Genomic DNA, 72,089 nt, shown 5'->3' with positions numbered 1-72,089 from the left:
TGCAGAGAGGACAGTAACTGGCAACCCCCACAACAAATCCAGTCCTTCCAAGAGGGTGCCATGCCAACCCACACTTTTGGGCCTCTCCACATATCCCCCACATCTCTTCAGAAAATGTTTCTAACTCAAAACTACCCTATGAAGGGATATTCCCATCTCCATATACTGATGAAGGTTGAGCTGACTTTGCTGTGAGGGAGATATTATCTTCCTCCCTTTGCTGTGAGGGAGATAATATTCTCCCTTTGCTGTGAGGGATAATAATTTCTGATGAAATGATTTCTTGCCGAAGAAGTACGAAGCTGCTTTATACTGTGGCAAATCCTTGGCCTCTTGAGTCCAGTGCTTTCTAACTCTAACTGGCAATGGTTTTTCAGTGCTTCAGATGGAGGTCTATCCTAGCTCTGTTCCCTGAGATGATTTTAACTGGAAATGCCAGAGAGTGAATCTGGGACCCTGCATGTGCAAAGCTCTGTCATTAAGCTATGGCCCCACTCCATTTGTGTTTGAGTGCTGGTGAGGGAAAGCACACAGCCTGTGAAGGAGAAGAAGGAAGGAACCCTTTTTTAATGAAGAGATATTTCCGGAGAAGACACAACTGGGAGATGTCTCAACATGATGCCCAAAGATACTCATTACTTTAGCTAAGTGGTTTTCAAACTTTTTACCATCAGGGAATCTTTTCTGGGTTTTTGTCTCCTGCAGACTCCCTGCATATCTGCCACACAACATCTCTGTGTTGCAGAGGATTCTGGGGAATGTTCCTGCACTCCTTCAACCCACACAGGGTGCTGGCCAGGGCTGTTGCCCTCACCATTGGTCCACACAAACTGAGCGTACAGCTTAGAACACACCCAACAGTCCTGTAGCTCCATATTTCAGGGGGAAGTTTGGTAGTGGTAGACAAGCTTCAGGCAGTGATGTCATTGCAAATTCAGAAGTGGAGGCACTCTCCATGACAGCCCCCATGGCCATGCACACCCCAACAGTCAGAGAAGCCAAGTAAGAAGTACCTGCGCTCCGTCCCTGTGCGTCCCCCCCTTCACTATACCCCCGGCTTAAGGGAAGCTTGTCTGTCACTTCTGACCACCTCGCTGAGAAGCCCCTGTCAAGTTTCTGAGGAATGCCTGTTCCCTAAACTACCACTCTAGCATGACTTCCATTCCCACAGCAAAACTTGATAACATGTTGGGCAAGAAGTGTGGATTGGCTAGCAACTTGATAGCAGTGTGAGTATTGGTAAACCGTCCTCCTCGCAGGAAAAACTACAGCCTCTGAAGTTGCCCCTATCTACCTACTTGGAGGGCTGAGGAGGAGGAGGAGGAGGAGTGGGTTAGAGCAAGGCTGACTCCCTGTTTCCAGTTGTCTCTTTTCTTTTCTTGTTTGGCAACCAGCAAAAGGGAAAGGGTGTACATAGTACTTACAGAGTCTTCAATTGCTGGGAGGTCTGGAGCAGGTCCTCTAATATCTTTGGGGTCATTTCTGTAGAACTAAGGTTTCTGAAATAAGGACAGAGAGTTTTTGCAATGCCAATGCCAGATATCATGAGATCCAACAGAGAAAGCCAGTGTGGTGTAGCAGAAGTAATGTCTAGGGAGACCCAATTTCTTGAAGCTTGTTGGGTTTGCTGCTTTCAAACCACACAATTCCACATCAGGCAGAATGGAAAAGGGAGAAAGCATCATGGCTTAGCTCTGGAGTACTGTTTATTCAACAGTACTAAAGAAAAGAGTGCTTCAAAGCACATGCAGGGTGTATTTCCTTCACCACTGAGTAACCAGCTTCAGCCTGCCCTGAAATCATGCCTCCGACCAGCAAGCTGGACCTCCAGTAGCAAATGCATGAGGGCTGATCTAATTTATTTGGTGATGACACAAAAGCAGCCTGCACATGATCAAAGGAGCTTAATTCATTATCATTAATTCTTATATTCCAGGCACAAAATCTTGGCTGAAAACAAACTTGGCAATCTGCACATACTTCAAGAAACTCTCTTTATTTATTTATTTATATTATTATTATTATTATTATTATTATTATTATTATTATTATTATTATTATTATTTCATACATTTTAGAGTTGAAGTCCTGCATTAAAAACAGGATACAGGGATGTGCCGTATACCCTGCATATACTCAGAGGCACTTTCACATAGTCAGAAATGTACCCTCAGATTTTACCATGACAAAAAAAATATGGGAAAGGTCTGATGAGTTCTTCTGGACCACACAGTGGCCCTGAAGAGGAGTGTCTGTCCAAGATGCAGAAAAATCAGTGATCATGGTAATAACTAATTCATTTCTGGTACTTACAGAAGCTTCAGTGAGGGAAGCCTGTAAAAACTGGCATCATCAATGACTTTCAGCGGATGATGGTTGAGAACCCTGCAGTGGGGAGGAATTAGACCCATTGGTTACAAGCTTAGCAAAATGCGGGAAGGAGCTCCAGGAGGCAGGGGCGGATGAAGCCAAGTCAAGTCAAGTCATGTTTATTTACGGTCATAGACCAAAATTTACTTACATAATAATACACGTAATATAGTAATAATATATACATAATATAATCAGGATCATGGACTCATCCTAATCAGCAATTTCCCGTTAGCATAATCTGATTTACCATCTGTTGTCTAGCCTTCTTAGCTGCCTCACAGAACTTAGCAACTTTAAATGTTACTTCCTCCTTCTGATCTGAGAGCAGATAGTTGACGTAAAATGCATCTGTATGCCCTGGGAAATCAGTCAGTAAGGAGGAAATATAACAAGTTCATAAGTCCCTATAAAAAAGACAGCGGAGTAAGATATGAAAGATAGACTCCTGTTCTCCAGAGCCACAAGGACATAGTCTCTGTTCTTTTGGGATCCCTCTAAATTTACCTTCTAATTCAGCTGAAGGTAGCACATTAAATCTGGCCAATGTAAACATCCTGCGATATTTAGTGATAGTAATCTTACCCAGGTAATTCGCAGGTTTAGTATTATACATTTGTAAACCTAGGAAAACTTCTTTAGAATTAAAGATCGATCAGTCTGCATTTCCATATCATAGATCTGCTGCTTTAATATCAGTCACGCTTGACAAAAACCCATTTCTAATAGACCATCCATGCTAAAGCCATATAAACTTATTTGGCGAGATATTGACTGCTTCCAGCTAGAATTAAATTTATCAATAAAAATTAAGTGAGCAAGGCCTGTAGAAAAGAAAGACAATCTCAACCAGAAGCTGAGAATGGAAAACCACATCCGGGCTTCCATCTTAGGCATGCCAGTTTCCATCCTCAATATTACATTGGGAACACATCTAGGGATCTGTAGAATAGATCTCAGAAAGTTTGTCTGAACTATCTCTAGTGGAGTGCAGTTAGTATATGGGCCCAACTGCGACCCATAAAGCAACCGAGATCAGGCTTTAGCTGTAAATAACTTAAGGGCAGCTGGTACAAATTGAGCCCCATCTTGGTGGAAATATGATTGGATGGCCAATGCCGATTTACGTGCATTTTGGGTAACATATTGCAGATGTGCTTGGCGTTTCGTAGAGGCCTGGAAAACAACCCCTAGATATTTAAAGGTCTTAACCTGTTCTAGTTTATGTCCAGCCAAAGACCATTTCAAGGTCTTTGGGTGTTTAGCAAAGGCCATAATTTTGGTCTTGCTATAATTGATTTCCAGAGCGTATTCATGGCAAAAATTAGCCAGAGAGCAAAGCGCTCTACGGAGGCCGACAGGAGTCCGAGATAAAATTACTGCATCATCTGCATCAAGCAAAATATTAACCTGTCTACTGGCCAATTTAGGTGGATGGAAAGATGGATTAGTAATAATATCCACAATGGGGTTAATATAATAATTGAAAAGAGCTGGGGCAAGTATACAGCCTTGCCTCACTCCTCGAAAGGTAGGAATTACTTTAGTGAGGATTCCAGCTGAGCTACATCGAACCTTCAGACGTGAGTTCTTGTGAAGTTTATATATTAAAAGTAGCAGACGTCGATCAATAGAGGAGTTAAACAGTCTCTCCCATAATTTATCTCTGGATATGGAGTCGAATGCTGATTTAAAATCCACAAAGGCAGCAAAAAGAGTGGAACGGGGTAGATTAGAATATTTCTCCGCTAGATGTTGTAAGACTAAAGCATGCTCAATAGTAGAATGATTGGCCCTAAAGCCTGCCTGCTCATCAGCCAGCACCTGCTCTTTGTCCATCCAATCCTGGAATTTATTAAGTAGGTGAAATGCATACATTTTGCCAATAACATTAAGAAGGCTGATAGGGCGATAATTAGATGGCAAATGTCTTTGGCCTCTCTTATAGATAGGAATTACAATTGCCAATCCCCATTCACTAGGGGGCGAGGTCGTCTGATCAATTGCTGTAAACAGAGAGGCTAATACCGGCAGCCACCAATCCATATTATTCTTGATGGCCTCTACCGGCAAATTATCTGAGCCGGGGGCCTTACCAGTTTTAAACTGATTCACTATTGAAGCAATCTCTGTACATGTTACTGGGGTCCACTCAGGTAATAAGTTAGGGTCCAGTTCCTGTTCTATTTGTAAAAATGTTGTAGTTGCTCCCTCTCTGGCATATAGAGCACGGAAATATTCAGTCCATTCTCCAACAGGTATATAAAAAGATGGCGGGGAAGGTCTGAATTTAGAAGAGAATGATACCAAAGACCAAAACAAAGACACGTTTTTAGCCTGTGCGGCACAGATAAGACGCTGCCAATCTAGCCTATTGGCCTCCCTTTTTTTTTTTTGCAAGTAAAATTTTATAAAATCTTTTTTTAACAATCAGATCTTGAGAAGTGACCTGATTAGAGTTAGATCGATAAAGATTGTAAGAGTTAATAAGATCCGTTTTTGCTGCACGGCATTCGTAATCAAACCACGGCTGGGAAAATCCAGCACGGGGCTTAGTGTTTTTAGAATTGTTAGCAGTTAAAATTGGGTAAAAAGAGCATACTAGATTATTATAATTTTCCATTAAAATAGGACTATCTGTAGCATCTGTCATCTTAGCACGGTATTGCATGCAAGCCTCAGTCTTGAAGTGGCTAGTAACACGTTCATTTAACTGAGAGGTCCATTTAAGTCATCTGGGCTGGGGGCGGATGAAGCTATTTGCCGCCCATAGGGGACCATAGATTTTCCGTCCCAAGAAGGGTTCCCCTTTACAAGTAAAGGGCTTGGGGGGGAGGATTAAATCTACTTTTAAAATGTTTTCAGCCCATTTCAGGCCTTGTGTGCATGTGTGCAGAGAGGCCCCCAAACCCGACCTGTCATTTGAGAGGTAGGTGGGCCTGTGGGAGGAGCTCTCACCGCCATCTCCACCACCATCCTGCCACATGCATGTACGAAGATGGCCTGATGACCTGTCGTGATTTGGGAGGCAGGCGGGCCCACTAGGAGCTCTCGCTGCCTTCGGACAGCGGCGGTATAACAAGTTTTCAAAGTAGATTCAACTTTCCCCTGCCCCCCAAATGCAAGTGGCAGAGTAATGTCACTTGAGGAGTAATGCTACTCCTCAAAATTTGCCGCTGTAGGCAAGTGCCTTCTTTGCCTATGTGTTAATCCACCACTGCCAGCAGGTTACAAATGGCAGGCTAGTCCAAGATACAGTATGTTGTCGTGCCCCAATTAGATGCACTGTGCAGATCAACCGTCTCTCCTCGGTATCTTCAGAGACACTGGGAGGCAAATCCCATGTGTGTGTTTGTGTGTGTATAGCCCAATCCAGATTGGGACTGTAGTGGGGCTAAAGGGTTATAAACCCCCCCACCCCACCCCCAATGTAATGATCCATTTCTAGACCAGCCCCACTCCCACTCCCAGGTGCTCATTAGATAATAAAAAGCAAACACCCCAGGACCAAACAAACATGTCAACTGTGCTGTTGAGTCGGTGTTGACTCCTGGCGGCCACAGAGCCCTGTGCTCGTCTTTGGTAGAAGACAGGAGGGCTTGCTAGTCAAGTCATTTTCCTGCCGCGTCATGTGGTTTAGCCCAAGGTGTGTGTGGGTAGGTGGACCAGCAATGTGTTTGTGAGCTAGTGACTTTTGAGGACTGAAAGCCTGCCAGGCACACCACACAGGCCCACAGACAGGCAAGAGCCTTGTATGAGCTACATCCTCCCTAGATTTGATCAGTGTTGGCCAGATCACTCGAGCTGGAGGCTTGCTGGTGGCTCGGGGACAGGCTGCTGCCCTTGCACATGTGCCAGCCATGCCCCCTGTATCAGCGTCAGATGCACACCGACACAGGGAACATGCTAGCTCTGGGAAGGGGGGGCATGTGGCTAGGGGGGACATGCGGTGCCTTCTCTGCTCCCAGCCAGCACTTTGTTCGCCAAATGGATGCTTTCTTCCTCTCTCTCTCGCTTGGAACGAGAGTTTCATTCACTGGCTAGGTTTAAGAGGGGGTGGGGGACACCATGGTGGCCCCAGACACAGTGGCACAGGGACATTGGTCTCTCCTTGTCCAATGGTGGCACCATCCCTGGGCCAGATGCTTAGTCAATCTCCTTCTGAGCTGATGCCTACATACCCACATCGCAGGTTTTGACGCATCATTTTCGAGCCTAGGTTTCCAGCCCTGGCATCAGCGGTTAATAACTTCTCAAAAGAGAGAAGCACTGGAGGAAGCCTCCTTCAAAGCTGTAGCTTCTGACTGAAAAACCCTTTTCTTTAACCTCCCATATATCCAGGCAGACTGTGGTTACTGAGTGGCAAGAGAGCTGCTCTCCGCACAAGTTCAGAGGCCCTCTTTTCATTATACACCGCCTAGAGATTTACATATCTCTACCTATCTATCTCATCGCTGTACACCGGGAGAGATACATATCAGGCAGTATAAAAATATGATAGATAGATAGATAGATAGATAGAGCCATATGCTACATCTTCTAAGGTTGAACTCTGCCATTCAAGAGAGTTGGGGGGAGGGGTGAACCCTACCTGGGGTCCAACAAAGTACCTTATTTAACAGATTGGCTATTTTCACATTTGCATTCACTTACATCTTGAGCAAAAACTGCATTCCATGCCGGGCCTCGAATGCCCCAGGAGTGAGCTTCTCAATAAGATTGCCGCTGAGGTCTCTGGAAACAAGCATTGTGCACAGGATTTTGCAGTGTACAAAATAAGCATTACATTTTAATATTTTTTAAAAGGTAGATGGGATAGGAAAAACTATCTTTCCTTTGATATTCCTGTCTGATGGTAGAGGTCAAATTGCTACATGAAGCCCCTGCAGCAAAGTATGAGGGTGGTGTCCTTTCCAGTGGGGCAGCTGGCCTTCTCAACTCTTCTGTCCAAAGACCCTTTCCTAACTCCCTCAGCTAGTCGTGCTCATTCATCTCCTGTCTGAAGCTCCAGTGCCTATTTCTAAGATGAAGAAGAGGGCCATTGTTTAAGCTGGCCTGGAAGCCAGGCTCTCGGACTCTGGCAATCTTGGGCTCACGGGAAGCCCTGCCTTCTACAGATGCTCAGCAACACTTTGGTATGACTTCCCATTCCCCAGGGCTCAGCTCTGGCACTAAGAGTAGTTCGTTAGTTAAATGTATAACAACTTCCACAAAAAGATGTTTTCAAGGCAGCAGTTACAATGAATAAAACAATTTAAACACAACAGGGGGGGAAAAAACCACAAGATTAAAGCAGGGAAGTGGGAGAGCCAGTGTAGTGCAGTGGTTAAAGCCCTGGACTCGGACTGGAGGGACCTGGGTTCAAATCCCTGTTCAGCCATGAAACTCACTGGGTGATTCTGGGCCAGTCACTTTTCCCTCAGTCTAACCTACCTCACAGGGTTGTTGGGAGGATAAACATTACCATGTATACTGCTCTGGGCTTCTTAGGGAAAGAGCGAGATATAAATATACAAATAAAATAAAATTTCAGAACTAGGCAGGCTAAAAACAAGTCAGCTGTTATTTCAAAAGGCCTTGGAAAACATAAAGGTCTTTGCCTGGTGGCTAAAGGACAAGGAACATAGGAAGCTGCCATATACTGAGTCAGACCAGTGGTCTATCTAGCTTAGTATTGTCTACACAGACTTGCAGCGGCTTCTCCAAGGTTGCAGGCAGGAATCTCTCACAACCCTCTCTTGGAGATGCCGGGGTGGGAACTTGGAACCTTCTGCTCTTCCCAGAGCGGCTCCATCCCCTGAGTGGAATATCTTACAGTGCACACACTTCTAGTCTCCCATTCATACCCAACCCTGCTTAGCTAAAGGGGACAAGTCATGCTTGCTACCACAAGACCAGGTACCAAGTGAGCCTTCTTGCAGAGAGATTTCTGTAAACAAGGCATCACATATGAGAATAGATTCCAGGACTGAGATCTGACTCAGCCTTGCTTTTAGAACTCTGAGCGCAGTCCAGGAAAATGTAAAATCATGATAAAGAAGCACATGCACAGTACACAGCATCACTCAGCAGTGAGTAACCCAACCCCATACAGACCCGGAATTATGGGCCAAAGCGTCCACACTTAGAAACTGTGGCCCCTAGCAGCAGGCCTGACCCCCAGAACCCTCGTCGTTTTAGAAATGGTTGTGGGGGGGAAACTGCTTCTAGGGCAGAAGCTTGGGAGATGGAGGCCCAGAGCCTCAGGGTGGAAACCTAATCCATCCGTGCTCCCCCATCCCATCCCCATTTTTTGTCTTTATGCTTAATGACTTACATAAGCTGCACAAACGGGACAGCTTCACGTGAATTCATCTCAATGGTCTGGATTGCATTACTTGACAAGTCCCTGTTTAAAAGAGCACATAGCAATGATTAAACTAGGGAGGCTGCAAAGGTGTGTCCAACTCCACCTTTCTCCCTCAGCTCATCTGTTTTGTCTTTTCTCATCCACTGCCACTGGCCTGGACTGGTCAGCTTTAATAGAGGTCAAGAATCTACCAGTAGTGGCTCGTGAAGCGCCGCTTGGGGGGGCGGGGGGGGGGGGCGGGAGGCATCTTTAAGGGGAAAGAAAGTCGCTGCTTATCTCCACAGCGTGCCTCCCAGCAGCCCCTGCAGCGGGGAATCGTCACCACCACTCACCTGGCTAATGGCGGGGCTCGGCTCCCTTTATGCCAGGTGAGTGGCGGCGGTGATTCCCCGCCACAGGGGCTGCTGGGAGGCATGCTGCCGAGGAAAGCAGCAACTTTCTTTTCCCTTAAAGATGCCTCCCGCCGCCCCCCGCGGCCCGCTCACGAGCCGCTACTGTGTTGGAAATTCTCTGTGGTGAGAGAATCCCTTTCTCATTAGAGCAGAGTGCACAGAGGCACAACACAGCAGAAATTTAGTTAGGCATGCGTGTATGCTGAGAGTAAAGTAACTTGGAGCCAATTCATAGTTTCAAATCAATATAAAAGGCATTTATTAAGGAACTCCATTCTAGATAGGAAAGTGAGGAGTTAAGATCTCTAATCTATCTATCTAGCTGGATGCAGATGGATTCTGCATCTTCTCTGCACACATGGTACAGGGAGAGAGGCTTGCCATGTTGCAAGGTAGAAGGGCAGGTAGGGAAGAGAGAGAGAGAGAGAAAGGAAGTTAGTCCCTAAGAGTAGCAATCTACATTTCAAAGGGATAGTGTCAGAGCAGTGGAGAAGGGATGACCGATGTCTTGACGCTCTAGCCCTCTGACTTACTAGTCTGTCCTCCACTGTCTGAGACAAAGAGACAGCGCAAAGTCCTTTAACTTCCAACAATCTACACAACCCCAAACTGAACAGATCTTCCATGCTCCTGCTCAGAACTGCATGTATGGGTGTCCAGTTTGGCTTTGAGGCTCAGCAAACAAGGCATTGCTAGAAACTTGGGAGCCTGGCGTGAGAATGTAATTCTCCCCGAGTTTGTTTCAATTCTGCTCTGTAGCCTTCATCCAAATAAAACGATTTGCACACCTCAGTAGTGTTGAAATCCTCACTGCCAACTGACCAGAAAGAAAAAAAACTGCTTGGCCCCCTCTCATACTCGTAATAGCAGCTTGGTCTGCAGAAATTAGCAGGTGAAGCATTTAATGGCATGGAGACAAATATCATTACCTGCAAGGTCAGCAGAGCAAGCACTGTTAAAGGCATAAGAGCAAGGGCCACTAAGAAAGCTGGCCACTCTCTCGGATATCATGTGCAGTACAGTTAGACCCACTGATTTCAAATAGAGCGAGGCATGCCTGACTGTCAGGAGGGCTGATGTTAGCAATTACAAAGGAACTAAGGGGAAGTGGCTGCAATTCAGGTTGCGATGAGAAAAAGAGATAATAATCTCTCTCGGCCTCCCACAATTAGCCAGCTCCCCAACATATATAGGACATCCCCAATAGCTCACAATTCTTCAATTGGTTCTTGGCAACTGTAATCATCTATGTTTGGGTTGAGATCTTAACCATACCTTATTTGGAATTTCCACTGAAATCAATAGAACAAAATTCTAAATAAACTTTAAAAAGAAAGACTGGAACGTTAATAGTTTTTTGTTTTGTTTTTGTTTGTTTGAAGTTCTAGAGCCATACAATTTCATTCTAGAAATCCACACTAAGCGACAGTTTGGTTTACACCCACAAAGAAGTTTAGTGTTAATCATTCATAATTGGTATGGTATGTATAATCTCATTTACCCTCATGATGACCATGTCAGGGTGGCTCACTGGCAATCCCATTTGCTGAGTCCATTTTAACTAGCAGGAAAAGCAAAGGCAAGAGTAACTTGCCCAAGGTCAAACAGTTCGTTTGTGCCAGAGCTGCATTTTCTAGATGGAAATCCAGAGTTCTACAATGCAGGATTGCCCTGTCTAAGCTGGAAGGGGCCAACTTCTGTCTTCTCAAGGGCCAATCTATTCCCCAGGTGGTGGTCAGTATGGCCGGGAAAAATATGAAAGTTGGAGTATATTTTCCTGCACAACTTGATCCCATCATGAGTGGGCAGGCTCCAAAATAAAGCTGGTGTCATCTAGCAGAAAAGGCTCCCTAGATATGAAACCGATGCATTCAGACACAATGTTGCAACATAACGCTTGGCAATGTAACATTCATGCACACAAGAACTGCACAAAGGTAGTTGCACAAAGTGGAAAGAATGGTTGTCAATTGCACAACCCTGTTTGCACAATTCTTGCATTTAGTGAAGCAGTGCTCTTGTGAAACTGCTCAAACATTACACGGCAAAGCACATATCACCTTGTGCAGTATGTCAGCTACTAATGTGTTCTAGACATGCTACATCCAAGATCAGAGACAGATGTAATTGCATAGAAGAGTTCTGTTTCTTATGAGTTGAAAAGATTGTTATTTTCGTTATGCAGGAAACTGTCAGCAAACCTTTTATCATGATGAAAATATTGTAAGGCCACGTAAAAATTGCCCTGGGAACTGGCAACAGTTCCAGTTGGCCATCTTTGGTCTCCATATGTAGAGTCAACATATTAGCCACTTTACTGCAAGACTCGACCGAGTGCCAGACTAGGTTAGAGAAGAACCTTATCATGACATCTGAAATAGCTGTGTCCTGATCTGGATCAAGACCACAGTGAGGGAGGGGGCTTAGCCCATGCCCCCTATGCTGACAAAAATCTGCCCTGCCGCCATTTACTCTGGGAAGGAAATCACATATGGGTGCGCAGTTTTGACCCAGAGAGTCAGCAATCACAGTACTCCCAGAAATGAGTGCTTACCGATGCGTACGTGAAAGTGAGCCCTCCTGAAGTTTGCTCAAACTGTTGCCATTGAAAGACCTGGAGAGGTGAAGGAAAGTTTGAGAACATCACACAGACAGGATCACAGCCTCTCTTTCTGTCTTAAGGGATTGGGCATAAGCATGATACTTTCATCCTGCACTCAAATTCCAGTCCAGCTGCAGTCATGAGCACCAAGTCTGGACAGAGATGTGCATCCCCTTTCACAGACGACAAAAGGGATCTAGCCAGTTCAATATCCAGCCTGAAGGAGTGCCACAGTGTGAATGCACACCTCCTTCCATGTCAATGACGCGTGCAGAAGGCTGCTTACAGGTATCAATCTCCTTTGCTGAATTGTGATGACAAATCTTTACGACCCATCCATATATTTGGGGTCTTGGAAATTGCATGCTTACATAATAACACCCCACACAAAATCTGAGATTTAAGCTTCTCCATCTCATCTTGAAGTCCCTACCCCCTTCCCCATTCTGAATGGACAGGTGAAACTCGAAAAATTAGAATATCGTACAAAAGTTCATTAATTTCAGTAATGCAAATTAAAAGGTGAAACTGATATATGAGATAGACGCATTACCTGCAAAGCGAGATAAGTCAAGCCTTAATTTGTTATAATTGTGATGATCATGGCGTACAGCTCATGAAAACCCCAAATCCACAATCCCAGAAAATTAGAATATTGTGAAAAGGTTCAACAGTAGGTTCCAGGTGTCCCACTCCAATCAGCTAATCAATCCATAACACCTGCAAAGGGTTCCTGAGCCTTTAAATGGTCTCTCAGTCTGGTTCATTAGGAATCACAATCATGGGAAAGACTGCTGACTTGACAGTTGTGCAGAAAACCATCATTGACACCCTCCATAAGGAGGGAAAGCCTCAAAAGGTAATTGCAAAAGAAGTTGGATGTTCCCAAAGTGCTGTATCAAAGCACATTAATAGAAAGTTATGTGGAAGGGGAAAGTGTGGAAGAAAAAGGTGCACAAGCAGCAGGGATGACCGCAGCCTGGAGAGGATTGTCAGGAAAAGGCCATTCAAAAGTGTTGGGGACTTTCACAAGGAGTGGACTGAGGCTGGAGTTAGTGCATCAAGAGCCACCACACACAGACGGATCCTGGACATGGGCTTCAAATGTCGTATTCCTCTTGTCAAGCCGCTCCTGAACAACAAACAAGGTCAGAAGCGTCTTACCTGGGCTCAAGAAAAAAAGAACTGGTCTGTTGCTCAGTGGTCCAAAGTCCTCTTTTCTGATGAGAGCAACTTTTGCATCTCATTTGGAAACCAAGGACCCAGAGCCTGGAGGAAGAATGGAGAGGCACACAATGCAAGATGCTTGAAGTCCAGTGTGAAGTTTCCACAGTCTGCGTTGATTTGGGGAGCCATGTCATCTGCTGGTGTTGGTCCACTGTGCTTCATTAAGTCCAGGGTCAACGCAGCCGTCTATCAGGAGATTCTGGAGCACTTCATGCTTCCTTCCACAGACGAGCTGTATGGGGATGCTGACTTCATTTTCCAGCAGGACTTGGCACCTGCCCACACTGCCCAAAGTACCAAAACCTGGTTAAATGACCATGGGATTACTGTGCTTGATTGGCCAGCAAACTCGCCTCACCTGAACCCCATAAAGAATCTATGGGGCATTGCCAAGAGAAGGATGAGAGACATGAGACCAAACAATGCAGAAGAGCTGAAGGCCGCTATTGCAGCATCCTGGTCTTCCATAACACCTCAGCAGTGCCACAGGCTGATAGCATCCATGCCACGCCGCATTGAGGCAGTAATTGCTGCAAAAGGGGCCCAAACCAAGTACTGAATACATATGCATGCTTATACTTTTCAGAGGTCTGATATTGTTCTATTGACAATCCTTGTTTTATTGGTATCATGTAATATTCTAATTTTCTGGGATTGTGGATTTGGGGTTCTCATGAGCTGTACGCCATGATCATCACAATTATAACAAATTAAGGCTTGACTTATCTCGCTTTGCATGTAATGCGTCTATCTCATATATCAGTTTCACCTTTTAATTTGCATTACTGAAATTAATGAACTTTTGCACGATATTCTAATTTTTCGAGTTTCACCTGTATATCTAATCAAAACGACAAAAGAGATTTCAGTATATTCTGCATTCATTCTTATTGTATTACCAAATGTCTCCCCCACCCCAAGCTCATACTCTCTGTGTTGCCCATGCTTTGAAAACTGTATCAATCTCCTGGGCAAATGTCGATCTAGTCATCTCCTCAGCATTCTGGCAAGAAAATATTAGTTCTGAGCTATCTACCAACTTAGGTTTAGCAAAATTTATCATGGTTAACGTTCAAAATTGTTGAGAACATAAAAGGAGCTCTCCCAACAGTCCAGCTTTGTTTTCCAATGGAATTCCCTGTTGAATCCCTGGAGTGGGGGGGATGGACGGGGACAAGGGAATGAAGTTGAAATAGATATTCCTAAGTGGGATGCCTTCAAGTGGTGATTCCCAAGTGTCAGACCAAGTTTGTCTTTGTGCTTCTGTGCGTCTTATGTGTTTCCACCAGCCTCTAACAGCCCCTGGATTCCTCTTGAGGAAGGTCATCTGTGCCAAGAGTTTCCACCCTTAGGTCTCTAGATGTTGTTTGACTACAACTCCATTGTGTTGGCCATAATGGCCTTCACCATGGTGGCCTGGGGACGATGGGAGACAACATCTGGGGTCCCAAGGGTGGGAACTCCTCGATTTAGGCATTGGGTCAGTTTTCCCCTTGTAAACAGAGCACTGGGCTCCCTGTTTCCCCCAGCCCTTTGGCTCCCCTTCCCCATCTATGGCTGTTTTTGTGGTTCATACCATTTATCCTGCGATTCCCATTTCTTTCCTTTTTGAAATTGTTATTATTTAGGTGTAAACTGCTCTGCTTCCTTTGGCAGAAAAGAGGGGTATTAATTTTTTTAAAAAAGGCATCAGCCAAGCTACCTCGAAATAAGAAATATCTTATCCCACCTACATCACTCCTAATGAAAGGCTCTTCCTAAAAGGGTTCTATCCTCAGAGTTCTGGAAGTGGGGTTTAAGTACTCACAAAAAGGACATCGCTTTGGGAACGGGCACACGGTGGAGTCCAGAAGGACTGGTGACTCTCCAAAGTTTGAGGACTTCTATTGGGATACGGCATGGGTTTGAACAATTCCCTATGGCTGCTGCACCCAACTTATGGCTGTGGTGCCCAACTCGCATAAATAACTGCAAAAAGATCATTAAAACAAAATGAACAGTTGGGACACTGGCAGCAGGGCCCATACTATAGAGCATATCCATTTCTGCCATTTGTGGCACTTGTGACACTTGTACAAGTTGTGCCATTTCGTGCCTTTTTTGATAGCTGACGTCGGTTGGACATAAACCGGTGTCTGCACAGTCTGAGTGTTCCTCAGTGGCGACATCATTTTATCAGAACTCCGAGCATCACAGAACTGCCATGGCAACAATGGAGGCCCAAATGCACAGAGAATCAGCTGATGGGCTTGAGCTATTTGGAGCTGTTTGCTCTGCGGAGAACTGAATGTGAAACTAACACTTGTTGACTGACATACAGGGATCTGGATTGCATAAAGTGATTAGTGTGGTTGCCTTACAATTGGAGATTAGATTGGATTGCCTGGATGTTTGACCTCTCCCAGCTCTATCATATTCATTTTTATTTATCATCATCATCATCATTATTAATTTGATTTCTATACTAACTCAATCTCTACAGGCATGTTAACCACTGAAACAATATTACTGGAACTTGGTTAAGATTAGAAACCTTAACACACAACAAAACCAAAAACATGAAATGTCCACTCAGCATCATTTAGTTTAGCTTATAACCAGGCCAATATCGAAAGAAAACTCACATTTAAATGGAAGAAACACAACTGATTTTCTTTTTAGTAAGACATTTATTAGAAAAACAGAATAATTGGGGAGTGGGAGGGAAAACCCAAGCTTCATTTACATAAATACGTTAAGCCATCTGCTAGGGAAGTATCATTTCATAAAATTTTCACCCCAATCCACTTAACACAATAGAACCAGCTTCCAGATAATATAAAGTGCTTAGGAAGGGGCAGGTGCCCTTTCAAAGCACAGAGAGGAAAACTGAGCACAGGTGTAAAATATGCCCCCCCCCCAATACATGGACTCCTCAGACAAGACCTCTTCTTCTCCTTCAGGGTTTGGCTGTGAGAGTGACAAGTCAGTCACCTGGGGAGAAAAGAAAGGGCTTATAACTCTGTGGAGTCTGAACTACATCTGGGTTACTCAGATTTCACAGACTGAGAACAAAATGTCATCAATTCAAATCTCAGAAGTACAATCCTGTTTAGGGGGCTCTTTGCCTATGTGGCTTCCCTGCCTCAAAGTGGGTCAAGTGAGACCCCTGGTCTCTTAAAAAGACTTCTGGACCAGGCTTGTTCTGAGGAGGAAGGAAATTGGGGGCTTCATTCTCATAATCCTGGTGAACTGAGATTGCTGAGCCCTGTGAAGCTGGTTTTGAGAATGTTGATTTCCTAGGCAATTCTGGTCCAACCACTGTGGTTAACTCACATTTCACCAGGATCTGACAGCAGGAGACCAGGGAGTCCTCTCTCTGTGGCTCCAAGCATCTAACATTCAGCCCAACTAGCTCCGGCTATCTTCAGTCTACCTGCCCCTGAGGAACCTGTCCGTCCTTGGTCTAAGCACCTGACATAAACATACAGGTAGCTCATTTAATTGAAAGGTCCATGCATTCAAAGGAGAGAGAATGCTCATTCCCTAGTCACTCCTTCCAACTCATCAAGCGAAGATGTTCAAGAGCTGAGCTTGCTAGATCATAGCAACATGAGGCTCATCTGCGAATACATGAGATTAGGCTTCAATTTACCTGGATGAGACCTTTCAGTTCCTCTTCTGTTAAACAGTCAATGGGGTCTTCCTGGGGAGAGCTATACTCCACTGCCACTTTCTCATTCTCTGAAACAGACAAGTTAAGAAGGCCAAGTTTTAACAAATGAATATTTAAAAGTAAAATCCTTTTGCTTATTATTTTGTAACATTCCTCACCTTTATTCAAGATTTGGAATTCAATGATGATTTTTATCTTAGTCTTTCTAAAGAGTCCATAACAGCTATTTGGTGTCCTACATGCAGCAAAAAGAAGACACATGCCCTGATCTCAGGCTTACAATCCAGAGTCCAACTAGATAGGACACAAGAGATCTGGCAGCAGGAACTCCTATATCACATCTGGCTTGGCCCTCAGGAGGACTAGGCACACAAGGGAAGGGGAGTGGAGGAGGGGAAAGGCAGATGTGCAACATCAATTACAAAATGCCGATGTAGACATGAGTTTGTATTAGGAAGAAGGGCAATCAGGAGGTAAGGAGATTGCATAATAGGGTAGAACACAAGATGATGGGCAGTGTCATAGGAACATAGGGAGCTGCCTCTACCAGACCAGTATCCATCTAGCTCAGTATTTTCTACACTGACTTGCAGCAGCTTTCCAAGGTTCCAGGCAGGAGTCTTTCCCACCCCTACCTGGAGATGCCAGGGATAAACTTGGGAACTTGTACATTTAAATTCTTCCTTTAAACGGGAAAACATTTCTACATGCCGGCAGATGCTCTGTAGAGATGTAGACAGATGATCTACCACAGGACTACAGCCCCAACCCCAAAGGGGAGTATTATAGCCTTACTAGACAGTGCTCATAGGAACATAGGAAGCTGCCATATACTGAGTCAGACCATTGGTCTATCTAGCTCAGTATTGTCTTCACAGAGTGGCAGCGGCTACTCCAAGTTTGCAGGCAGGAATCTCTCTCAGCCCTATCTTGGAGAAGCCAGGGAGGGAACTTGGTGTTGGGAATTCTCTCTGGTAAGAGAAACCCTTTTTCATTATAGCAGAATGCACAGAGGCACAACACAGTGGAATTCGGTTAGACATGCGTGTAAGCTGAGAGTAAAATAACTTGGAGCCAGTTCATAGTTTCAAATCAATATAAGGAGTATTTATTAGTGAACTCCATTCTAGAAAGTAAATTGGAGAGATAGTATCTCTTATCTATCTATCTATCTATCTGGATGTAGATGGATTCATTTCTGCACACATGGTGCAGGGAGAGAAGGGTTTGCCTTGCATGTTGCAAGGGAGAAGAAAGGGAAGAAAAAAGGGGAAGAGGAAGTGGCAGGAAGGAAGGAAGTCCCTGAGAGTAGCAATCTACATATCAAAGGGATAGTGTCAGAGTAGTAGAGAAGGGATGACCAATGTCTTGACCCTCTAGCCCTCTGACTCACTCTCTCTTCCCAGAGTGGCTCCATCCCCTGAGGGGAATATCTTATGGTGCTCACACTTCTAGTCTCCTATTCATATGCAACCAGGGTGGACCCTGCTTAGCTACGGGGACAAATCACGCTTGCTACCACAAGGAGGGCATGGAGGGAGAACAAGCAACTGAAGGCATCTGAAAGTCAAGTCAATGGAAGAAGTTTAAATAGGATATAAGAAGAAAGAGGGAGCTAATGCAGAAATCAAAAGAGAGCAGCAACATGATCATAGTAAGGACTAGATAAGATTTGCTGATCTGAAGACTTTAAGGCAGAGGAAAGAGGTTTGAGATAAGGAAGCAAGGATCAGCAAAAGAGATGCAAAAGTCCAGCACCAGAGGGAATGAGGGAGGAAAGAACAATTTCAGTTGCTTCAAGAGAAGGAAAAAGGGAAATGTTATAGATATTATGGAGATGACAAACGAGATAAGACTACCAATTGAGTGGATATGTGGGGAGAAAAAGAAGAAGCAAAGGATAACACCAAGTCCACAAGTTTGTGGAGTCTTAGAAACATAATTGCAAAACAGTAGGCTTTTCCAAGTTTGTGGGGAAAGAAAAAGTAGAATTGCCTAAGAGAAAAGAATGAGCCCTGGGGGCGGTGGGGTGGGGGTGGGGGAGCTGTGATTGTATTTGAATTCAGCATTGAAATAAAAAGTCATCCAGGAAGGAGAACAAAAGAAATCTATTTAGCCTATTAAAGCAGCAGAAGTCCTAGTTAAGGAAGGAGATCAAGCAAAAGGAGGATCAGACTGGAGATCATTAGCAGATGAAGTACTTTTGTTTGTTGGTCCTAGATTTCCTGGCAATCAATTTCATGGGATGACTCCTGGTTCTAATGTTATGTGAGAGGGAGGGGAATTCCTCTCTCTCCACTTTCTAAACACCATGCATGATTTTATAGACCTCTATCATGTCTCCCCACAGTCATCTTTTTTCTAAACTAAATAGCCCCAGGTGTTGTAGCCTTGCCTCATAAGGAAGGTGCTCTAGGCCCCTGATCATCTTGGTTGCCCTCTTCTGCACCTTTTCCAGTTCTACGATGTCCTTGTTTAGATGTGGTGGCCAGAATTGTACGCAGTACTCCAGGTGTGGCCGCACCATCGTTTTGTATAAGGGCATTATAATCTTAGCAGTTTTATTTTCAGTCCCCTTCCTAATGATCCCTAGCGTGGAACTGGCCTTTTTCACAGCTGAAAAAGCACATTGAGTCAACACTTTCAACCAGCTGTCCACCATGACCCCAAGACCCCTCTCCTGGTCAGTCGCCGACAGCTCAGGTCCCATCAACATATACTTGAAGTTAGGGGGTTTCGTCCCAATGTGCATCATCACTTCACACTTGCCAATACTGAAGCGCATTTGCCACTTGGTCGCCCACTCACTCAGTTTGGGGAGATCCTTTTGGAGATCCCCACAATCTGTTTTGGATTTTGCTACCCAAAAGAGTTTGGTATAATCAGCAAATTTGGCCACCTCTCTGCTTAGCCCTGCTTCTAGATCATTTATGAATAAGGTTTAAAGCCCCGGTCCCAGTACAGATCCTTGGGGGACCCCACTCCTTACTTCCCTGCAGTGTGAAAACTCTCCATTTATACCTACCCTGTTCTCTGTCTTTCAGCCAGTTAGCAATCCACACATGTACTTGTCCCCTTACCCCATGACTGCAAAGTTTTTTCAAGAGTCTTTGACAGGGAGCTTTGTCAAAAGCTTTTTGGAAGTCCAGGTATATTATGTCAACTGGATCACCTTGATCCACACACTTGTTGACACTCTCAAAGAACTCCAAAAGGTTTGTGAGACAAGATTTACCTTTGCAGAAGCCATGCTGGTTCTCTCCCAGCAGGGCCTGTTCTTCTATGTGCTTTACAATTTGATCCTTGAGGATGTTTCCATTGATTTGTCTGGAATTGATGTTAAGCTAACCAGCCTGTAATTTCCTGGAGCACCCCTTGATCCCTTTTTGAAAATCGGTGTTTATATTTGCTACTTTCCAGTCCTCCAGTACAGAGCCCGAATGCAGGGTTAAGTTATATGTGTTAGCAAGGAGGTCGGCAATTTCACATTTGAGTTCTTTGAGGACTCTTGGATGAATGCCATCCGGCCCTGGTGATTTGTTAGTTTTTCATTTTTCCAGACAGTTTACAACATCATCTCTTGTCACTTCTATCTAACTCAGTTCTTTAGCCTCCATCCCCGAAAAGCCTGGTTCAAGAACAGGTATATGCTCAGTATCCTCTGCATGAAGACGGATGCAAAGAACTCATTTAGCGTCTCTGCAACCTCCATATCCTCCTTAATAATCCCTTTCACTCCCTCATTGTCTAATGGTCCAACCACCTCTCTGGCAGGTTTCCTGCTTCTGATGTATTTAAAGAAGTTTTTGCTGTTCCTCTTGATACTTTTAGCTAAATGTTCCTTAAACTCTCTTTTTGCCTCCCTTATTGTCACCTTGCAGTTCTTTTGCCAGAGTTTGTGTTCCTTTCTGTCCTCTTCGTTTAGACAGGCCGTCCAATTTCGGAAGGAAGCCTTGTTCCCTTTTATGGCTTCCATGGCGGTAGCTGGGTGGAGCCAGCGCCAGAACCAGTGTGGTGTAGTGGTTAGAGCGCTGGACTAGGACTGAGACCCGGGTTCATATCCCCATTCAGCCATGAAACTAGCTGGGTGACTCTGGGCCAGTCACTTCTCTCTCAGCCTAACCTACTTCACAGGGTTGTTGTGAAAGAGAAACTCATGTACGTAGTACACCGCTCTGGGCTCCTTGGAGGAAGAGCGGGATATAAATGTAATTAATAATAATAATAATAATAATAATAATAATAATACCTGTTAGCCATGCTGGCATCCTCCTGGACTTAGTGGTACCTTTCCTCCTTTTGGGTATACAGTCTAACTGGGCTTCTAGTATTTGTGGTTTTGAGCAAACTCCATGGATTCTGGAGGGAAGTGACTCTCCTGATTTTCCCTTTCAGTTTTCTTTTCACCATACTCATCATTTCCCTGTCCTTTCTATAGAGTTTATATCCAGGGATAATAATGTCCCACTGATTCTCACGGTTCTGTTATGCCCATTATATATATTTCTGCATTAGCAACCAAGCACTTCAGCTCACCCATCTTGGCTCGGAGGCTTCTGGCATTGGCATATAAGCACCTATACTCTGAAACTCTCACCTGGTGTATGCTATCTTTCTTTTGACTCTTTGATCAGCTGGCACAGGCTTCTGTCTGCTCTTTATGTGGTTCTGCTCTGTCCCTTTCGATTTTATCTGAATCCTTTGTCCCCACGCACTTTAAAGGATGGCATTTGCTGAACCGCATACTGCCCAGCTCCTGTCGGCTATCCCCCAGGCGTCATTTTAAAGGCTGCTCTGCAACCTTTTTAATTTTAAGCGCCAGCAGTCTAGTTTCTTCTTGGTTCAATTGCAGCCCGTCCTTTTTGTACAGGACTTGCTTGCCCCAAAATGGATCCCAGTGCCTAACAAATCTAAACCCCTCCACCCGGCACCAATGTCTCATCCACACATTGAAACCCCTCAGCTCTGCCTGTCTCACTGTACCTCCATGTGGAACAGGTAGTGTTTCTGAAAATGCTACCTTGGGGGTCCTGGACTTCAATACACTACCTACCAGCCTAAATTTGGCATCCAGGACTGCCCGACTACATTTCCCCACATCGTTGGTGCCGGCATGCACCACGAAAGCTGTCTCCTCCCCAGCACTGCCTAACAGCTTATCTAGGCGCTGTGTGATGTCCGCAACCTTTGCACCGGGCAGGCAAGTCACCGGGCAGTCAACACACAGTCACAACCCCATCTCCCTATACCTCTAAAGATTAAATCACCCACTACAAGGAGGCCCCCGCCCCCGGAGGAGTATCCCCTGTGCGAGAGGATATGAGCTCATCTTCCAATGAAGGGTTCCCTCCTAAAGGAGCATTTCCCTCTTCCTCAGACCAATGTCTTCCTTGCCAGAGACCTTCATTCTCCCTGACAGCAGAGGAGCTATCAGCCCTGGAGTGGGATGCCTCTACCACATCCCTGAAAGTCTCGTCCGCATGCCTCTCCGTCTCTCTGACCTTCTCCAGATTCACCACCTTGGTCTCAAGGGAACAAATTTGTTCCCTGAGAGCCAGGAACTCATTGCACCGAGCACACACCCATGACTTCTGCCCATGGGGCAAATAGTCATACATGTGGCACTCTGTGCAATACACTGGGAAGTGCCCCCTCCCCTGCTGACTTTCTATCTTCATACTGGTTTTGTTGTCTGTTTACAGTATTTAGAGATAGTTTATTTATTTATTTATTTATTTGTTTATTTATTTATTTATTTACATTTATATCCCGCTCTTCCTCCAAGGAGCCCAGAGTGGTGTACTACATACTTGAGTTTCTTCTCACAACAACCCTGTGAAGTAGGTTAGGTTGAGAGAGAAGTGACTGGCCCAGAGTCACCCAGCTAGTATCATGGCTGTATGGGGATTTGAGCTCGGGTCTCCCCGGTCCTAGTCCAGCACTCTAACCACTACACCACGCTGGCTCTCAGGTCTCAGCTGTAATGGTCGGCTATGTAACTGTCCAAACAGCCTTTCTCAAGAATATGATGAAGAGATTTATACTTACATTCTCTTCTCCACCGGGCTCCTTGTGATCACAGGGGCTTGTTTCAGGCTCCCCCGCACACTTTCCGCTAACCTCCTGCAAAACTCCAGTGTCCTGTTTGCTATCCCTGTTCACTATGCTCTGTTCGCTATGCTCTTGGGCTTCACCTCTTATGTAGAGAGTAGACTTCCAACTGAGACACAGAAGGTGGGTCAAAGGAATGTCAAAGGAAAGTGGGGCCACCCACAGTCCTAGCTGACTCCGCCCCCTCCAGGCAGGGACAAACAAAAACATTGGAGTTTGCTAGCCTTGGCAAATGCTAGCTCTGGCAAATCACACACAGAGAGATTAGGATTTATCCCTTAAACCAGCCCCTCAAAATCTCCCCTCTTCCTGTTAGTTTGAACGGGGGAAGGCTAGTTGTTCTGTTTAGAAAAGCTTGCTCACCTCCTCAGGCTGTGTCTGCTCTTCACAGAGTAGGCTTCCAACTCTTTATTGCCACTGCTTCTCTTGCTCGAGTAGCTGGATCAGTTTCCTTCTTGTTCTCTTCTTCTTATGCACAAGTCTCCCCTGCCGATGGGGATGGAGGGAGAGAAGCAGCTACTGTATCTAGCAAAGCAGAAGCAATGAGGAGAGGCCACCACCCTATGCTAGAAGCACCATTTTCTCTGTCTCCACTCCTGACTTGCAATTTAAAACAGTGACATGCCCAGAAGAGCCAACATAGTGTAGTGTTTAGAGTGTTGGACTAGGAACAGGAAGACCCGAGTTTGAATCCCCATTCCACCATGAAACTCACTGGGTGACTCTGGGCCAGTCATGTATCTCTCAGCCTAAACTACCTCACAAGGTTGTTGTGAGGATAAAAATAAGCATGTACACCATGCTGAGCTGCTTGGAGGAAGAGCGGGATATAAATGTAAAAATAAATAAAATAAATAAATAAAAGATAAGGCAGCTGGGCAATGGAGAAGAGGTAGAGACCACTGTCTGCATCAGGAATGGAGCCAGGATAAATGGGAGGACACACAAAAGGAGGGTGACAGAGTGTAGAGGAGCTGGTGGGAGGCGGTGGTAGCAGGCAGATGAGACTACACCTGCAGAGGGGCAGGGTGCCTACACTTGCCACCCTATGGTATAAGTGCCACCTGAGGCTGTCACCTCACCTTGCCTCATGGGGGAGCCATCCCATCGGGATTAAGAATGCCTTAGCCCACAATTTGCTGCCCTTGGCCTTCATCACCATGCATTTCTGGATGGCAAGTCGCCTCTAGAGATGTGCGGTTCGGTTCGGATCTGAACCGGTTCGTTCCGAACCGGTTCAGATTCAGCGGTTCGATCCTGGACTGAATCAGGCCCTTTTGGGACCGATCCGGACCGAATCCGAGCCGGTTCGGATCTGAGCCTGTTCGGATTTTCTGAACCGGTTCGGGAGTGCCAGAGGCTTCTATGGACTGTTTTCAGTGTCTCTGTGAAGTTTGGTGTGTGTCCTCCATTTTGTGGCTCATTCCTGAAACTTTTGCTCCTGGCATCCATTTTGTGATGCTATTTTCAGGCATTGTATTGGCTGCGCTGTTGATCCTTTGATTGGCCAGAATGAGTCCTTTGGTCTGGTAGGCTGCTTGGCTGTTGCACTGTTGAGAGCTGGCACCCTGTTGGCCGTGGGGGGAGAGCAAAGGTGGGGGCTTCCAAAGGAGGGAATTTCAAACCTATATAAACCCAAGCCTCTTACCTAGAAACTTCTCTTGGCTGCAGTTGTGGGATCATCTCTGAGACCTTGCTCTTTTGCTGCTGGTGTCTGCTGTGAGTCCCTGACTGTGTGTCATATTAGTGTGTGTCTGTCTCTCTGCTCTCTCTGTGTGTTGTTGTGTGCCACCTTTTGTCCATCTGCCCTCTGTGTCTGTCTCATCTGTCCAAAGTTACCTCTTTACTTTTCCCTCAACTTTTCCCAACTTTTCCTGTTGTGTTTTCTTCTGTTCTCTTCTCCCTTTACCCTTTCTCTCTCTCCCTCACTCATTCCTCCCAAAGTTTTGGCTTGCCCTCCCCCCCCACCCCCACCCATCTTCTGCATTGCTTTGCTGTTTTTGTGCCTTCTTGCCTGACTTTTGTTCCACTGACTTTCATTCAATTTGATTGTTTATTGCTTCTGTGTAAATTTATATATTTGCTGCTTTTGGTTTTTAATTAATAACTTCTGCCATTGTTATTGCTGGCTGCTTGAGTTCTGTTTCTGAGGATTTAGTTTATATTATTGCTTCAATTGATTCCTTGGGTTCTGATTTTGATTGTTAATTTGTTCCCCTCTGGCCCTGCTCCTAGCTTCCCCCCACCTCCCTCCCACCCAGATAAGATTGTTTCCCTCCTCGCTGGTGCTGCTGCCTGTTGAGTCTTGCATTCCTTTGGATTTTGTTGTGGAATTAGGTTCTTCTGGTTTTGGTTTTGCTCGCTGTGTGTGTCCCACCCACTCCCCAGTCCCTCCCTGGTAGTTGTTGCCCCCCCCCCAAGAATTTCTGGCTGCCTTTTGTCCAAGGTTTCCTTTTTTTTACTTTGCATATAGATTGTTTTGATTCAAATTTGATTGTTCCCCTCTGTGTGTGGTCCTGTTCCTAGCTTCCCTCCTCCCTCCCATCCAGAAACCCAATCCCCCCACCACCACCTCCTCCACTCCTGCCCTGTCCCCTCCCACCCAGACTAAGTGTTCCCCATCCTCCCTGGTGCTGCTGCCTGTTGAGTCCTCTCTTCCTTTGGATTTTGTTGTGAGATTAGCTTCTTTTGGTTCTGGTTTTGCTGTGTGTGTCCCACTCCCTTCCTCCCTGGTGGTTGTTGTTGGTTCCTCCCCCCCCCTCACCCCCAGAGTTTCTGCCCAGTTTGGTCCCAGGTTTTCTTTTTTGGACTTTTTTTCATATTGATTGGTTTGGTTTGATTCATTGATTGTTCCCCTCTGTGTGGTCCTGCTCCTAGCTTCCCTGCTCCCTCCCCTCCAGAAACCCACTTCCCCCACTGCCACCTCCTCCACTCCTGCCCTGCCCCTCCCACCCAGATACTGCCCCCTTGACGGACACTAATCCCCCCAAAACACACCCTGCCCTCTGGTCTCTCCCCCTCTTGCCCCCCCCAACTCCCTGCTACATACCCCAGACCCCCTGAAACACACCCCACCCACCAAACACCCTCTGGTCTCTCCCCCTCTTGCCCCCCTGACTCCCTGCTACATACCCCAGACCCCCTGAAACACACCCCACCCACCAAAAACCCTCTGGTCTCTACTCCTCTTGCCCCCCTGACTCCCTGCTACATACCCCAGACCCCCTGAAACACACCCCACCCCCCCCCCAAACACCCTCTGGTCTCTCCTCTTGGGACCGCTGCTGCTGTTGTCCTCCCACACCCGAATCCCCCCTCCCTGCTGCTACATTACATCTCCCCGGGCTCCTCCTCCTCTCTTCTTCCTCTCTCTCTCTCTTTCTCTCTAATCATCCCTTCACTTCTTCTTCCTCCCACAGCTGCAGCCACACAGTAGCCTACCTCCAACCTCACCTGGAGGTCCCCGCCATCGGTTTTTTTTCTTTTGAAAGTTGTTCATTTCATTTGTCTCTGCTTGGGGGTGAGTTGAGCGACACAAATAGTGTTGTCTGTCTCCTCACTTCTGCCCCTCCATCGTTGACCTACCCCGGCTGCCTGTGCCTCGTGCGGCCGCCCTGTTGTGTCCCAGCCCAGGGGTGGCTGGCTGCTGGCGGCGCATCCGTGACCAGCAGTGAGCGGCAGGAGAAGGACCGGAAGAAGAGGGGTTAGTGCGTGTGCAATTGTGCACCTTTTGTTGCCCCCTTTCCCTCCCTAGTTGGTGGTTTTAAATAGGGACACCCCTATTTTGAAATGCATTTGGGTGTGGGGAGGAGGGAGGGACCCTTGGAGAGGAGATGTACTGTTGTAACTTGTGTCTTCTTGCTCAATGAAGAAATTGCTGCTGTGTGCTGCGTTGCATTGCATGCATCTTTCAGTTGGTCTTTGAACAGGTGCCTTCCACAGTGTTTCATGGCCTCTGGGGCAGAGTGGGGTCATGGGTTCTGATGCTGCCACTACATGCTGGGCCAATGCCATGCCAGAGAGTTTCCTGGCCTCTGGGTGGGGCAGAGTGGGGTCATGGGTTCCGATGCTGCCACTACATGCTGTGTGCCAATGCCATGCCAGAGAGTTTCCTGGCCTCTGGGTGGGGCAGAGTGGGGTCATGGGTTCTGCTCTGATGCTTGCTGCTACTACATGGCTGCTGTGCCAATACACATATATGATGATGATGTTCCATCCATGCTGCCATCAAGTGTTTGCTGCTGCTTGCTTGCCATGGTGGGCAGAGTCACAGTGTGGGTGAGTCACAGTGTGGGCAGAGTCACAGTGTGACGGGCAGAGTCACAGTGTGGGTTCAACTTCTGTGCAGGTGTGACTGGGTTCTGGTTTTGGTTGTGTGCAATTTAAAGTCACTAAATAGGCTGCATTGAGGTTGATGCTCCCCCCACAGGAGCATTACTTGAAAACCACCCCCCAGAACCATACCACACTGTGTGTTTCAGTTCACTAAATAAGGGTTTCCTCCTTTGATCTGTAGGTGCCCAAGCTTTGACTGCGTCCCCCCCTCCGGTAGGTGCTGTGCCCTCCCCCCATCCACTCTCCCCCAAAATTAAAAAAAAAACTTGCCACCCACACCACAACTACTCCACCCTTTAATCCCCAATTTTTTAAAAAACCTCCCAGACCCATCTCCCCAATTGGCTTGACTCCCAAATTTTAAAAGGTCACCCTCTCCCCCTCAATTCAATTGGCTTCCCCCCCATCAAAAAGTCTTCCATTCCTTTCCCCCCCAATTGGCTTACTTTTTCAAAACAGCCCGCCCCCCGCCCCATGAGCTCAAAATCAATTGTGTTTTTTTGGCCCCTTTCAACCCCCTCCAAATTATTTTTTTGCCCCTTCCTGGCCTTACTCTTAAAGTCTCCCTCCCTCCTCCCAGATAAGAAATAATGTCTGAGCGCCGTGTGGTGGGCAGGGCTCGCTCTAGGTTGCCACCAGGCAGAGGACGTGGGAGAGGCCAGGAGCAGGGTGCGCCTGCGGAAACTCAGAGACGGAGAGGACGTGGGGAGCCTGAGGACACCCCGGTCATCCCCATTGGAGAATTCTTTGCCACAGCTCCGAGTTTGGTGCGCAGGATTCGTTTTCCCCCACCTACTGCCGGCAATCGTGGCACGGGCATGCTCACTCGGACTAGGGCTGTGGCGGGTCCCTCCTCGGTGGCACCAGGTGCTGCTGAGGTACCGCCAGTCATTGTGGTGGAGGAGACTGTGGAGGTGGAAGAGCAGGTAGAGGGCGGTGAGGATATAGCCAGGTTCTCCCTCCCTCTGGGGCCCCTTCCCCCTATCCTTTCGCCGCTCAGTGGGGCCCCCCCTCGTGAAGCCCAACACTCTGGTGGGGAGCGGTCTGGCGAGGTGGTGGAGGAGAGGCCTGCCTCTCCAATGCCAGTTGAGCCGGGCCCTTCCTCTGGTGTGGAGGGCGGAAGGGGCGGGTTGGGTGGCAGCAGTGGGCAGGCAGCGGCGGCCGCTCCCCCAGGACTGCAGCCACCCAGAGAAAAATGGCCTAGGACAGCGCCCAGGGCGCAGGAGGCCAAGGGCAGTGGTGTATGGGTGCATTTTGAGGTCCCTCAAGATGCCCCATTCCACGCCTGCTGTGTCCACTGCAGGATGCTTTTCAGCCGTGGAATGGACCCTGCGCACCTGAGTACGACGCCTATGTGGAGACACATAGAGCGTCACCACCCAGGTCTCAGGGGACAGGCTGGCAGTGCTAGTGCGCCTTCTGCATCTGCCACTAGGGCGGGCAGCGGCAGTGTGCCAGCCAGCAGGCAGGCTACACTGCCAGTCCAGCGGTGGACGCAGTTGTTGGGCAGCCAGCGTATTGTTCGCGTCGACCATCATCACCTCACCCGCCTCATAGGGGAGATGATTTCCACCGATGACCAGCCGTTTCAGGTGGTCGAGAACAACGGCTTCCGCCGGATTCTCCAACACCTGGTGCCCGAATACATCATCCCCTCAAGGACCACGTTCAGCCGGAACGTGGTCCCCTCCCTGTACCGCCAGTGCAGGGAGCTCGTGTCGGCCGAGCTGCGTGCAGCTCCGGCTGGGACAAGCATGCATTTCACGACTGACCTCTGGACCAGTGTCAGTGGGATGCACGCTGCTTTCCTGGCCCTCACTGCCCACTGGTGGGGACCGGAGAGTGAGGGGACCTCCTCGGGCGATGCTTCTGGGTCCGACGCAGCTCCCGCTGCACTACGGCACAGGAGGGCCGTCCTGCACGTGGAGACGATGGACACGAGGCACACCGGGGAGGAGGTGGCGGCCGTACTCGACCGCCAGATAGAGGAGTGGATTGGCGGGTGTCCACACTTCTCCCGCGGCTTCATTGTCACCGACAATGGAGCCAATGTTACCGCCGCTGTCGAGACGTTCATGGACTGTGTGAACATACGGTGTATGGCACAGACGTTCCATCTGACCGTCAGGGACGCCCTCGGCCTTAAGGAGCTGAAGGCGTCCCAGGAGAGGGTGGGCCGCCCTGTCCCAGTTGCTGTTGCTGCCACGGCCACGCTTGTGGATAAGTCCCGCAAGCTGGCCACCCACTTCCACTTCAGCGAGAAGTCCAGGAGACTGCTTCTCCACAAGCAGGATGACCTTGGGCTTCCTCACCATCTCATCCCTTCAGATGTTGAGACGCGGTGGAACTCCATCTTCCTCCTGTTCCAGCGCCTGTTGGAGCAGGAGAGAGCCCTTGTCGCCCTGGCGAGGGACGAGTCCTTGGATGTCTGCGACCTCTCGAATGCAGAGTGGAAGCAGATGTCCGAGGTGGTGTCGGCACTCCAGCCCTTCCAATTTGCCACGAAGGGCTTGTGTGCCGACACCACTCCCTTGAGCCAGGCGCTGCCCACAGCTATGGGTCTGGAGAAGCTGATGGGTGAACTCCAGATTTCTCTGACCACGCCAGAGGGTCGTGCTCTGGCTGGGAGGCTGAAGTCTGGGGTTGACAGGTGGCTCATTGGGGTGCTGGGAGAGAGGGAGGAGTATGTCCTCGCTTGTCTCTGTCACCCAGCCCTCAAGGGCAATGCTGTGAGTGCCAACGAATTGCCCAGGTGGAGAGGCATCCTGGTAGAGAAGGTTAGGGAGGAGGAGGACGCTAGGGCCCGCAGAGACCAGGATGTTGGTAGTGGGGCGGGGGCAGCCACCCAACCCGCACCCAGCAGCAGCATGGGCGGCCAGCCGGCGTCAGCTTCCCCTTCCCCTTCCTCCTCCCAGTCCAGCAGCGCGGCATCCCAGGCGGCGCCATCGCAGCAGCCAGTTGCTACCGACTCGAGATCTGCCCAGTGGTTTCAGCGGTTCTGCTATGGCGCCACGCCTGGTATGCGGGAGGCTCGACCTGCCAGGCCCCCCTCCAGTGCTGAGCAATGCGTTGCGCAGTACTTGGAGGAGCCTGTGGAGGAAGACAGGGTGGACTGCGCACAGTTCTGGGCGAGCTGCCACCAAGTCTGGCCGGACCTGGCGGTGGTGGCTGTGCGCCTCCTCTCCTGCCCCCCAACCAGTTTCCAGAGCGAGCGGGTGTTTTCACGTGCCGGGGACCTGGTGACACCCTCTCGCTCCCGCTTGGACCCTGGTCTGGTGGAGCAGCTGGTCTTCCTTAAAGTGAACCTCCCCCTGTTGGGCTACCCCAAGCTGGAGTTTGAGCCGGGCGAGTGATTACCGTGGGTTGCCCTATGGTTGGTCACCTGCCTGGCTCGACCTCTGTGCTTATCCCTCCCCTCCCCACATCCACCTCTAGCTGAGCTGACGTGCCAGATGCTGAGCTGTGCCAGCCAGTCGCAGCGTGTAGTGTGCCCACACAGAGATGCATTGGTAGTAGTAGTTGTAGTGCTGCGACTGTCCAGACGTTTACAATGCCCACGCCCACCTAAAAAGAAACCCAATGCTGACCAGCACAGGCCCTTATCTCTCCACCTGTCAGCATTTGGGGACCTGTCGTGGGTACGGCACACACCCCAAAAGTAGCACAGCCCAAATAGTACTAGACTCAGTGGCAGCAGCGGGTATACGTTCTAATGCAGTGTAAATATTGTAAATACTTGTATGTAAATAAACATGTAAATATTTTTTTCTTTAAAACCCCATGTTAAAACCAACCCTCAAAATTATGCAGAAGGGAAAAAAAGAGGTAACAAAGGGAGAACAAAATGATTGATGAATGCTAAATGAATTAATTTTATTGAAAATGTTACCAGAAATCATGTGTGTGGGGGGCTTGGTTTACATGGAGAAAATAATTTGATGATTTTTTATAATGAAACGAATGAATTATTATCATCTTATGTTCATCTTGATTGTGGTCATTGTTGATGTTGGCTGATGACAAAAAACCAAAAACCATCAGAATAGCAATGAACTGGCTGCCAACACAACATATTGATTGATAACTATGTATGCAGGGGGGGAATTGGGTCTCGTTTGTGTGTGTGTGTGTGTGTGGTGCAGGCTCAGTCTGTCTCTTCCTGTTGTGTGTCTCAGTGTCTGTCTGTGTGAATGGATGCCTAGCACTGTCTATGCAAGAGGACCAATGGCCATTGTTGAGGCTTATGACATATCCTCTTTCATGACACCTCCAGGGCTCAGCTGCTCTTTGTGGGTGAGTTAGGCGAGGAGGGAGGAGGCGAGGTGGAGAGGAGTTGGAGAGATAGCGAGGAAAGAGAGTGTAGAGAGTCCGTTTCTGTTTCTGTCAAATCTATCTATCTATCTATCTATCTATCCATCTATTTATCCATCTATTTATCCATCTATTTATTCATCCATTCATTCATTTATTTATCTATTTATTTATTTATTCAGTGTTAGTGTTAGTGTTTGTTATTTTGTTGTTTGTTGTTTGTTTGTTTGTTTGTTTGTTGTGGTTTTGGGAGGGGTCTAGCGGGGGAGGGAGGGACAGTCAGCTTTTAGTAAAAGGAGGGATAGTTAGTCAGGGGGGAATAGTTAGACAGGGAGGGAAATGGGGGAGAAGGTGAGGAAAGACTTCTTCGCAAAGTAAGTAGGATTCCATAACAGCTTTGCCTTGCTCCCTCTCTTCCTGGCCAGGTCTGACTAGAGTCCCCCGCCCACCTGCCTGCCCGATCAGGAAGGGCACCAGCTGTGAACACGCCTATTGTGACGTGCTTGGCGGATGTCCCAATTGTAGAGGGGAATTTGAATCAACCTCCCTCATTTAGCAGAGTAATCCAGTTGGATGAGCTCAGAGTAGAGGCCTGGAGAAAGTGTTTTTAAGTGTTTTTTAAAGTGTTTTTTAAAAACAAACTGTTCTGAAACAGATTGTTCTAAAGAAGTTACAAACTTAGATTAAAAGCCTGCAACTTGTACTTCCTTCATGGGGAGGGAAGGAAGGAAGGAAGGAAGGAAGGAAGGAAGGAAGGAAGGAAGGAGCGGAGCAGACAAAGAAGAAGGGAGTGCCCCAAGCTGTGCTTTGGAACATGTTCATGACCATCTAACTAGCCTGAGACAAGTTTCCCCCGTAGCAGAGGCCTGTGCAGAGCAAGCCAGGCTGCACATGGGACATCCCAAGCTGTTTGGTGTTGCTTGTCATGCACTGAAATCACGCTTGATTGTGGAAGAGGGGAGTGGACTTCAATGTTCTAATCAAAGAGCTGCATCTGAGCTGGCACAATACAAGCCTGAGTTGCTGTTCTCTAATAATGAGCCAGCCCTATTGGTATCCTAGGTATATTTGGGGGTACTTAAGTTTTGCCCATATATGGCAAAGCTTTTCTTGAAGATAGGCAGGGGTCAGCTTTTCCTTACGAGAACCTTTCCTAAAGTAGCAGTTGATTTCGTTTCTCATTCCACTCTCTGGCTGCTTGTTTCGAAGCCATAGATGCTCCTTTCTAGTTTGCACAAAGGCCCTTCTTTCTAGGTAGCTCATAGCCTGGTGGCTGTTGCATGTAGATGTCTTCCTCGATTTCCCCATGAGGGAAGGCAGTCTTTACATCCATGTGTTCAACTTGCATCTTTCTGGCCGCTGCCACGCTGAGCAGTGTCCTAATTGAAGTGTCTGTCACAAGTGGTGCAAAGGTCTCATTGTAGTCCTCAGCATAGTTCTGGGAGTATCCCTTGGCTACTTGCCTCGCCTTGTAGCGCTCTGCCTCCCCTTCTGCATCCTGCTTGACTTTCAAGACCCACTTGCATCCCGCAGTCTTTCTTCCTGCGGGGATTGACACAAGTCTTCAAGTCTCATTTTTGTGCAGGGTGTCAATTTCTTCGAATGCTGCATTTCCTCACCTTTTGTCAGCTGGCATCTTTTCTTTCTCTGGCCATGTGGTGGGTTCTTGTAGCTCTCCTCCTTTGGTCCCGAGTGAGAACCTTTTGGGTGGAGCCCCTTTGTTGGGGCTCTGGCAGTGCCTCAGTTCGGGCTCCGGCTGTGCAGCCCCTTCTGAATCTGTATCCCCTTATGAACCTCCTTCTGCTTGTGGCACAGATTCTTTGGATTCACGGTCTGGCTCTTGCATCATGAGACTCCACCCACGTGGTTCCTCTTTCACCTGGATCTCTGGCACAAGTTCTGGTACATCACCTCTAGTTGGCCCTTGTCTCTCATCAAATGACACCACCTTGTAGATCCTGAGCTCTCCACTTGTAGGATCAAGGATTCTCTATCCCTTTTGGCCAGGCGCATATCCAGCCAACACTCCCAGTTCGCATTTGTGATTGTTTGTGGTTCTCTTGGCCTTTGGGAACTATGCAGAAGCCTTTGAACCCAACATTTTGACATGGTTTAGAGAGGGTTTGTGCCCAAGCCAAATGGTGTCTTGTCTATTGCTTTAGCTGGCAATCTGCTATGCAAGTACTTAGGAACACATAGGAAGCTGCCATAGACTGAGTCAGACCATAGGTCCATCTAGCTCAGTATTGTCTGCACAGACTGGCAGCGGCTTCTGCAAGGTTGGGGTCCGCCCTGGTTGCATATGAATGGGAGAATAGCACTGTAAGATCTTCCCCTTAGGGGATGGAGCCGCTCTGGGAAGAGCAGAAGGTTCCAAGTCCCCTCCCTGGCTTCTCCAAGATAGGGCTGAGAGAGATTCCTGCCTGCAACCTTGCAGAAGTCACTACCAGTCTGTGTAGACAATACTGAGCTAGATAGACCCATGGTCTGACTCTGTATATGGCAGCTTCCTATGTTCCTATGACATCAGAATGTATTAGCTCCAAAGGACGCTGTGACTCTGTCTGTGTCTGGCATGCAGAAAAGCTGGGTCTCACCCCTTGATTAAGTATGCAACACTGACACCTTGTGGCAGCTTCTCTGCATGACCCCACTTTAAAGTCCTTAATAAGTCCATTTCCCCCAAGCTCATTGATCACATGGATTTGCCTATGTTCTAGTCTTTCAGGCCATATGGTAGAACACTTCTTGAGTTTGCAAGAGGCTGCAAGCCTGGCCTGTTCAGTTACACAGTCCAATAGAAAAAGCACATCTTTACGCATATCGGCTGTCGTACTGAAATCATCATCTTTGGTGATGGAGTGTCGGAGGGGGTTGGGGGTGGGAGGCACTGCTTTGCAGTGGTGGCTTTGGGGGTGGGAGGCACTGCTTTGCAGATTCCACACGGGGTCCCTTGGAGACCATTGCTCTTTCCAATCTGAACTTTCCTATGGTGTTCCTCAGGGCTCCATATTGTCTCCAAAGTAATTTAGCACCTACATGAAACCGCTAGGAGAAATCCTCCAGAGATTTGGTGCAGGGTGTTATCAGTATGCTGAATGAAAACTCTCTCTTACAGACTGTCTTATGAAAAGACACTTGTTCTTATTACACACCTTTTCCTTTTGATCTAATCATAAATCCTTGTTACTGAAGTGTGCTACTCTTCATGTTGGGTCTGTCACACGCCTTTGGAGGCCTAGGACTGCTCAGCCTTTGGGGGGAGTGCCTACTTCTAGTGTGCAGTCCACACCCAGCAGCAGTGTCATCTCCACTTCCTAGTCCAGCAGCAGGGTGTCCCTAGCAGCGCCAATGCAGCCGGCACAACTGTGTTAGTTGCAAGTGAAAAGTGACTCCTGACTAGGGCACTGGCCTTCACTTCATCTTGTGGCAGCATAGTCCCAAAACCCATCCCAAACATGATGCACGATGTGAAGAGAGGGTGAACCTCTGTCATGCCCCCCCTTCTTTTCTTCTTTCTAAATGAAAAGGTCCCAGTTGCCTCCACCTCTTCCCTTCCGGGAAGGAGCTGCACCCCTGAGCTCTTTCATGGTCCTTTCCTATACCTTTCCAAGCGCTAACATGAGCTTGGTGAGTTGGGTTGAGCAGAACTGCACACAGTGTTCCAAAGGTCTCTGCAGCAATGCATTTTGGCAGCTGTCTCTACGTAATTCCTCAGCCAGAAAGAAGACGGTGCAATACCTGGAAGCCTATTGGGCTACCTGTATTGCTGCCCTCCTTCTGTTCTGCAATCCTTCCCTGTCCCATTGGCCCCCCTCTCCTCCAAATGTCTGCCTAAGGGTCTCTTTCTCACCTTCTCCCTGCTCTCTTCTAGGCTGCAAAGGGTCTGCCAGTGCTGCAGGCAGCTCTTTCAGACCTCCCCCACACGTGACTCCAAGGGGAAGCCCCCCAGACGGAGGTTCTTCAAGAGGAGGAACCGTGTTGAGCCAACTTCGGCTCCTCCTCCAACTCTGGCTTCTCCTCCAACTGCAGAAGAGGGCTTCCAAACATCGTCAGGAGTCACAATTGGTGAGGAGGTGCCCTAGGCTCCTGGGGAATGGTTGGGACTGCGGGTGGCTCTTTTGGGAGGGTGGGACAGCTAGTGCTTAGCAAACTGGCAGATTTGTGGGCCTTAATTTTCAATTTGTGGGCTGAATTTCTTCTTCCCTTCCAGCCTTGAGCACCGCATGGCAAAAAAAGGAAAGAGCTAAGGTAGGGTATCATTGAGTAGAGGGCCTTCCTCCACATAGCCCAGGTCATTTCTGTGAGAGGCATTTGCCCCTCTGGGAGCACCCACCCTCTGCTCTGATCCTTTCCCCAGTTCTGCAATCTCCCTGAGAAGCAGCAGAATAATCCATGGAGGGGGTGGGGTCCCCAGAAAGGGATTGAGAGCAACCCACAAAGTAAGGCTGTCTGGTCCATTTCCAGGAAGCCACAGAGAAGTCCTTCCATCACTAACAGCTCAATGCTTCTGATTTTCAGATCATTCTCTGGTGGACATCCTTTCTTAATTCCATTGCGGTGCAAGTCAATGGCGCAGAGTCGGATACATTGCAGTTCAGCAAGCTGAAGATTGTCGAATTCATTTTGGTGAGTGAGATGCAGCAGAGAATGGAAGAGAATGACCAAGTGCACGCTCAGTCCAAACCTGACTGCCAAGACTGTGTGTTTGGGGCATCATCTTGATTGTTTGTTTGTTTGTTGTTCTATTGATTATTTCTGTATGTAAGCAACTTTGGAAACCTTTGTTGAAAGACAGTGTGAAAATTTTGTTGTTGTTGTTGTTGGAGCTATCCCAATGAAGTCCATGTGGGTAGTGATCAACTCTCCTCTGCTCTTTACCTTCTCCCAGGAGATATTGGAGGATATTACCGCGCATCCTGACCCTGGCTCCTTCTTCAGGAAAACCCTGGACACCGTCACGGAGCTGAGGTAGACTCATAGTCATCAGGGATTAAATCGGAGGAAGTTGTGTCAGGAAAGGGCAGTGGCAAACTAGACAAGATCTGTAACTGTATCTGCCCTTTTTAAAAAAGATGACAATGAATTCTAAGGGGGTTTGTAACATCTTGTTAAGTCCTCTAGCCTTATCGGCATCAGGGCCTCCCCAGGCCTGGATTGGTCATTTTTGAAAAAAGAGGAGAAACCGTCACAGACCAACCGTCTTGACACTGCCTTTGTTGCCCTGTTCCTCTTCTCTCCATGAGCTTCCCTTGGCTGAATCACCAGCCCTGCTCACACTATGAAATCTTATATTCCCCCTCCCCCCTTCCAGCAAAATCAAGCCGCCGTTGCCCGAGGAGCTCCGGTCAGCAGTGCTGCACGTGGCGGTGTCCGGGGCCAACTACCTGGAGCCAGGGACCCAGGTAAGTTCTCGTTGAGCTTTTTCCTCCTGCGGCACAGACTCCTGCTGCTTCTACTCCTGGGGTCCTTGCAATGGTTTGACTGCCTGCAGAGGTTCTTCCTTACATTTCTGATCTTCCGGGATCATTGTGAGTAGCCTTTCCTATTTCCAAATAGCCTGGTTGTTTCTCGGCCCAACTGGAATCAAACACGATACTGCCATAAGCATGAGTGCTTTTTCAGTATTGTGTTCTTAAGATGTGTTGTCTCTCATACTCATGCCTGATCTTCTCTTTCCCCCCTAGAATGAGACCTTTCAATCTCTTCAGAGAATGATTAGGGGGTTTCTGGAGGAGGCCCCCTCGGTCCACAACTTGACCAGCATCTTGACGGTAAGTGCAATTTAATGTGTAATGTGCAATTTAATGTCTAATGTGCCCTATTCGGACATTAGGCAGTACGTGTGTACAGGTGTCTGAACACTTGGACGTGATTTTGTCTGCATGACTGTAGTTGCATTCCTTTAAAAAGTGAACCAGGGTAGAGTCCCCAATATGGCATGATCCAGATGGGAAGTGTCTAGCAGTGCCTGCCTTCCACAGCCTGTCTGTATAGCTGTCCCTGTGTACACTTCTGCACCTGTGCACTGTCCACTCGTCGTCCAAATGTTGAAGATCAGGTGTGAATGGGGCTTCTGTCTTCATCCTTGACTGAACTGAATTGGGGGGGATGTTTGTACAGGAATAGATCCCTCTGAAACTTGTTTGGGCAGTCAGTCAATGGGTATCCTGTAATGGGGCCAATTCCTTCCGGGCGTAGCTCTCAGTCGCATGGCCAGGGATGATTGAGGCCAGTGCAATGACTGAGCTGCTCTTTCAACCCAGAGGAGCTCCAAAGGTACAGCACTGCAAAGGATCCCCAGCTACAGGCTCTGGCCCAGGAAGCCTGCAGCTGTCTCCTGCAACATGCGGCCAGCCTGCCAGCTTTTCATGTAAGTCCCCCTCTGTGGACATGGCTTGGCTCTTCTTCAGAATCCTCTGGGACCCCTCTCAGGTTCCAGCTTCAGAAGAAGACCTCCTATTGTTCTCTGGTCACCCTGGGGCTGCCTTTTGATACTCATAGAGATGGGAAATGAAATCCAGCTATTGAATCAATAAAATGCATCTCTATTTCTACAGCTGACAACACTGAAGCCAAAAGAAATAAAGAGCAGCATCCAAGGTAACTTGGGCTATTTCCACGGAAGTGGGGAGGGCGGAACTGTATCCCTGTAGACCCTCCTTCATTGATTCAATATACACAAGTCCCTCCTTACCTCTTATCAAAGTCAGTTTAAATAAGAAATTCAAGTCCTCTTCTCTTCTCTTCTCTTCTCTTCACCTCAGATGACCTTGTGTTGGAAGAGTTCGATGAGGAGGAGGAGTTTGGTGAATGTATGAGAATCAGAAAGGAGAGAGTGGGAATGATTGAATAGCCATTTGATATAAGCCAGAGACTTAATGTTTTGTTTTCTGTTTTGTAGGTTGAGAGATAAGAAGCATAAGAAAAAGAACTTGTGCATAAGAAAAAGAACACTTCATAAGAAGAAGCATAAGAAAAAGAACTTGTGTCCACAGCACAACAATTAAACCAAGGTTGGTGCAGGGAATTGTCCAAGATGTGTTCTCCAGTTGACTGTATCTTGGAAATGTGGTTTTTACAACTTTTACAACCCTTCCAGAGAGTTTCAAAAATCAAAATCTATCACAGAGAGGTAGTAAGAAGCAGCTTTTGAAAGGGAATCTCTTCCCCTGCACATTCGTTTAGCCCCTTCCTTACTGATCTTCAAATCTCTATTGAAGACTTTTCTTGTTCGCCAGGCTTTTGCCCTGTAGTTGATCTATTTGCTTTTGGTTGGTTACTTTCATTTTTAATTCAGAATGTCATGTTTAATGTTGTCTTGCTTGCATGTTTTTGTGCACCGCCCGGAGTCTTTGGAGTGGGTAGTATATCAAATGTTTCTAATACATACATACATACATAAGAAAGACAGAAATCTTCCCCTCTCTTTCAGATGTACCCTGATGAGGCCTCTCTCGAGGCTCGAATTCAAGGAAAAAGCCACGTCTCAGCTGCATCAAGTGATGAATATCAAGTGTATGTGAATTAGCCTTTAATATTGCTTGCTGTTGGGGACGTGGGGGGGGGCACATTCTTTTCATTTGGTCGGCCAGTTGGATGATCTCCAAAAAGGAATCCATAGGCTCTGTGGATCTTTTTGGATCTTTTGAGTCTTGGTGGTTTTTGATATCATTGATCATGGTATCCTCCTGGAGCGCCTGAAGCGGGTTGGGAGTGGGAGGCACCGCTTGGCAGTGGCTCTGTTCCTACCTCTCTTGTAGGTTCCAGATGGTGTTGCTTGGAGATTGTTGCTCTTCAAAAGAAAAGCTATTGTTTGGGGTTCCGCAGGACTCCATTCAATCTCCAATGCTCTTTAACATCTACATGAAACTGCGGGGAGAGATCATGGGGGATTTGGTGCAGGGTGTTATCCAAATGCTGCTGATAACCAAATCTATTTCTCCATGTCAACTTCATTAGGAAATAGCCTATCTTCCCTAAATGCTTACTTGGAGTCAGTAATGGGCTGGATGAGGAAAAACAAACTGAGGTTGAATACAAGGAAGATGACTGGAAGATAGGAAGTGGCTTAGATCTGTCAGTTCTGGAAGGGGTTACACTCCCCCAGAAAGAGTAGGTATGTAGTCTGGGAGTACTTCTGGACGCAAACCTCTCCCTGGTCTCTCAAGCTAAGGAAGTGACCAGGATGGCTTTCTATCAGGTGCAGCTGATATGCCAGCAACATCCATATCTGGAAATCAATGACCTTAAAACAGTGGTGCATATGCTGGTAATATCCAGACTTGACTACTGCACGGTATGTTGGGCTGTCTTTGTACGTATTCCAAGAATTGCACTTGGTACATAATGCAGCAGCCAGCTTGGTCTCTGGTGTTACCCAAAGAGATCATATTACACCCATTCTAAAATAATGACATTGGCTGCCCATCAGTTTCCAGGATAAAGAGAAGTTGCTGGTTATTACCTATAAAGCCCTGAATGGCTTCGGCCCAATGTATTAACAAGCAAGCCATCTTCTTCATGAACCCCGCCGCCTCTGAAGATCATCTGGGAGGTCTGGTTTTAGTGGCTACTGGCTCAGTTGGTGGCGACCTGAAATTGGGCCTTTTCAAGGGTTGCCCTGGGACTTTGGAATGCGTTTCCTAACTAAATCGTTTTTTCTGACTTTCTTTCTCTTCTCAGAGTTTTCCAGCCAATTAAAAATGAAGACCTTTCTAAGCCAATGCACACACTGGAGCAGCTCTTCACTCCAACCCTGATATCTCAACTGCCTTCAATCAAAAAAAATCTCAGTCATCGACTCTGATTCCAAAAAAGGTGTTTTCTACCTAAGCCTGAACAGGGACTTCCAGTCCAAGACATGGATGATTATGAACTCAACAGAGCCTCCAGAGACTGCTCCACTCCCAAAAAAGGGAGACCAGAGAAGCCACACCAACATCACCCTTCAATCCTGAACATGAAGTAGATCATGATCTGCTTCACTTGGAAGGGAGTCTACATGATACCAATACTCTCCGGGTGCAAGAGAATCTCCTTGCCGTCGGTACTCTCCAAAACACTCATCGGATTGGGTATATTGTGACTGAGAAAGTTGACATTGAGATGACTCTACATCTGATCATGCCTGATCATTAGGCTTACTTCTTCGACAACAGATATGGCATTGATCATAGGAAAAACTATCTCCAGCCTTGCTCTTGGGCTTCACATCAACACCAATCTCTGGGGAGATTGGACCATCCAGACTCTTGGTCCCGATCACACTCTCCTCAACACTGCAGTACTTGGTCTCAGTCAAGAGAGAAGAGAACTCAACCATGTAAGCAGCCGGATGTTGACTCTACCACCGGATTCCTTGACTGAAGAATCTGCCTCAGAGGAAGATGCAGAAACATCCCTGAACATTGCATCAGGTTCCACACCTTCAGATCTAATGGAAGATCCAAAGCCTCTGTCTCCATCAGAGTACCTGAAGCTCTTCACTGACCAAGTGGTCCATATGGCTAACTCTTTAGGTATCCAGATGAACAAACCTCCTAAATCTTCTCCTGATCCCATTTTTGGGCCAATTGATGCGGACCCTTGGCACTCTAACTTCCTACCACTGAACTCTGCTTGAATGGACATTGTCAAAGCTTGCTGGGGGAAACCTGCATCGTTGCCACCTACTTCTAGGAAGCTGGAAGGTTTTTACAAGGTTCAAGCTAGGGACAGTCAGTTCCTTCTGCACCATCCTACTCCTAACTCCATGACAGTTGAAACTGCCCAGTTTCAATCCAAGAACAGAATCCTTTTGGTGCTGACAGTATGATTCAGTCAATATCTGTTGTGGTAGCTTTGCACCAGCACACGTGGATGTGTTCAACTAGCTTGGCACCTGAAACAAGAACAAGAATAGTGTCGTGGGCATGCTGGAAGAGTCCGAGGAGGAGTTGGAAGTGGAGACAGAGCTGAGAGCAGAGGAGGGTGGGCAAGGACCAGAAGTTGCAAAGGAGAGTGGGTGCGACACACAAGGAGTCAAAGATGAGTTAGAGCTGGGTGAGGCAGCTCTTGTGGAAGAGGAATGTCCAGTCTCAGCTGTGGAGAGGCGCCGGACCACGAGACAGCAAGAGTTAAGGAGCCGCGTGCGTAGAAGAACAGGCAAAGCTGCTGACTCAGCAACTCTTAATTCACAGCACTGGGGGTCAGCCTACATAAGATGCTACCCTGCTGATAGCAACAAGAGTTTCCTGCGAGCTAATCGGCTGTGTTTGTGTATTATTTGGACTGTGTTTGGAGCCTGCACTGTGTTGACCTTGCCTGTGGATTTGGCTTTGGACTCTGTTGGATTGATTCGGACTGGATCTGGTTTGGAGAATGGATTCCTGTTAGATTTCGCTCTTCTGCTTCTTCCCCTGTTGTGCTTCGCCTGGCTAGCCTGACAGATTTACGACAAAGAGAGAACTTGCCTCTTGATGGCCAGGCCCTTGTTGGAAAGGATACAAAACGGAAAGGATACACAAACTGAGAAAGACAGGGAAATCTATGAACTCTCAGCAAGCTGCCTACAATTTTTCAAGGGGTAACAAATATTCCTGCTCTTCTTCTGCAACATCATTTTGTCCTTCCAACTACTCTCCCTCGGCTGATCATTCCCTTCATCCTTCTCAGATCTGCCAATTTCAAAAAAGACAGGACTCATTGGGAAAAGCCCAACATCCCAAATCTAAACCATCAGTATATCACAAAGCTAAACCATCGATGTACAGCTCATGACTCAAGGATCTGCAAATATTAGTCCTTACAGCAATGATGTGGACTTGGGTTTTTTTTGTTCAGGACTACACAACCGATATTTCCCCAGTATTTCAGAAGGCAGGATTACTACTAAAGCACAAGTTTGGCAAGACTGGTGGATAGTATACAACTGCTTGTCTGTAGTCTTTTGCTCCTCTTGGGGAACCCCTCCTTTCAAAGTGTCTGCAATACAAATTGACAACAAAATGTTACAGGGAGAATGTTTTGTACCCTCCTCCTCACACAACATTGATGTGCATAGATACTTCAGAAGCCCTATTCAGACATTATGTTGTACTAGTTCAAGATCTCTGTACACTTGTATATGGTTTTCTGTGAATGACTGTATGGGGTTCATTTTTAAAGGGAACCTGGGTACTGGACCCTCAAATGTATGATACAGATAGGAAGTGTACTGCTGTTCCTGTGTCCAATGTAACATGTGTATCACTCTAACTGTACACAGATCTTTACCTGCGTACACTGTACCCTCATTGTACAGATATTGAACATAACATACGAATAAAGCTACTGAGTTCTCAACCTTCTGTTGAACTGTAGCATGCTAAGAAGCAGAATCCATGATGGGGCCATGCGGATAGGAGCAGGCTTGGTTTTGGTTTAGCTGTCACCCCACTGACGTGCCTGAGTGCACCTCCTCACTTCCCCCCAAATCAGTGCACCATTTCTGTCCACTCCAATGGGCAAACGTAGAGTGCTGGACTTGGAAAGGCGATTGCTCTGAAGGGGAAATGTCCCTTCTATCCAGATGCTTCGTGTCCCAGCCCTCAGTGACATGGATGCATCTGTTATCAAGCTCAGGGTCTTGTTAGTCTCTAATCTTGTTCTTGTTTTGTGCCTGAGTCGTCTCCTCAGGCACAAAACGAATACTGGTGAATGTTGATGCTGGGGGTCTCAACAAATTCAATGGCATGAGCATTCTTATATACAACAAACACTAGAGAAAAAGCAATGTTCTTTCAAGCCTGATTCTTCACGTTGACTGTAAAAGGTTTCCGGGCCAAATACAAAGTGCTGGTGATAACCTATAAAGCCCTAAACAGCTTAGGCCCACGGTATTTAAGAGAGCGTCTTCTTCTGCATGATCCCCATCGTCCACTACGTTCATCAGGGGAGGCTCGTCTGTGGCTACCTTCATGTTGTTTGGTGGCCACCCGGGGACGGGCCTTCTCTGTTGTCACCCCGAGACTTTGGAATGCACTTCCTGTGGGAATAAGAGTCTCCCCATCTCTAGTGGCTTTTAAAAGGGGTCTAAAGACTTATCTTTTTACCCAAGCTTTTTAACTTTTTAACTTTTAAAAACTTTTGATTGTTATTATTTATTTTAAATTGTTTTCAGTATTTGTTTGTTGTGAACCTGAGACCTTGGGTTAGGGCGGTATAAAAATGTGCTAAATAAATAAATAAATAATAAAATGGATTCCCTTTCAATATGATCTTAATCCGGTAGGTGCTGCAATTCTGTGGGTTGGTGGCTCAGCTCTACTGTCATGTTGAAAGGCCTGCCGCCCGCTGGACAAAGCAGGTCCAGGTGGGCAGTTCCCTGATGCAAAATGGCTGCCTGACTGAGATTGGGGGCAACAGGTTTGTGTGAAGCTGCTGTGCAATGAGCCCTGCCCATTGGTTGTGGGCCTTTCATTACATTAGCAGCACCATGGGATGGACCCCAGGGAAAACAGGTTTCTTCCATGTTTTAAAGGTCATGTTTAAAAGGGGCAGGAGTTAAGTTGTATGTTCCATCTGGTAGGTGGGCTCAGCAGCAACTGGAGCTACATCATCATCACCATCATCATCATCATCATCATCATCATCATCCAATATCCAGTAATCCAATTCATGATGGACTTGTCTATATGCATTTGAGTATAAAAATGTCCATAAAGTATATTGGCAAATGAATCCAATCTATACCTGGGGCTAACTTAGAAATAGCTGGCTATTTCCAGTGGAGAGATAAAATGTACCAGCAAGTACTGAGGTCCTATCTGAAACATCCATGTTTGGGGCTACAAACCTCAAAAGGCAAATGGAAAATATCCATTGGATATTTTCAAAAATATCATCAAAGCCTGAAAATATGGACATGATTGGTCTGGAAAAGGATGTCAAGGAACTGAATAAGATAAGTATCCCAAATTCCTGTGATGTGAGTGTAGTGACCTTCCACTTGCAGATCATCTCAGTGGCCATTAAGCAAGACTGACAAAAACAGGCATACTCTGTATGTCATTCTTACGTAAGATTGAGGAACACTCCCTGTCGCTTCATGGCGCCCCCTCCCCCCTGAGCCAACGATCAAACTGCTTTCCAGCTGCCCCCCCAACTCCTTGCCGCTCCAGAGCTCTCTCCCCTTCTGTCAGCCAACTGCCTCCTTTCTGCCCCATCCCCTTGCATGGCCCGCATGGCCCATCTTGGAGAATTAATTATACAGATCGATGCTGCCACAGAGGTCATCATGCCCGTTAAGAGTAGATCTGCACCTTGTAGATTGGTATTAAGGCAGTTGGAGTGGCATGTGATGTCTGTCACCAAGGCCAAAAGACAGATCCACTCCTCCTGCTTCAGTTCTGGCTCAGGTTTGCCTTCACGTTCCAGGAAGACATAAATCTCTGTCCGGAGTGCCACAAAACGCTGCAACACGCTGCCCCAACTGAGCCAGCGCACCTCGGAGAGATAGAGAATGTCTTCACACACCACCTCAATCTCCCTCAGATATTCCTGAAATTTGCAGTCATTCAGGCTTCTGCTTCTGAGGAGGTTTACTGTGGTCACCACAACAGTCATGACATGAGTGAATTTCAGCACTTGGCGACAGAGGGACTCCTGATGTATAATGCAGTGGTACTGCCTAAAGTTGGAGACTGGACAGAAAAAAAGAGTGGGACAGTTACAGCACCTTTTTTTTTTTTTGGCCTGTCATACATGGTCCACCATCAGTGCAGACACCTGCAAGTTTCTCCTGCAAGGTGTCCTGCAAAACTGAAATAATTTCTTTGCCTATTGCCTCACCGGTTGCATGCCCATGCATGCAGGGGTGTCGCTATAATGGAGTGAAAGGGTTGAAAGAACCCAGGCCCCCAGCTCCTGAGGGCCCCCTAGCTCCACCCGATTTTCTTCATTCTCTCCCTCACTTTGAAGGGCTGCCAGAGAGAGGGGTGAACACAGGCCCCCTCTCCCCTAGCTACGACCCTGCATGCATGGATTGCATCATGCCTGCAAGCTCCTGTGTGATTTCAAAGTTTGGGTTCACTCCATGAATGAACGCTAGTCGCTGTGCTCTATCCTTGATAGCACTGCTCTCACCCACTGCAACAGAGTCATATTCAAAGTGTGAGCAACCTTCTTTGAGCTGCCCACTGAGGCTCCTGGATATCTCTGCCTCACAGTGTTGGATAGTCATTCTGGACAAGCGTCTCTCCTGCAGCACTGTTTTCTTTTCTGGAAACAGTACCTCAGCAGCTCTCATTCAATACATTTTTGCATATTCAGCATCTCTAAATGGCCAACCTAGATGTGCTGTCAACTGGGCAATCTTGAAGCTTCCTCTTGCCATGCTTCATTCATAGCAATAGCTCTTGGGAATATGTTCTGTTGAGCTCAACATTTCCTTTTCAGTTGCTGCACTCTGGCACATCTCTCAGTGGCACCTAAAGAGCCAAAGGTTTTCTGAGGTCTGCTGTCAGAATGCCTCTGGCTATTGAATCCTTTGGGTACTGCAACCTGTTCTTGACACACCAGGCATAGGTATTTGCCACTGTATTCCAAGAACAGGTATTCTTCTGGCCACTTGTGTTGAAATGGCCTGTGGTCCTGCTCTATCTTCCTCCTCTTTGGTTTTGGAACGGCTGCCATTGCAGAGGCAATTTCAGCCCTTGTATTGCACCTATCAACCAAACACTACAATTAAAATAGGGACAGGGATCCAGACACAGCTCTCTCACTTCCCTGCTGCCATTCATCATCATCTCTAGCTCCAAACGAGATCTTAAGTCATGAAGAACAACAACAACTCTTAACTCACTGGCCAGCACTGACTTGTCCCTGACAAGACTGAAAAGTCCGTGACTTTTCTCTCAGCCTAACCCGCCTCACAGGCTTGTTGTGAGGATAAATAAGGTAAGCATATACACTGCCCCTTGGAGGAAGAGCGGGATATAAATTTAGAAGTCTAAGAAAAGACATGTCAAATCACATGTCATGAACACTGATGCTGAGTTTCATTCTTAATCATATGAATGTTTCATTGCTCTCCTTTTCACAAATGTTCGGTCTGTGTAAGAATCCATCTGGCCATTTGTCTTTCAAACTACAAATTTCCACCATGGTTCTATTTCCCCGGTACACCACTGCAATGAGGATTGTATTCCGACATCAAAATAGAAGAAGAACCGCCCTGCTGGGTCAGGCCCAAGGAGGCCCATCTAGTCCAGCATCCTGTTTCACACAGTAGCCCACCAGATGCCCCTGAGAAGCCCACAGGCCAGAGCGGAATATCTGTTCTGTGGATACAATGGCCAGTTGTATTCAGGCCAGGGCTACTTGTGCAACAGAATTTCATATAACCTGCACTGCCAGGCTTCATTTTTGTATGGGATGTGGACTCTTTTCTTGTGGTGTTTTTTGAGAAGCGGTTCAGGTGTGTGCATGTGAATATGAGAGAGAGTGAGAAAGAGACGGGGGGAGGGAGCGGGGAGCGCTTAGTGGCCTGTAGAGGTGTGTCTCTCCATCATGCCTTAATACATCGATAGTGTACCCTTTAGGCACCACAATCCTCTTTGTTTTTCATACAAGATGAATTGCTAAAGATTTCGGCCACAATCCTACAAAGCTATGTGTGGGAAATTAGTTGTTTCTGCAGCTCAACACAGCTTTGAATTTCCTCCTACCTCCCCACAGCAACAACCCCCCACCCTCCGCAAAGCCTCTTTTGAGCAGCAGCAAACAGAAGAGTCCACTTATTTTGCTTGGGCTAACTCTCTGCCTCCCCACATCCAGCAATCCTCTTGCTTGCCTGAACACCATAGAAAAAACCAGTCCACTGGTCTTGCTGCTTGTCTCCCACCCCACAACTCCTCCCAACTCCCCACAATACGAATATGACACATATTTATATACTGCTTTTCAACAAAAGTTCCCAAAGCGGTTTACATAGATAGATAAATAAATAAGATGGCCCACAATAAAACACCACCCCTTTTGGGAGCAGCAGCAAACAGAAGCATCCACTTCAGTTGCTTTAGCTGCCCCCCTTTCCCAACTCCATTGCCTTCCCACTTCCCCAAATCCAGCAAACCTCCCTCACAGCAGCAGAAAACATAAAGAGACAAGTCCGCTGTCCAGACGATCACTGAAAATCGAGATGGGCTCCTCTAGCCCGGTTTTCAGTGATCGTCAGAATAGCTTCAAAGGAGTGCGCATGTCGTCATATTTCTCATGGAGTTAGTGCTAAACCATGACATTCCTCTTGGGAAGCTGTGGCTCAGAAACGGACAGATATGTAAGCTGCTGTGACCACATACATCCCTCAAACATACCCATGAAGTGCCGTTTGAGAATGGAAGCCTTCACCTGGGCCGGGGCTGCCCCTCGCTGAAGGTCTTGGAGCAGAGACTGGATCGTCAGCTGTGCTGGGGATTCTCTAGCTCTGGATTCCCAGCGTCATGCAGCAGATTGGCCCAGGTGGCCCAGGTGGCCCACAAGGCCCCCTCCAACTCCCCCATTCCCCACTCACTCCAGACAGAATCTCTGCTTCTCCTTTGGTTCTGAAGAGCTGAAGGCAGGTCGCCTGGTCTTCTGTGTGCATGATTGGTCTCTGTGTATTATGATACCTCTTCCTTTAGTTAGGATGCTTTTTGAATTTGTGGCTCCAGGTCAACGTCAGTGCTGAACGGCTGTTTTTTCAAAATGTACCTTCTCGATTATTCTTTCTACAGAGGAATTTAGTTGTTTCTCCCAGGGAACCAGTCAAGGCACAGAGCAGAAATCCTGTTTTTTCTCTGCTACTTCAGTTTGCCAGAAATAGATCCCTATTTTTAAAAACCAATTATCTTGCTGACTTCCAAGAATGAGAGGAGAGCTGGTCTTGTGATAACAAGCATGACTGGTTCCCAGAGCTAACCAGGGTCCGCCCTGGTTATATATGCATAGGAGACTAGATGTGTGAGCACTGTAAGATACTCCCTGTAGTGGATGGAGCCACTCTGGGAAGAGCAGAAGGTTCCAAGTTCCTTCCCTGGCTTCTCCTAGATAGGACAAGATTTATTTATTTTTAATAGGACAAGATTTTTTTAATTGAACCAACAAACTACCAAAGCATACAGTACGTGGCCAAAGCACAATGATATACAAAGTGGTTGTTTGTACATGATATATCTACAAAGATTGACACACAATGATTTGGAAACCCACAAGGTTATGAAGTATATGCAGGTAGTACTGTAACTCGGGGGTGGGGGATTTCAAGGCACATCAGGTAACTGGGGGGGGGTTACATCCGACGTCCATTTCCACAATTTGTCCCATTGCTGTTTAGAAGAGATACTCTTGTCTTTTTGCACATAACCATACAAACTTTTCCAGAAGAGATTTACTGTCTCATCTGCGTGAACCTCTTGGTTGCGCCTTCCCTCTCTATTCCTATGCAGGAGCATTGCATCAATGACATACAGGTTTACTGATTACGAGGAGGGGAACATTCCAATTCCCTAGTATGAGTGTTGGAAAGTTAAAGGACTTTGCGCTGTCTCATGCCTCAGACAGTGGAGGACAGACTAGTAAGTCAGAGGGCTAGAAGGTCAAAGACATTTGGTCATCACTTCCCGCTGCTCTGATGCTATCCCTTTGAAATGTAGATGACTAATCTCAGGGACTTCCTTCCTTCTTCTCTTCTCTCTCTTGCTACCTGGCTCTTTACCTTGCAACATGGCAAGTCTCTTGCCCTGCACCATATGTGCAGAGAAGATGGTGAATCCATCTGCATCCACTTAGATAGATGGATTAGAGATCCTAAATCCTCACTTTCCTATCTAGAATGGAGTTCCTTAATAAATGCCTTTTATATTGATTTGAAACTAGCAATTGGCTCCAAGTTACTTTACTCTTAGCACACACGCATGTCTCACTAAATCCGCTGTGTTTGTGCCTCTGTGCACTCTGCTATATTGAAAAGGGATTCTCTCACCACAGAGAATTTCCAACAATGAGGACACCCGTTGTGTCCCGTTTCCTTGAAGGTTTATTTCTGGGACCTCGAAAAGAGGTTCTGTGGCTCAAACCCGGTGTTAGTTCTTCCCAAGTCTGTTTTTCCAAATCAGGCCACTCTAACAGCTTGCTTACTCCCTGCCACACTCTTTTGGCTGCCACACACTCTTCTAAGACATGTGAGTGGGTTTCCCTGAAAGTTTTACCTAGCTCACTAGCTTTCTGTTTGCAAGTAATTTGAGGGCACTCTTGCTGCTCCTCTGGAAGCCATGGCTTAACCGCATTAAGTGGTAGTACTTGATGGTATAAGCGCCACCTTGTTTCCCATCAATGGAAAGGGACTTTTTTCTCCTTGAAGAGAGCGATAGGGTGATCGGGTTGCAACAAGAACTGTGAAGTGCGGTGTTTGTAGCATTTACCTTTTAAATCAGGTTTTAAGAAACCCACTTCTAGAATCTCTCCATAAATTGTTTTCCTCAGCTGCTTAACTGAGGAGGATCCTTTAAATAGATCCGGTTCAACCTTCCATTTTTTAAGTGTGAATAACAAATCTCTCAAGTAGTCCGGGTGTTCTCTTTTTCATACTTGTGTGATATTACCATTGAAAGATCCTTTCCCCCCACCATGCTATGCCCCATGCTGACTTGCGCCAACACAGAGCGAAAAGCGAGACCCAGGTTATTTGCAGGAGGTTGGACATATCATGGACATTCACGAAAATCCAGTTTCCAAAATTGTAGGACATGAATTCAGTTACAAAATAGGGTTGCAGGGCAGGTAGGGCTAGTCCTCCCCGCTCAACCTCCTTAAATGCTACCGCACGGGCCAAAGGGAAGGACGCTGTGTGCCATACTAGACGGAAGATCTGGCTTTTTCAACTCTCTGAAGGAGATCGAGCAGGGGAGGATAGACTACTGCCAGGTTATGCACCAGGGGTATCAGGTACGTACGGATGTAAACCGCTTTCTGGTACATGGCAAGGCTCCATTTTTTCCACATGGTGATTTTAAGCATTACTTTTTCTTCCCAATCTGTCCAATTCCTGCCCCCCCCAGACTTTTCCCTTAATCCCATATTCAATCCCCCAAATGTTTACTGTATCTGCCCACTTCAGTTTGGACTCTGGGGCCCCTTCGTCTTTACATTCAGAGATGGGTAGGCACGAGAGTTGCTGACGTCCGGGGTCCATTTTAACAAATACACTTTTGTCAGCATTTGATTCTGAGCCCGAGATCTTGCCATGTTCCCAGAAGAGGTCTAGTATTACAGAGATTTCATTTTCATTCGATAACAGTAATGTAACATCATCGGCATGAGCTACAAATTTTACCCTAACCTCAGAGTACGGTTCTGAGTGGACAGGTGGTTCGGCTATCCCCTCACCCTCCTCCTCCCTCCCGGGAAGATCTCGCAGGGCGGAGGGATAGATAGGGCTGAGAGAGATTCCTGCCTGCAACCTTGGAGAAGCCACAGCCAGGCTGTGTAGACAATACTGAGCTTGATGGACCTATGCTCTGACTAGATGGCAGCTTCCTATGTTCCTAAGAATCATTGTCAGTGAGGTAATCTCTTTCATTGAACCAACTTCTGTTGGTGAGAGCATACCCAAGCTTTTCAGCTTTTCAGAAGTTTTCATGTGGACATGGTTTGCTCCGTGCTTTCCTTTGAGCTTAACATTGAGACTTGACTTGACGGTCCCTTTGATTTCAATGAGACTGAAGGGCAACTAACCTGCTTTGGAATGGAGCAGTAGTACATTGTTCAGTGTGAAACCCTGTCAAGTGCCCATTGCTTTATGCTGGCTGGTCAGCATTTCAGACTCGTGTAGGGATGATGATACACACTGGCCACATTCACATGTAAGACAAAACCAACGGTTGTTGAACACGTGGTTAATTTTTCTAACTATGAATCACCTCGTAGACGTACACCCAACCATGTTTCGGCTGGCTCCGGTTTCGGGGCAGGGTGCCCCCTCTCTCCTCCTGTGCCAAAGCACCCCTGCTGGATGGAACAAAGGTGTGGAACTGCCAGCAGCGTTGCCAGGGATGCCACGTTGCTGGACTGGGAAGAGGAGGGGGCGAAGACCTACCCATACTGGTGCTGGGTGTGGAACATGCGCTAGAAGTAGGTGTGCCAGCACCCTCCCCTGGTTATCGAGCCTCCTCTGCTTTGCTTCACTAACCCACTCAACCAGGGCTGATGGCATTTCCCTTCATAGTTGGGTCAACACAGGCAGGCCAAAGTATGGTCTCCTGCGTCACTCAGTTTGTTGCATAGCTTCTCCACCCACCCAGTCCTCAGCCAACCTGCCAGGGCTTTGGCGTCCCTAATGGTCAGGGAGGTCTGGAGTTCTCTCATCACCTTCTCCAGGAGAAGTGTGGTGGGCAGAGCCTGGCTAAGAGGCATTGCCTCAGTACACTCTTTGTGGCAAACAGGGAGGGCTCGAGTGCCAAGACTGGCCCAGACATGAGCTACCACTCCAAGTTGGAGAGGAAACACACACACACACACACACACACACACACACCACGATACTTTGCCAAGTTGTGGATGGCCACCTCTTGCTTTAGCAGGTGCTGGAGCAAGAGAAGGGTGGCGACCCACCAGTTCTCAACATCCCCATGGATGAGGTGTCGAGGGAGGTCAAGCTCATGCTGCTGCTCACAGAGCATGCGCCTGCCCTTCTCACTCCATTGGAAATGGGTTGCAATCTTGCAGCACTTCTCCACAAGCGCAGCCGTGGAAGCAGAAGGACCCCTTCAGGGGCTCCAGGAGGATACCATGATCAATGATATAAAAAACTGCTGAGACTCAAGAGATCCAAAAGGATCAACAGAGCCTATGGATTCCTAATTAGAGACTCCTATGGATTCCTAAGCCAACAGGCCGACCAGGGGCGGAGCCACCATCATGCGAACGGGTCCAGAGAACCCAGGCCACCAATGGAAAGGACTGCTGAAGTCCGTAAGGGGGGGCGCGTGGCTCGGGTTCTGGAAGAGCCCCTATCAAACTCCCCCCGCCCATGCCCGGGCCCTGACCAAGCACTCCAATGTTCTTTTCAGGCAGCGCTTGCTGCCTGAAAGCACCTATTTCCCTGTCTCTCCCTCCAGCAAGGGAGAGAAAGGGAAATAGATGCTTTTAGGCAGCAAGCGCTGCCTGAAATGACAGGGGAGAAAGGCAGGTTGCTCACCTGTAACTGTAGTTCTTTGAGTGGTCTTCTGTGCATTCACACATGGGATTTGAAACTGCACAGATCCACGGTCCGGAAACTTCTAAAGCTTTACCTTATAAGGAAAAAAGAGTGGGAAAACCAGCTCCCCCTGTCTGACAGCTTGCCTGATTCCCTCAGTCCTGAGACCTCCGCAGCTCCAAACCTAAGCACATACAAGAACACGTTGCAGCAGGGAGGATGGGTGGCTTGTGTGGTCTTTGAGAAGACCACTTGAAGAACTACAGTTACAGGAGAGCAACCTGCCTTTCTTCTTCATGGGCTCTGTGCACCACACATGGGATAATAGCAAGCTATCGTACCTGGATGGAGGGTGCAGCCCAAACCCAGCAGAGAAATAACGCAACAAAGGAAATCAAAGAAGCAAACTTTATTTCTCAATGGAAGCAGAACGGAGAACAGAGGCATCAAACATTGCCTGAGACCTGGAGTGAAAGTCCAAAGCATCATGTGGGATGAAGGTAGTTGGACGTGACCATGTAGTGGCCTTATAAATGTCAGACATAGAGACAAGGTTATAGAAAACCAATGAGGTAGCCATTGCCCGCATGGAGTGTGCCCTAAAACAGACAGGCAGGGGTTCTGAAGCCAATTGATACGCCAAGGAGATAGCCTCCTTGACCCAAGCGGCAATCCTTTGCGATGAGACTGGTAGTCCCTTTGATGGGTCTGCATATGAAATGAACAAAAACTTAGATTTGCAGAAGGATTGCGTTCTGTCTTTAAAGAAGGCAAGAGCCCTCCTAACGTCCAGTGAGTGATATGCACGCTCCTCATCTGAGGTAGGTGTAGGGGGAAAGGTAGGCAAAGAAATATCTTGCAACATGCGAAACTCAGAAGCCACCTTGGGCAAAAAAAACATCAGGCTCTAATACAACTCTATCTTTATGGAACACCAAATAAGGGGCATCAGAGCGCAATGCTTTAATTTCACTCACTCGTTTAGCTGAGGTAATTGCAACGAGAAACACTCTTTTTAAGGACAACAGTTTAAAGTTACATGTAGCCATGAGTTCGAAAGGAGCCTTCATTCACTGCTTCAGAACCAGTAGAAAATTCCAAGGTGGGACAGATTTAGGGCCAGGCGCAAACAAATGGAGCATCCCCTTCAAAAACCTGTTAACCAATTTGTGAGAGAACAAACCAGACACAGAATGCCTGTCGGCTATAGCCGCTAAGTGAACCCTTAAGGAAGAAACAGACAATCCTTTGTCTTTCAGAGACAGCAAATAATCAAAAATGAATGACAAAGGAGCTTCAGTCACAGAACCACCCTTGTCAGCCATAGACTTAGAGAAACAAGTCCATTTGGCTGAGTAAGATTTCAAGGTGGAAGGCTTCCTTGCCGCCATCAGCACTGCCTGCACTGGCTCACTGAAGGAGGTTGCGCCTCTATCCACCAGGCAGTCAGATGCAGAGACTCCACGTCCAGCTGGAGACAACAGCTGCCTTCCCCCATCAGAGGGTATGGTAACGATGGAAGATGCTGGTACGTCCTGTGTGACAACTGAAGAAGTGTGGTGAACCAGAGTTGCCTGGGCCACCATGGTGCGATTAGGATACATATGGCCTCGACCTGGACAATTTTCTGTAGGACTCTTGGTATCAAGGGGAATGGAGGAAACATGTCCAGGAGTTGGTAGCCCCAGTTCAGGAGGAAGGCGTCCTCTTCCAACTCTGGATCCCTTCCCACCCTGCTGCAGAATTGCACACACTGAGAATTCTGGGCTGACGCAAATACATCTAAACGCAGAGCTCTCCACTTGTGGAAGATCTTGCGCAGCATGCCCGGATCCAGGCACCATTTGTGAGAAAGGATGTTTCACGACTCAGTGCATCCACCAAAGTGTTGACATTCCCTTGGATGTGTACTGCCAAAGGCCAAATTCCCCACTCCAGGCACCACATCCAGAGTCGCATTGCCAGACTGAGCAGAGAAAGAGATGCTGTCCCTCCCTGTCTGTTCAGGTAAGATCCGGCCATAGTGTTGTCTGTGAGGAGTACAGCAGATCCTTCTATCCAATGACAGAAAGCCTTGAGCACCAAGAACATCACCCTGAGCTTGAGATAACTGATGTGATGGCATCGTTCTGCCTTTGTCCAAGTCCCAGCGACCACTAGGTCTTTGAAATGCGCTCCCCATCCCGTACTGGGGATGGCATCTGTGGTGATCATAAGGGTGGGCCTTCGCATGTGGAATAGAGTCCCTTGAGTGAGGCTGGACGTGCATGTCTATCAGGAGACTGCCCCCTGCGAGGTACTGCAAGGAGCCACTGTTGAGAGTGTCTTTGCGGGCGAAACCTGCGCAGAAACCAAGCCTGTAAAGTCCTTAGGCGAAGAAAGGCCTGGGGCAGTGCCACAGTGGATGATGCCATCAGCCCAAGCAAGTGTTGGATAAACCTGGCCTGGTGTCTAGGATAGCATATTCTTCTGGTTTGAACAGCAGTTATCTCTCACCCTGCAAAACCAAACAGAAAACAAAACATTAAGTCTCTGGCATATCAAATGGCTCTTCAATCATTCCCACTCTCTCCTTTCTGATGCTCATACATTGACCAAACTCCTCCTCTTCGTCAAATTCTTCCAACACAAGGTCATCTGAAGAGAAGAGAAGAGACTTGATTTTCTTCTTTGAATTGACTTGGATCAGAGGTAAGGAGGGACTCGTGCATATTGAATCAACGAAGGAGGGTCTACAGGGATACAGTTCCGCCCTCCCCACTTCCCTGGAAATAGCCCAAGTTACCTTGGATGCTGCTCTTGGATGCTACCGGGAAAGCATCCTTCAGTGTTTTCAGCTGCAGAGATAGAGATGCATTTTATTTATTCAATATGTGGACTTCTTTTTCCATGTCTATGACTACCAAAAAGATGATACAGTTGGGTGCAAAGTTGAGGATTACCAAAGTTGGAGCGTGGCTCTTTGGGGCACTGGGCAACCAGAAGAGACACAGGGGGAACCCAGCTCTCTGCTGTTCCTCCTGCCACTGCTGCTGTCCTAAGGGGCATAGGGTGAGCCCCAGTGGAAACAGCCCTTCTGCAGCAGGTGTGCTGCCAGGCAGCCCCAGGGTGACCAGAGACCAATAGGAGGTCTTCTTCTGAAGCTGGCACCTGGCAGGGGTCCCAGAGGATTCTGAAGAAGAGCCAAGCCATGTCCACTGAGGGGGACTTACATGAAAAGCTGGCAGGCTGGCCGCATGTTGCAGGAGACAGCTGCAGGCTTCCTGGGCCAGAGCCTGTAGCTGGGGATCCTTTGCAATGCTGTACCTTTGGAGCGCCTGTGGGTTGAAAGAGCAGCTCAGTCATTGCACTGGCCTCAATCATCCCTGGCCATGCGACTGAGAGCTAAGCCCGGAAGGAATTGGCCCCATTACAGGATACCCATTGACTGACTGCCCAAACAAGTTTCAGAGGGATCTATTCCTGTACAAACATCCCCCCCAATTCAGTTCGATTGTAAAACTTTATTTTGGTCGTAGACCAGCAATATATTAAAATAATAATGATAATAACAATAATAAGATGATAATATAAAATCAGACTACATTTATACGCATTTGGCATATTATATAACAATATTTGGCCACGATATGAATAACATCCGGATTAGGATTAGTGAGCAATTAGTTTAAATAGAAATCCTCTCCACGACCCGGAAGATTTATCAAAAGTGGGGCAATTTGTTGGCGTCTTATGTCTCTGTAATATTCACAGTGCAGTAAAACATGAGCAGTTGTTTCAACGTTACCAGATCCACAAGGGCATAATCTTGATGTGTATGGTATACCCTGGAATCTCCCATGGAGCACAGCTGTTGGGAGAGCATTTACACGGGCAAGTGTTAGAGCTCGTCTAAATTTTGGAATTAAAATGCTACTTAGATATGTAGCAGGCTTGAGCTCGGTGCACTGGCTACCTATGTAAATGCTAATCGGTAACTTTGCATGATCCATCTGCAACTCCACGTCATGGAAACGTTGCACAATTTCTCTTCTGGCCTGATCGAAACCTAATCTAATAAAATCATCATGAGAGAATCCATATAATAGAAGTTTTTCTGTAATTGCCAATTTCCAATTGGATTTAAAGGAGTCTTCCAGAATTAAATGCACTAAGCCGACTTTCATGAAAACCAATTTTAACCAGTAGAGTATGATAGATCTCCAATAATGTGATTCAAATCTAACCAGACCCACCTCCCTTCTAATAACAGTATTTGGGAGACAACATGGCAGCTGTAATATAGTTCTTATGAACTTAGTTTGCAGTGTTTCTAACGGGTTCACTTTGTAAAGGAATGCAACTACAGTCATGCAGACAAAATCTCGTCCAAGTGTTCAGACACCTGTACACACGTACTGCCTAATGTCCGAATAGGACACATTACACATTAAATTGCACATTACACATTAAATTGCACTTACCGTCAAAATGCTGGTCAAGTTGTGGACCGAGGGGGCCTCCTCCAGAAATCCCCTAATCATTCTCTGAAGAGATTGAAAGGTCTCATTCTAGGGGGAAGAGAGAAGATCAGGCATGAGTATGAGAGACAACACATCTTAAGAACACAATACTGAAAAAGCACTCATGCTTATGGCAGTATCGTGTTTGATTCCAGTTGGGACGAGAAATAACCAGGCTATTTGGAAATAGGAAAGGCTACTCACAATGATCCCGGAAGATCGGAAATGTAAGGATGAACCTCTGCAGGCAGTCAAACCATTGCAAGGACCCCAGGAGTAGAAGCAGCAGGAGTCTGTGCCGCAGGAGGAAAAAGCTCAATGAGAACTTACCTGGGTCCCTGGCTCCAGGTAGTTGGCCCCGGACACCGCCACGTGCAGCACTGCCGACCGCAGCTCCTCGGGCAACGGCAGCTTGATTTTGCTGGAAGGGGGGAGGGGGGAATATAAGATTTCATCGTGTGAGCAGGGCTGTTGATTCAGCCAAGGGAAGCTCATGGAGAGAAGAGGAACAGGGCAACAAAGCCAGTGTCAAGACGGTTGGTCTGTGACGGTTTCTCCTCTTTTTTCAAAAATGACCAATCCACGCCTGGGGAGGCTCTGATGCAGATAAGGCTACCTCTAGCCTTATCTGCCTCTAGCCTTATAACTTAAGAAGATTTTACAAAACCCCTTAGAATTCATTGTCATCTTTTTAAAAGGGGCAGATCCAGTTACAGATCTTGTCTAGTTTGCCACTGCCCTTTCCTGAAACAAACCCCTCCGATTTAATCCCTGATGACTATGAGTCTACCTCAGCTCCGTGACGGTGTCCAGGGTTTTCCTGAAGAAGGAGCCAGGGTCAGGATGTGCGGTAACATCCTCCATTATCTCCTGGGAGAAGGTAAAGAGCAGAGGAGAGTTGATCAGTACCCATGGACTTCATTGGGATCGCTCCAACAACAACATTTTCACACTGTTTTTCAACAGAGGTTTCCAAAGTTGTTTACACAGAGAAATAATAAATAGAAGAACAAAGAAACAAACAAGATGATGCCGCAAACACACAGTCTTGGAGGTCAGGTTGAGACTGAGCCTGCGCTTGGCCATTCTCTTCCATTCTCTGCTGCGTCTCACTCACCAAAACGGCTTTCACAGCCATCACCTTGCTGAATTCCACTGGATACTCCCACCTGGACTCAGCGTCATGCACTCTCTCCACGATGGAAGTCAGCAAGGTTGTCCACCAGAGGATGACCTGAAAATTAGAAGCATTGAGCTGTTAGTGATGGAAGGACTTCTCTGTGACTTCCTGGAAATGGACCAGACACCCTTACTTTGAGGGTCGCTTCAAGTCCTTTCTTGAGAACCCACCCCCTCCATGGATTATTCTGCTGCTTCTCGGGGAGACTGCAGCAGAACTGGGAAAGGGATCAGAGCAGAGGGTGGGTGCTCCCAGATCCCCTATGGGGCAAATGCCTCTCACAGAAATGACCTGGGCTCTGTGGAGGGCTGCCCTTTACTCTATGATACCCTACCTGATCTCGTTCTCTTATTTTCTCTGCTGCAGGGCTCTGGAAGTCTGGAAGGGAAGAAGACATTCAGGCCCATCAATTTTGAATGAAGGTCCACAAATCTGCCTGTTTGCTAAGCAATAGCTATCCCACCCTCCTCAAACAGTCACCCCCAGTCCCAACCATTCCCCAGGAGCCTGGGGCACCTCCTCACCGATGGTGACTCCTGAAGATGCCTGGGAGCCCCCTTGTGGAACCGGAGAAGACGGAGTTGGCAGAGAAGCCAGAGTTGGCGGAGGATCCAGAGTTGGAGGAGGAGCCACAGTTGGAGGAGGAGCCAGAGTGGGCTCAATCCGGTTCCTCCTCTGCCAGAACCTCCGTCTGGGGGGCTTGCCCGTGATGGAGTCACATGAGGGGGAGGCTTGAAACAGCTCCCTGCAGCTGCTGCAGACCCTTCGTAACCTAGAAGAGAGCGGAGAGAAGGTGAGCAAGAGACCTTTAAGCAGACATTTGGAGGAGAGGGGGCCAATGGGACAGGGAAGGATTGCAGAACAGCCGGGGCAGCGAGACAAGTAGCCTAATATGTTTCCAGCTATTGCATTGTCTTCTTTCTGGCTGAGGAATTAAGTCGAGACAGCTGCCAAAACGCATTGGTGCAGAGACATTGTGTGCAGTTCTGCTCAACCCAACACACCAAGCTTATGTTAGAGCTTTGAAAGGTATAGAAAAGGACCATGAAAGAGCTCAGGGGTGCAGCTCCCTCCTGGAAGGGAAAAGGTGGAGGCAACTGGGACCTTTTATTTAGAAAGAAGACAAGAATGGGAGGCATGACAGAGGTGCACCATCGTGCATCATGTTTGGGATGGGTTTTGGGACTATGCTGCCACAAGATGAAGTGAAGGCCAGTGCCCTAGCCAGGAGTCACTTTTCACGTGCAACTAACACTGGTGTGCCGGCTGCATTGGCGCTGCTAGGGACACCATGCTGCTGGACTAGGAAGTGGAGATGACACTGCTGCTGGGTGTGGACTGCATACTAGAAGTTGGCACTCCATTGTCAAATCGATTCTGTTTTACCACAGAGAGCTGGTCTACCCATTAAACCCAACTGGTAGAGCAAGTCTTCCCAGAAAAACAGTGTTATGTCAAGGACCATTTTTCTGGGGAGAGCTGGTCTACCAATTGGGTTAATGGTTAGACTAACTGGGCAAAGAGGCACCTTTTACCGTGTTGATTCTCGTTATTTAGCAGGGGGAGAGTAATTGGCCCTATCCACCCTCAGCACAGTACTTCCAGTGACTGTAGCTGGTGTGTGTCTTATGTTTCTTTTTAGAATGTGAGCCCTTTGGGGACAGGGAGCCATCTTATTTGTTTGTTATTTCTCTTTGTAAACCGCCCTGAGCCATTTTTGGAAGGGCGGTATAGAAATTGAAATAATAATAATAATAATAATAATAATAATAATAATAAATAAATGATTTTAGAAAACTGCAAGAGAAGAAAAACAAATCTAAGTGTTGCATGAATTGACTACAAGAAAGCCTTCGATTCATTGCCTCACACATGGATACTAAAATGTTTAGAAACAACTGGTGTCAGCAAATACATTCAGATATTTATTTAAAAAGCAATGAGCATGTGGAGTACATGGTTAACAATCAATGGCGAGGCACTTGGACAGGTTAGCATTAGAAGAGGCATTTTCCAAGGGGACTCACTATCCCCTCTATTGTTTCTAATCGCCATGACCCCACTTTCACAAATACTAAACAAAACAAGCCTCGGATACCAAACGTCTAAAACATCCAGTAAAATCAACCATCTGCTGTACATGGACGATCTGAAGTTGTATGGAAAGTCCCAGTCAGAAATCGAATCACTGCTAAACCCTGTCCGTATATTCAGTAGCGATATAGCAATGGAGTTTGGACTAGACAAGTGTGCTGCATTAATAATGAAGAGAGGGAAAATAACAAAAACAGAAGGAATAGAACTGCCCAATGGAAGCAAGATCAAGAACCTGGAAGAGAAAGAACCTTACAAATACTTGGGCATTCTCCAGGCTGATAACATCGCACACACTGAAGTTAAAAGAAAAATTGGAAGTGAATACATCAGGAGAGTCAGAAAAATCCTCAAGTCCAAACTCAATGGCGGGAACATCATACAAGCCATAAACCACCTGGGCTATACCTGTTATTAGATACACTGCAGGAATAATAAACTGGACCCAGGCAGAGCTAGAGACGCTAGATCGTAAGACCAGGAAAATCATGACCATCAATCATGCTCTGCACCCCCGCAGTGATGTAGATAGGCTCTACCTCCCTCGCAGCTCAGGTGGAAGAGGAATGCTGCAAGTCCATCAAACAGTAGAGGAGGAGAAAAGAGGCCTTGAAGAATATATAAGGGACAGTGAAGAAGATGCACTTCAAATGGTCAAGAACACGAAACTATTCAACACCAATGAAACAAAACAGGCCTACAAGAAAGAACAAGTCAAGAACCGAGCAGAAAAATGGAGAAATAAGCCCCTGCATGGTCAATATTTACACAATATAAGTGGAAAATCAGACATCACCAAGACCTGGCAATGGCTTAAGAATGGCAACTTGAAGAAAGAAACAGAGGGTTTAATACTGGCTGCACAAGAACAGGCACTAAGAACAAATGCAATAAGAGCCAAAGTCGAAAAATCCACAACAAACAGCAAGTGCCGCCTTTGTAAAGAAGCAGATGAAACCGTGGACCACCTGATCAGCTGTTGTAAGAAGATCGCACAGACTGACTACAAACAAAGGCATGACAAGGTAGCAGGAATGATACACTGGAACATCTGCAAAAAATACAAGCTACCTGTAGCCAAGAATTGGTGGGACCATCAAATTGAGAAAGTTGAAGAAAATGAAGATGTAAAAATATCATGGGACTTGTGACTACAAACAGACAAACATCTGCCACACAATACACCAGATATCACTATAGTCGAGAAGAAAGAAAAACAAGTCAAAATAATCGACATAGCAATACCAGGGGATAGCAGACTAGAAGAAAAAGAAATAGAAAAAATCACCAAATACAAAGATCTACAAATTGAAATCGAAAGGCTGTGGCAGAAGAAGAACAAAATCATCCCAGTGGTAATTGGCGCCCTGGGTGCAGTTCCAAAAGACCTTGAAGAGCACCTCAACACCATAGGGGCCACAGAAATCACCATCAGCCAATTACAAAAAGCAGCTTTACTGGGAACAGCCTATATTCTGCAACGATATCTATAACCATTGACAATAAAATTCTGGCATCCCAGGTCCTTGGGAAGGACTCGATGTCTGGATAAAACAAACCAGTCAATAACACCTGTCTGACTGTGTAAACAAGAAATAATAATAATAGACTAGTCCTCCCAGAAAACCAACTGGTAGACCAGCTCTCCCCACATTGAATTTTATCTGACCGTCTTCACACTTGATGAGAGATGATGGGGCCCATAGATTGATGGGACCCATGTTGGAAATGTGACTCCATAAGCATAGATTCTCAGCACTCATAGATTAGGAACAGAGGCAGAGAGTGTAGGACTGTCCCCTTGTTCGCTCGCTTTGTCCATCTCTGAGTTTCATCTGATGGGCTGACACTCCTGGTACACTCCTTCCTTCCTTCCTTCCCTCCTTCCCTCCCTGCCTCCCTCCCCATGAGCTAGTTAGTACAGGGTGCAGGCTTTCTATCTAAGTTTGTAACTTATTTTAAACAACCCCTTGCTGTTTTAGACTTTAAAAAACACTCATCTCCAGACCTCCTCTCTGAGCTCTGTTCTCATCCAGCTAAATGAGGGGTGGATTCAAATTCTCCCCTAGAATTGGGACATCTGTGGAGCACATCACAATAGGTGTCTTCACAGCTGTTGCCCTTCCTAATTGGGTGGGCAGGGGACTCTAGTCAGACCTGGCCCAGGAACAGAGGGAGACAGGCAAAGCTGTGATGAAATCCAACTTACATTGCGAGGAGGTCTTTCCTCATCTTCTCCCCCATTTCCCTCCCTGTCTAACTCTTCCCTCCTGACTAACTATCCCTCCTGTAACTAAAAGCTGACTGTCCCTCCCTCCCCCCTAGACCCCTCCCAAAACCACCCCAAACAAACAAACAAAGAAACAAACAACAAAATAACAAACACTAACACTAACTGTACACACTGAATAAATAAATAAATAGATAAATAAATGAATGGATGAATAAATAGATGGATAAATAGATGGATAAATAAATAAATAAATTTGAAAAACAGAAACGAACTCTAGTACTCTCTTTCCTCTCTATCTCTCCAGCTCCTCTCCACCTCGCCTCCTCCCTCCTCGCCTAACTCACCCACAAAGAGCAGCTGAGCCCCAGAGGTGTCATGAAAGAGGATGTGTCATAAGCCTCAACAATGGCCATTGGTCCTCTTGTCCTCTTGCCTCTCTAGAGGATGTGTCACGAGCCTCAGCAATGGCCATTGGTCCTCTTGCCCCTAGAGGTTGCTTCAGGACTTGGGGGCATCTCCTGCCAACTGGGCAAGAGGATCCCAAGTGGAGGACAAAGTGGGGATTCTCTTCATGGAGCAGGGGAGGGGAGTACTTGGCTCTTTCTACCCCCTGCACTGTAACCCTCCAGTGATGGTTGCTGGTGTCTATTTTATCTTTCTTTTTAGATTGTGCGCCCTTTGGGGACAGGGAATCCATCTTTCTTTCTTTATTATTACTCTTTCTTTCTTCTTATTATTACCTTTCTTTATTATTATTACATAAACTGTTTTGGAAACTTGTGTCAAAATGAGGAATATAAGTAGTAGTAGTAGTAGTAGTAGTAGTAATGGTTCTTTCAAACCTCACCCTTCACGTTCTTCTATCTGTTTGTCTGAGAAATCAGAGGGCTCTCTTCCCCCACCCTGTTTCAAGCGACACCACAACCGCAGGCCCCTCAGAAAAGACACCTCCACCTCCATCCACTGCCATTCATCCAAGCAGCCACCTTTGTGGCTGGGGTCTGCTCCTGTTTCTGCAAGACACAAGGACTCCTTCCTTCAGTGCCATCTTGACACCCATTCACACCTGCGGGGACACACATCGGTTTGCTTTCTCCCCCCTCCCCCTCCCCCCCCACGGGCTTTGTCCTCTGCTCTTTCCAGAGTGTGGCAGTGCTATCATGTGCCCACCAGGAGGCAACGTAGAGCAGGTTGGTGGCTGCTTCTAGATTCCCATAGGGGTAAGGTTCCGTTATTTGCCATTTCTGTAGTCACGTCTATAGGTGAGAACAGAACCCCGAGGGTCATCTCTAAAAAAAACCCAACACAGTAGCAAAGGGTTCTGCTTACGCATTAAGAGTTCTAGGCTCTTGAGATGTTAACTTCCCCCATGATTACAGATATGGCTAGCATACCAAGAACCATTGCCACTCATTTAGCGAGAGCAGATGACTGTTCCTTTTGATAGAAGTCTACAGGGTTCCAGAACTTTCTTTATTAATTTATCATATGTATATACCACACTACATAAAATCTCTGGGCAGTGTGCAATTAAAACCCAACTATCCATCATATAAAACAAATTCAAACCAACCATCAATAAAACTTGGACGCACTTAGGGTTAAGTCTTTCAGTCATTGAAGAAAGTAATACGCTGCATTCCTTCAGAACTGCCTCCAAGAGCTAGTGGATTCCTCCTGTTTTCTTTCTCTCCTCCTCCTCCTCCTCCTCCTCCTGCTGTCACTTCCTGAACGCCGTAACCTCCTTCCTCTATAGTGCCACAGCTGCCCTGTCTGTGTTGCTTGCAGTTGAAAAGGAACCTTCACAATGGGGGCCTAGAATAGCCACTTTCCTTGTTCTAAGGAGGCACTGTCTTAAACAATTCATACACCAACTAGAGTGTGTCAGATAAGATGAAGGAATGTAATTTAATCTCTCTCCCCACCCCGACCAATCTTTTTTTAAAAAAAAATCTTGTTGAATTTTTTTAACCTGGGTTCAATGCTGCTCTTCCATTTATTTCTCCTTTCAGTAACCTCTTGCTTCTTTTTTGCGTTTGATTGACAGGCTGCCATTTTATGAAGTGTTTCCTAGTTTTGCAGTTCAGCCTGACAAAGATTTTTTAAAAATCTGGAGTTCTACAAACTTTTTTAAAAAAGAAGTGTGTTTAGTGTTTTGGTGGGAAGGAATCCATAAATGAAGAGATGTTTCAAGTGTAAGGCAGACATCCAACACAGACATATTTAGTGTAGCTAAAGGTCTTTGTCTAGAAGCATGATTTCTATCCTGTTTTTTCAATAAAATATTCTCAAGATGGGGCGTGGCTACAATTGAACAATGGGGGACAAAGGTCCCTGAAGCCCAGGGGGAGAGGGACCCACCGGCCTTGGTGACAGCTTGTCCTTTGCTTTCCCACTCATGTCTCTCTGAAGAAGAGGGGGGTGGGGTAGGGGTAGGGGCAGGGGCCCATCTTCACTTTTTAGCCAGGGCCCTCTTCAATCTGCCATGCCCCTGTTCACAGGACAGCTGGATTTTGCATCTCATTCTCAAATGAATGATTGCACGACATGTTTCTTCATCTGAACTTGATATATCCGGCAGCATAGACAGAATTTTATAGCATAATATGTTGTGTCAATGGAGCAGCTTCTTTCTTGAGCAGATTGAGGTAAGTGAAGCGGTGGCAGTGTAGTCTCTGATGGTATATACAGTTCCTACTAACACCCCTCCCTCCCTCCCTCCCTTCCTCTCCCCATCCCCGAAAACATCAGTGTCTCCAGTCCAGCACAGAAAAGGTTCTCCTAGGTTTCCTTTGCCCAGCAATTCCTGCTACGATCAGCATGAACAAATGACCATACATTACAGATGATTTGGAGAATAATTCACCCAAGTCCACCCCACAACAGAGATGAAAGTTCATACATCTCCTCAGCCCAGCATTTGTTCCACAAATTGTGTGTGTTTGTGGGGGGTGGGTGGGTACTTTAATATTTGGAATGCATGTAGAGGGGTAGTTAAGAACCGTGGCGGTGTTAACTAACGGGTTACTATCTACTTGGTAGATGATAGCCAATTTTGTACACACCAAGGAGGAGAAAACTTTATAGTTCCGAGAAGCTTTATTGAATGCTGCAGAGTTAAGAAAGTGGCTATGTAGGGCACAGTTTCTCAATGGCCGGTCCGCGAACCGGTTCCGGTCCACGACGAGTTGAGTGCCGGTCCGCGACTTGAGGAATTCCCCCCACCCTCCGCTGCAAAGCTCCATGTTTTTTAAAAAAGTTATTCCAATTCCAGCCGCTGCGCAGCCGAGCAGATGGCCGTGGGGGTGTGTGAGCTGTCCAGTGGTCCTTCTACCCGGCTCCTCAGTATGAGAACCAAAGCATACTAAGCAGATTCTTTCCCACTGACATACGTTCAGGAATACAAGATGGAGGGGACTCTTTTCAGCTACCATCAAAATGGTGTAGCAAGAGCTCAGTTCTCCGTTAACTATATACCCTAGGATCAATACATAGAGATCAATTGAAATGCTTAGATTCTTTTTTTTTTTTTTTTGCAAATTCAATTTTTATTGATTTTAACAATAGTAATATTGTCATTCATACACAAATACACAAAGATGGACTTCCCGCACACATCTCTTCGTGAATCATCAGCTATAAAGTTTGCCCTTGCTATAATAGTAATTCAAAACATAAATTTAAACCCTTACAAACACAGTTAATCTACCCAACCTGCGGTTTTTTACTAAATTTCAAACCCTGCTGTAAAGTCCATAGTAGGAAAATAGTTCTTTAGATACAACAAGAATGGTTTCCAATCTTCTTTAAAGCATTCCAAATTTTGGTCTCTTATCAGTGTAAGTTTTGCCATCTCCGCATATTCCAAAATTTTTATCAGCCACTCTTCTTTTGAAGGCAGTTCATTACTCTTCCATTTCTGTGCATATATAATTCTGACCGCCGTAGAAGCGTACATAAAAAATGTTATATTCGTTGTAGAAATTACACCTTGTGTTATTCCCAGCAGGAAGGATTCTGGCTTCTTAGGAAATGTCATTTTAAATATTTTCTTTAACTCATTATATATCATATCCCAATAGGCTTTAGCCTTCCCACAGGTCCACCACATATGAAAAAAAGTGCCTTCAGAATGTCGACACTTCCAACATTTGTTTGAAACATTTTTATACATTAATGCCAATTTTTTTGGTGTCAGATACCATCTATACATCATTTTGTAATAATTTTCTTTTAAAGCATAACATGCAGTAAACTTTAAATCGGTTTTCCATAATTTTTCCCAGGCTGCCATTTCTATATTATGACCCACATCTTGAGCCCACTTTATCATGGTCGTTTTAACCGCTTCCTCTCTTGTCTCTTCCAGAAGTAGAAGTTGATACATTTTAGAAACTAATTTTTCATCATTTTCACATAATTCCTTCTCAAAGCTTGAAATCTGATCCTCAAATCCAACTTTAAAATCCTTCTTATATATTTCATTTAACTGATGATAATGAAACCAATCTCTAACCAAATTTTGTATTTCAGTTAAACTTTTTAACTTACAGTCCTTTTCCTAAAAATATAACAAATCCCTATAGGTACCCCAATGCAATTGCATATTTACTTCTTTACGTGATAAAGCTTCAATCGGAGATATCCATAACAGAGTTTTAGGTTCCAACCAATTTTTATATTTCAGACACACCCTCATTAAGCTCCTTCTTACATAATGGTTCAAAAAATCTTTATGTATTTTGCTTTTTTCATACCACAGATACGCATGCTGTCCAAACCTTCTATCACATCCTTCCAAATCAAGTATTCTAGGGTTTCTTAATGTTATCCATTCTTTTAGCCACGTCAAACAAACAGCATCAAAATACAACCTTAAGTCCGGCAAGGTAAGACCACCTCTTTCCTTTGCATCTGTTAGATTCTTAAAATTAATTCTTGGTCTTTTCCCTTGCCAAACAAACTTAGTTATATCCTTCTGCCATTGCTTAAAACAAGTTAGAGTGTTAATTATAGGAATAGTCTGAAAAAGAAATAACATTTTAGGCAAGACATTCATTTTCACCACTGAGATTCTTCCCATTAAAGACAAATTCAATTTAGACCATCTTTGTAAATCAATTTTCACTGTATTCCATATTTTAACATAATTATTTGTAAACAACAAAGAATTATTATTTGTTAACCAGACCCCCAAGTATTTGATTTTCTTCTCCACTTTCAACTCACTTATTTCAGAGAATCTGTCCTTAGATTTCTGATCCATATTTTTAGTCAGAACCTTAGTTTTGGCCTTGTTTATATAAAATCCAGCCAACTGGCCAAATTGTTGTATTTTATCTAAGAGTCTTCCAATCTTATCCACTGGATTTTCTAAAAAAAACACAACATCATCCGCAAAGGCTCTCAACTTGTAATCTTGTTTCCCAATTTTGGGGCCATGTAGTTTATCATCTTTTCTAATACTTCTACAAAGCACTTCTAGAACCAATATAAAAAGCAATGGGGAAAGTGGACATCCTTGTCTAGTCCCTTTTTGTATTTCACAGTTGTCTGATAATTCCCCATTAACAATAATCTTAGCATACTGCTCCGAATAAATTGTCTTAATTGCCCTAATAAAGTTACTGCCAACACCCATTGCATCTAATAATCTCCACATAAATTGCCACAAAACATTATCCAAAGCTTTCTCTGCATCCAGAAAAATCATCGCCATCTGTTTATCATTATGTTTTTCATAATACTCCAATACATTCAGGACTGTTCTCACATTATCTCTCAATTGTCTCTTTGGCAAGAAGCCAGCTTGATCTTCATGAATAAAATGTCTTAATATAACCTTCATTCTTCTTGCCAGAATGGCAGCAAAAAGTTTGTAATCATTATTTAAAAGTGAGATTGGTCTATAATTTTTGACTAACGTTAAGTCTTGATCTGGTTTTGGGATTACTGCAATATTTGCATACTTCCACGAATCCAGCATAATCCTTTTTTGTAAAATATCATTCATAGTCCATTGAAAAGGCTGTAAAATTTGATCTTTAAATGACTTGTAGTACAAAGCTGTCAATCTATCAGGACCTGGGGCCTTGTTGGGCTTACTTTAATTTATTGCTTCTGTTATTTCCATGATTGTTATCGGAGCATTCCTAATTTCTATTTGTTCCTTAGAGAGTTTTGGAATGTTTTTGGTCCTAAGAAACTGCTCAATTTTTTGGTCTTCAGCTATTTTGCCTTTGTATAGTTCTGAATAATATTTGTAAAATTCAGCTCTTATTTCCTTTCCATCATAAGAGAGCCCATTTTTTGTAAGTATTTTGGATATGTAATATCCCCCCCCCCCCGCAGATCTAATTTTCCAAGCTAACAACTTGCCTGGTTTGTTTGCGAACTCAAATGTCCTTTGCTTAACATACTTCAAATTCCGTGCAAGTTCATTTGCTACTAACATAGAAAGTTGTTGTTGTAACATTTTGATAGCTTGAGTAACTGTCTTCTTATCTTTGGACCATAATAGTTCCCTTTCTTTTTTGGAGATCTGCATCAATAGTGTCTCTTTTTTCAATCCTCTTTGCTTTTTAAAATATGCCTTTTGCTGTATGGAAAAACCTCTCATAACCGCTTTACTTGCATCCCAGATTATTTTATTGTCCATTCCTTGATTTAAATTCAATTCAAAATAATCCTTTAACTTCTTTTTGGCTTTCTCCACAACATCTGATTTTTTCAAGAGGTATTCATTCAATCTCCAACGAAATGAAATCATTCCTTTCTTCTTCCATGTAAAACAAATTGGATTATGGTCTGAAAAAGTCCTAGGCAAAATATCCATTCTTTTCATACAGGGTGTAATAGCCTTAGATGTCCAGACCATATCTATCCTTAGATTCACAGGTAACAGTTCAAAGGCTGCAGGGGTGCCACTTTAAGAGTGGGGAAGGGTACACTTACCCCTCCCGCCACTTCCTCCTGCCGGAGCAGTTTGCTTAGAAAGCTCATCGGGGCAGCAGCGCATCTCCCTGCCACCCCATTGCCCCCGTTGGCCAGACATCCCTGATGTGCCTGCACGCACCAGCATGCACACACGCCCACGTGTGCAGGAGGGTCAGGGACTTCCAGCCATATCCGGCCAACGGGGTGGCAGGGAGGTATGCTGCCGCCTCGATTAGCTTTCTAAACAAAGGACGCCGGCGGAGGGAAGTGGCAGGAAGGGTAAGGGCACCCTCCCCCACTCTTAAAGCGGCACCCCTGCCGCCTTTGAACTGCCCCGCCACGGTTCCGTGCGCATCCCTCATCCTAACTGCCCCTCTGCACTCTGGGACAATAAAATCCTAGGGTGCAAATGCTGTGCGTGGGATAAGCTAATCATCTCTCGTTCATTCAATATTCCTGCTTCCACTTGACTGCCTTGTCCTTGCATACCACACTTTCCCTTGGATTCTAAAGCACGTACTCTTCCATATCACCCCTCCACACACGCTGCAAAACCCTGTTTAAACATTCAGATGATCACCATTTATACCTGAGTAAAGGATGTGGAGAACATGTCTGTATATCCTTGAATGACCTAGAGGTGGCTACATTCGTGACAAGGCTCCAGTCTTATCACATGTAGAAGGGGTGCTGCTGGACTGAGGTTCATCTGAACCAGCTCTGTCTTTTAATTGGATTTTGAATTCTGTGTTTAGGCATAAAGTGCTCCCAATATAATTTTCCCTGACTCAAATATTTATTTCAGAAATACATATCTGTCTGCAGACGGTAAAATACAATAAAATACAATATGAAAAATAATATGAAAATATGAAAATATTTATAAATAATTGGGGGGGGGACTTTGATTGAAAACAATCTTAAGCATACCTAATGTTTTAGGCTGCCTTTGACTGAATTATTCTGCTTCTCAAAATAATATATCTGTTTGCCTGGAATACAGACTAGGATCGTGTATATCCTTGGAAATGGCAGAAAACCCATCGATACTTGTTCTAGCTTTTTCTTTTCTTGGAAGTCTTTCTACATATTTTTGATGTGTGCTGCTTGTAGCATCACAATGTTTGCTTTCCACTTCAAAACTTGACAAATATTGATTTCATCCATTTGACCGTTTAATGTACACCTGTCATGTTTATTGATATACACTTGATTATACCAGTCTCTTAAAAGAGATTAAAACTGGTTGTTGTTGTTTTAAAATTGGGGGGAAATCCTAAGGATACCTATGTTTTAGACTACCTTTCGTTATTCTGCTTCTCAAAAATAATCTAGCAATGCATTAGTTTGCCTAGGATGCAGATTAGAATCGTGTGGGTTTTTTTATTTACACAAGGTACAAGACCTGTGTCAAAATATTATTTGAAAGGCCACATTGCCTAGGCTACTAAATTGATTTTATCTGGAAAATGATCTTTTACTCATTCATCTCCTGCAATCATTTCTGCAGAAGCGGAAGTTTTGAACCGTTTCTGAAAAGCAACATTTCCGTGAGGGGAAGAATAACTAATAAATAATGACACAACTGGTGTGAAGAGCATCTTGAGCAAAGAAGACCCAAAATATGCAGTGCTTCCATCCAGCTTTGATGGAGCCAACAGAAATGTTCATCCACCAAATTCCATTTGCATCTCTGCAGGCCTGTGGCTAACAAAGTTGTAAGTCTGCAGAGATGCCAAGATTTCTGTTTCTTCTCCTCCCCAGCCCCATCTATGAGCTCTGCCACTCAAAGAAGGGCACATAACGATAACAGCCAAGTTATCTTTTCAAAAGTGGATCTTCTATTACATGCACTCCCCACTTCTCCAAGTGGTGAGATATTCCAGGGACAGTGCTACCCAAATTCTGGCTTTCTCTGGAGCAGCAATGCAGGCTTATGGTGGTGTCTTTGGAATATTGAGATTATTGACAAATATGCAGAGTGAATACTGGAGAGAAGTAGGGGCACTGCTAGATAATTAAAAGATCCAGGCCCATAGGGCCCACAGCCAGTGTTCCCTCTAAGGCAGGGCTGCTCAACTTTGGCCCTCCTGAAGCTGTTGGCCTACAACTCCCATAATCCCTGGCTATTGGCCACCGTGGTTGAGGATTATGGGAGCTGTAGTCCAAAAACAGCTGGGGGGCCTAAGTTGAGCAGGCCTGCTCTAAGGTGTGTGCCCACTGTCACATGTCTTTTGATGTCAGCTCAGTTCATTTTAGATCCCGCTCAGGCTGACTCAGGAAGGCCCAAATGAAAGCATTAATTAATTGCTATTGAAGCAGTTAATCACCAGTACATGCACCTAATGGCACAGCTTAGAAATGACTTGATTAGCAAGACAGAGGTTGCTGGTTCGAATCCCACCTGGTGTGTTTCCCCAGTGGCGTATCGGGGGGAAACGGCGCCCAGGGCAAGCGCCCTGAAATGGCGCCCCCCCGCGTTGCCCCCCGGCCCCCACATACCTAGGCCGCCGCCGGCGCCGCCCAGGCAGCAGATCGACGGCAGTGGCGGTGATGTGGCGGGCCGCAGCGGCGCGTCACCCGCGGAGTGGTGGTG

The 72,089-nt window shown here is 46.3% G+C and overlaps 2 long non-coding RNA genes across 4 annotated transcripts; both read left to right on the top strand.

The window, feature by feature from the left end:
- Positions 1-35,276: 35,276 nt before the first annotated feature.
- LOC128332048 (uncharacterized) lies at positions 35,277-35,985 on the top strand. The gene is made up of 3 exons (XR_008310539.1): positions 35,277-35,420; positions 35,566-35,603; positions 35,874-35,985. It is a non-coding gene; the product is annotated as an uncharacterized LOC128332048 (long non-coding RNA).
- Positions 35,986-37,909: 1,924 nt separating this feature from the next.
- On the top strand, positions 37,910-40,301 carry LOC128332046 (uncharacterized). 3 transcript variants are annotated; one of them, XR_008310537.1, is made up of 6 exons: positions 37,910-37,955; positions 38,120-38,167; positions 38,257-38,368; positions 38,788-38,870; positions 39,315-39,471; positions 40,038-40,301. It is a non-coding gene; the product is annotated as an uncharacterized LOC128332046 (long non-coding RNA). The 3 variants fall into 3 exon arrangements; XR_008310536.1 differs by having other exon boundaries at positions 37,936-37,955; positions 38,120-38,368; XR_008310535.1 differs by lacking the exons at positions 37,910-37,955; positions 38,120-38,167; positions 38,257-38,368 and having other exon boundaries at positions 38,511-38,870.
- Positions 40,302-72,089: the final 31,788 nt, after the last annotated feature.

Source organism: Hemicordylus capensis, chromosome 6 (genome assembly GCF_027244095.1).
Source record: "Hemicordylus capensis ecotype Gifberg chromosome 6, rHemCap1.1.pri, whole genome shotgun sequence".
NCBI classification, from domain to species: Eukaryota; Metazoa; Chordata; class Lepidosauria; order Squamata; family Cordylidae; genus Hemicordylus; species Hemicordylus capensis.
This window is presented reverse-complemented; position numbering and strand designations above follow the sequence as displayed.